The sequence below is a fragment of the Erythranthe guttata genome, chromosome 11 (genome assembly GCF_056151865.1).
Source record: "Erythranthe guttata isolate IM_541 chromosome 11, IM_541, whole genome shotgun sequence".
Taxonomy (NCBI): domain Eukaryota; kingdom Viridiplantae; phylum Streptophyta; class Magnoliopsida; order Lamiales; family Phrymaceae; genus Erythranthe; species Erythranthe guttata.
In genome coordinates, this window is record NC_142543.1 from 1,021,816 (window position 1) to 1,081,978 (window position 60,163).

At 34.8% G+C, this 60,163-nt stretch overlaps 8 protein-coding genes and 1 long non-coding RNA gene across 9 annotated transcripts; 5 read left to right on the forward strand and 4 right to left on the reverse strand.

Annotated features, from left to right (window-relative positions):
• The first annotated feature begins 4,197 nt into the window (after positions 1 to 4,197).
• Positions 4,198 to 5,615, forward strand: LOC105976552 (metacaspase-9). The gene is made up of 2 exons (XM_013001787.2): positions 4,198 to 4,671; positions 4,777 to 5,615. The coding sequence occupies exons 1-2, from the start codon at positions 4,305 to 4,307 to the stop codon at positions 5,412 to 5,414; spliced, it is 1,005 nt and encodes a 334-aa protein (XP_012857241.2). The 5' UTR covers positions 4,198 to 4,304; the 3' UTR covers positions 5,415 to 5,615.
• Positions 5,616 to 6,660: 1,045 nt separating this feature from the next.
• LOC105976739 (ABSCISIC ACID-INSENSITIVE 5-like protein 2) lies at positions 6,661 to 9,578 on the reverse strand. The gene is made up of 4 exons (XM_013001999.2): positions 9,304 to 9,578; positions 8,142 to 9,101; positions 7,972 to 8,043; positions 6,661 to 6,953 (listed from the first exon to the last, which is right to left on the reverse strand). The coding sequence occupies exons 2-4, from the start codon at positions 8,982 to 8,984 to the stop codon at positions 6,873 to 6,875; spliced, it is 996 nt and encodes a 331-aa protein (XP_012857453.2). The 5' UTR covers positions 8,985 to 9,101; positions 9,304 to 9,578; the 3' UTR covers positions 6,661 to 6,872.
• An 848-nt stretch (positions 9,579 to 10,426) lies between these two features.
• Positions 10,427 to 12,257, reverse strand: LOC105976653 (uncharacterized). Its single transcript, XM_013001908.2, has 2 exons — positions 11,443 to 12,257; positions 10,427 to 10,802 (listed from the first exon to the last, which is right to left on the reverse strand). The coding sequence occupies exons 1-2, from the start codon at positions 12,118 to 12,120 to the stop codon at positions 10,647 to 10,649; spliced, it is 834 nt and encodes a 277-aa protein (XP_012857362.1). The 5' UTR covers positions 12,121 to 12,257; the 3' UTR covers positions 10,427 to 10,646.
• A 9,149-nt stretch (positions 12,258 to 21,406) lies between these two features.
• LOC105976681 (uncharacterized) lies at positions 21,407 to 25,198 on the reverse strand. Its single transcript, XR_001174492.2, has 8 exons — positions 24,908 to 25,198; positions 24,309 to 24,386; positions 24,098 to 24,215; positions 22,794 to 22,899; positions 22,604 to 22,678; positions 22,464 to 22,523; positions 22,264 to 22,323; positions 21,407 to 22,144 (listed from the first exon to the last, which is right to left on the reverse strand). It is a non-coding gene; the product is annotated as an uncharacterized LOC105976681 (long non-coding RNA).
• An 856-nt stretch (positions 25,199 to 26,054) lies between these two features.
• Positions 26,055 to 28,319, forward strand: LOC105976649 (UDP-glycosyltransferase 74G1). Its single transcript, XM_088825212.1, has 2 exons — positions 26,055 to 26,739; positions 27,442 to 28,319. Exons 1-2 carry the CDS (start codon positions 26,092 to 26,094, stop codon positions 28,168 to 28,170), a joined length of 1,377 nt encoding a protein of 458 aa, XP_088681338.1. The 5' UTR covers positions 26,055 to 26,091; the 3' UTR covers positions 28,171 to 28,319.
• A 2,191-nt stretch (positions 28,320 to 30,510) lies between these two features.
• Positions 30,511 to 32,120, forward strand: LOC105976516 (protein PHYTOCHROME KINASE SUBSTRATE 4). Its single transcript, XM_013001753.2, has one exon. The coding sequence runs from the start codon at positions 30,627 to 30,629 to the stop codon at positions 31,992 to 31,994; it is 1,368 nt and encodes a 455-aa protein (XP_012857207.2). The 5' UTR covers positions 30,511 to 30,626; the 3' UTR covers positions 31,995 to 32,120.
• A 4,341-nt stretch (positions 32,121 to 36,461) lies between these two features.
• LOC105976550 (WUSCHEL-related homeobox 11) lies at positions 36,462 to 38,847 on the reverse strand. Its single transcript, XM_013001785.2, has 3 exons — positions 38,030 to 38,847; positions 37,583 to 37,758; positions 36,462 to 36,757 (listed from the first exon to the last, which is right to left on the reverse strand). The coding sequence occupies exons 1-3, from the start codon at positions 38,712 to 38,714 to the stop codon at positions 36,743 to 36,745; spliced, it is 876 nt and encodes a 291-aa protein (XP_012857239.2). The 5' UTR covers positions 38,715 to 38,847; the 3' UTR covers positions 36,462 to 36,742.
• A 13,768-nt stretch (positions 38,848 to 52,615) lies between these two features.
• On the forward strand, positions 52,616 to 53,980 carry LOC148766741 (uncharacterized). The gene is made up of 2 exons (XM_088825099.1): positions 52,616 to 52,870; positions 53,249 to 53,980. Exons 1-2 carry the CDS (start codon positions 52,817 to 52,819, stop codon positions 53,978 to 53,980), a joined length of 786 nt encoding a protein of 261 aa, XP_088681225.1. The 5' UTR covers positions 52,616 to 52,816.
• A 1,385-nt stretch (positions 53,981 to 55,365) lies between these two features.
• Positions 55,366 to 57,114, forward strand: LOC148766742 (uncharacterized). Its single transcript, XM_088825498.1, has 2 exons — positions 55,366 to 56,430; positions 56,512 to 57,114. The coding sequence occupies exons 1-2, from the start codon at positions 55,366 to 55,368 to the stop codon at positions 57,112 to 57,114; spliced, it is 1,668 nt and encodes a 555-aa protein (XP_088681624.1).
• The last annotated feature ends 3,049 nt before the right edge of the window (positions 57,115 to 60,163 follow it).

Sequence of the window (60,163 nt, forward strand, 5' to 3'; positions counted from 1 at the left end):
TTATATAAATTTGAATCTATGGGAATTTATTTTATGCTTTTATAGAATTTTGAAAAACATAAAAATTTTAGAGATTTTTTTTTAATTTATTTTAAATTTCATAAAATTATTCATACAATTTTCATAAAATTAGTATTAATTAATTTAATTAATAGAGATGATATTTATTTTATGCATAATTTTTGAATTATTTATTTTGTGCATATTTTATAGTAAATTGAGAAGAAAATATACAATGGCTCTTATTTGTCGGCCTTTGCATCTAACTTTGTAGTGTTGGAGTTGTTCTGTGATTGTCTACACCTAATTTGTTAGGATATTAGCAACTCAATCGGGGAATTAAATGGAGTATTAAATGGTAAAATTATCACTTTCAGAAAAGCAGAGGAATTGTTTTTTTATACTTCCATCGTATTGAGGTGCAAAAATGCACAAAAAAAAATGGAATCAAATTTTCATTAAAATTGCTCATGCAATTTCAACGTGAAAAAAAAAAACATATCAACATATTACAACCAAAAAAGGGATAATAATTTATTTGATACCTACTGGTTGGAATAATAAGTATCAATTAAGTGTTTGATCGTCCATTTTGATATCTCCCAAGCCATCGGAGTTGCTTTATTTAATCATCACATTTATTATTTTTTAATAAACCGGTTCAATATGCTGTATGAAAATTCAAAAATTTCGATTTCTTTAATAAAGAACAATAAATTTCTTAAAATTTGTATATACTTTTTGTTGTATATAATTTGTATATTATGTGACTAAAATCCGACTCCGTTAACTTATGAAAACATATGAAATAATGTCCTTTACATGTTTATAAATAACTTAACACTATATTTATTTAATTCCTTATATATTTATTAGATGAGATATTCGTTTTTTTTAAATATATATTAACTAACATCGAGTAGATGTCTTAATTTAAATAATAAGACCTTATATATTTTTGAAACTATATCCATATTTCAATTCTTCTATGTTTTTCTCTTTTTGATGAGGTGATATTTGTTTCTATTATATACTTGACAATAACATCGAGTACATGTCTACAAATTTTATAAACTTTAGGAATAAAATGTATTATTTTTTTTTTTGATTTTGAAAAAGGTGAAATTCCTAAAAGCATCTTCAACTATTATATAATGGGTAAATTACTCCCACACTCCTGATGTATGCTTAAATAACTTTAAGGTCCCTGTGGTATCGATAATTACAGTCACCCCCCCCTGAAACGTAGTTAGAAACTCTAATGGGATAATGCATTGGATACGTTATTATGATAGAGTTCTAATGGACTATAGGTTTCTGGAAGTGGCGGAGACAACAAAGAACTATGGGTGATTAAAGAAATGTTGGGGGAGCCATGCCACCCCATAACTCTATGTTTGTTTCCGCCACTAGCTAAAAGTAATAGTCCGTTAGAACCCTATCCGAATAATGTATCCAAATGCATTATCCATTAGAATTTCTAACTACGTTTCGGGGGGGGGGGTTGAGTGTAATTATCGATACCATAAGAACTTTAAAGTTATTTAAGTATATCTCAGAAGTGTAGTTGTAATTTACCGTAATATAATTATAGGAATTCTTTTAACTTAAAAAATCATGCATTAATAGAAATGGATATTATTATTTTCTATGGGAAAGACACTATAATGGTGAATGAGGCGTTCTTGAATGATTTTAGATTAATTTATATTATAGTGATATTTATTTATGCGGTTATTTATAAAATTATTATTATGTATGATTTTATTTTCTCATTATTTCCATAATAATTTGAATTAATTTTATTTCATATTTCGGTTGTTTATTAAAATTCACAAAAAAATCTTTATATTATATTGTTCAAAAATTATTATTTAAAATTTAATCTGTAATCAATATTTTGGAAATAAAATAGACGGAAGTATTTTGAAGTCTCCATATTTTATATTTTAATAAATTAATAATTTGTTTATAACTGATTATGGAAATTACTTATACAACCAATATACTAACGATTATGAAAATTAGTATTAATATTAGTATTGGTATTAATATTAGAATTAACATTAACATAAGTATTAGTATTAGTATTAGTATTAGTATTGATATTGGTTTTTTGTATTGGTATTGGTATTGGTATTGACGTTGGTATTGGTGTTGGTTTTCGTATTAGTATTAGTATTAGTATTAGTATTAGTATTAGTATTAGTATTAGTATTAGTATTAGTATTATTATTAATATTGGTATTAATATTAATATTATTATTACTGTTAGTATTAGTATTAGTATTAGTATTAGTATTAGTATTAGTATTAGTATTAGTATTAGTATTAATATTAGTATTAGTATTAGTATTAGTATTAGTATTACTATTACTATTGGTATTGATATTAGTATTGGTATTAGTATTGATATTGGTATTCGTATTGATATTTATATTCGTATTGGTATTCGTGTTAGTGTTAGTGTTATAGTTTTAGTATTAGTGTTAGTATATTTAGAATTAATGTTAGTATTAATATTAGCATATTAGTAATATTGTTACTAGCATTAGTATGTAATCTAATAGCAATATCACTTCATATCTTACAACTCTAAATTTAATTTTTTTTAAGGGTAAATTATGAAACCCCCGAACTTAGTCTAAATTATGAAAAAACCCTCACCTACCCGTAAATATCAAAATCCCCCAACGTTTGTTTCTATCTTAAACCGACCCTCTTATGGTGTTATTTTTCATGGAATTTTTTTGAATACTTGGAATATTTTCCAAAAAATGCTGATTTAATTCCTACAAAAGTGACATTTTTATACTACTTTTTAAAGGCTAATTTTACTCTCGGGATGCCTTTACATGGAATCTTTATTTTTCTTAAATAACACCTTCACAGTTTTATAGTATTACAATGACCTCTCTAAGAGTAATTTTTATCTTAAAAAAGTAACATAAAGAATTGCCACTTTAGTAGGAGTTAGATCAAAATTGTTCGGAAAATATTCCATGGAATAAAGAAAATTCAGAGAAAAATAATACCATAGGGGGGTCGGTGTAAGACGAAAACACATGTTAGGGGGATTTTGGTAACTACGGATATGTGGAGGTTTTTTTTTTTTTTTGTAGTTTAGCCTAAGTTCAGGGGATTTTTCGTAGTTTACCTTTCTTTTTAATTTCATTTTACCTGGATTCGATTTTACCACTAGCCCATGGAAGCGAAAATGTACGCAATTAATTGTAATTATTGTGTACGTGTTTGTTTATATAAATAAAATAAAAAATTTGTTTTCCGCTGCGTACATGTGCCCGGTCCCCAACAAAATTAATAGCACTAATAACAATATATATATATATATATATATATATATATATATATATATATATATATATATATATATATATATATATATATATATATATATAATTTTTCTATTTTAAAGTTGATCACCGTGCATCGCACGGGTGAATTACTAGTTTACATTGAATACCTGAAAAAAAAAACATGGGCACATTATTTATTAATCCGTACTCGATTAATTAGAGACATAAAGAAATGAAAAGTGAAAAAGTACTACGGGAAATGTATGAAAAGTTTCCATTTGTTCCAAAAGTGCAAAGTACATTAGAAATCCTAGTAAAGTACTAGGGGAAATATATATTTATTAATTAATTTATTTTTGCGGAATGATATTACATGGAAATCATATAATGTTATTGTAAATATGTAGTGGTACAGTTAATAATTCCTTACATTTATTAAAGATTAGCAGAAGTGTGAATTAATGAGTTGTAAAGTCAATTAGATATATTAAAGTTAAATATGCTAAACACATTTAGTTGGTCATATTGTAAATTTTGGTATGAATTGAATTTGAAGTCCAACAGTAATGCAACTAATAATCGTTTTGAGAAATTTCAGTTGGCAAGGAAAAGCATATTTTATTACATATATGCAAACATACCTTAATGTTTTTAGTAGTAACTTCAGGTTAAAGAATTGTCTTAATTAACCAGCCAGGAGTTAATTACTGTTAAGAGAAACACAATATAAATAGATGCAAATCAAGTGAATTAATTAAGAAAAATAAGCAAGGCATATTCTTTTCACCACCTTCAAGATATTTAATTTTGTGTTTATTGTTTTCTTAATTTTTATTAGAAAAAAGATAAGCTTAATTTGTGCACAACACATAAACATTATAAGTAGATGCAAAATGATCATCAATTAGATCACAACTTGCAACCAAAGTCCACTTATTAAATAATTCTCTCAAAACAACCAAAGTCCTTTGTTTGATCGATTTTCCGATGGAGGCGGAGAAAAAACCCGTGAGTAATAAAGAGGTGGCGAAGAAGGCTATCCTAGTGGGCTGCAACAACTATCCGAATCCGAAAGAAAATCTGTCTGGATGCCACAACGACGTGTATAACATGCACAACACACTGATAAAAAGATTCCGGTTTGACCCGAAAAGAATCTTGGTTATGGTGGACAAGCCCGGAAGCAAGCAAATGCCGACTGCTGCGAATATCAAGAAACAACTGAAGAAAATGATCGAAGATGCTGACGAGGGAGATAGGCTGTTCTTCTACTTCTCTGGCCATGGCATGCCTATTTGTCACAATGGAGAGATTAAGCAGGCCATTGTCCCTTCTGATGACAATCTTATTACATGTAAGTGTTATTGTTATTTTATTATAATTTAAATCATTAATTTAATTAATGTTTCTCTGTTTTAATAATAATAATTGTTTGCATGCATTATATAAAATTTTGCAGGCATGGACTTTAGGTACTACGTGAACCGTTTGCCCAAAAAGGCAACGTTCACTATAATGGCTGATTCGTGCTGCAGTGGTGGACTCATTGACCAAGAACCAGTGCAGGTCGGGCAACCGTACATTGTTCAGCCTCCTAAAGATCAGACATGTGTTGGTGAGAATAAACCTAAAATGATTCCTTATGAGTCCTATATGGCAAACTTGTCGGCCAGGACAGGGCTAAACGATCCGGACATTGGAGCGCACTTGTTCCAATTGTTCGGATCGGAAGCCAGCATCATGTTCAGGCTGCCTCCAGATCAGCATCCAAAGCCGTTGAAAATCGACCAGGGCATTCTGCTGAGTGGCAGTGAGCCTAGTGAGGACACTATCGATGATCCTGCAGATAAAAACGGTCCTGCAGGTGGTGCTTTTACTAAAACTGTCGTAGCAATTCTTAAGGGGCACCCTGCCCCTATCACAAACAAAAAATTGGTAAACAAGGCCAGGGGTATTTTGGGTAACAGGAAAAAGTATCCGCAGCATCCGTGTCTTTACTGTAGCAGCAAAAACGCGGATGCCGTTTTCCTTCGCAAAGCATCTCATGGCCTGGCTGAAATTGGTGAATCATCGGAAGATCGTGTGCTTGAGGACTGATCAGCAATAATTAAGTACTTCTATATGAATATATTTCAATAAGGTTCTCTTATTAATAAGTGGTACTAGTTAGAACCGCTGTTTTTTTTTATTTCATGTTTCGTATGATAAGCTCTCTCTCTAATATATACTCTACTGGTTTGTAATAATAATCACTTGCACGTGATCGCGTTTAATACGACTATTAATGTTTGTTACTGATAATACATTGCAGTGCTCCCTTATTAATTGATTGATTAGTTAGTCCGTATAATTTCAGACTTTGTTTTGATTTACTGTTTATATTATGTGTTTGTTTACAAGGCAAACTAGTGTAGAGAATAGCAGATGAACAACAAGAGAAATTTATTATTATTTAATTGGCACAAGTTTCTGCAATCTCATGAAACAGGGCATGTATAATATATTGCAATCTTTCGCAAATAATAATGTAATGCATGCATGGATTCATTACATACAAACTACACGCCGAAAGCTGGAGGAAAGAAGATGTGGTGGTGGTGGTGGTGGGTGGTGATGAGTGAGGGGAGTGGTGGGGGTGGTGGTGGAGTTGCGGCAACCCCACCAACAAATACATCTGGGATCGCATTCATAATCGTCAAAGCCACTACATATGATCGCACAAATACGTGGGTCGCATGTCTCCTTTGGTAAACACTTCGATGCCGATCCGTGGTCGCAGTTTTTTCTGCCATCCACATTAACTACAACTCCTGCATATATGTTTTCAATCAGCAAACCATATTGTGTGTGTGTGTGTGTGTGAGAGAGAGAGAGAGAGAGAGAGAGAGAGAGAGAGAGAGAGAGAGAGAGAGAGAGAGAGAGAGAGAGTATACCAGAGACGAATAGTAGCAGCAAAAATAAGGTGATCATCTGCAGTTTCTTGTCCATTTTTCTTTTCTGATGAATGATATATACAATATAGTGGTTATAATATTGGATGTTTTATAGCCTTTTTTTTTTGGAAGACAACAATATAATGTTCATTTATCATGTACAAATCTTGTTGATGAACTCCAACTTATCATCAAGATAAAAAGGTGAAATCAATTTCTTCTTATCTTGTTATCTATTGTCTTATAAACAACATCCGAATGAATTAATTTTATAAATTTCACTCTAACTGGCAAATATATATATTAATATACCAATTTGAATTCACAGATTACCGGATACCACCGATTATATAGATAATCGCTCATCGGATTAATTAAGTACTAAGAACAACATAAACAAAAAGATAGGCTAGCAAAATTTCATGGCAACTATCACCTAAATCACCATAAATAGTTTCCATACAATTCCATGTTGGTTAGTACTATAAAAATGTACATACAACCACTACACCAAACAGATATTAAAAAGTTAAATAGTCGAAGGGGAAATAAAAAAAACTAACACTGGCTAATCATAACTTAAAAAAAAGACGAATACAACGCAATAAAATCTACACGATCCTCATATAGGGGATGAGCTCGTTCTACGAAGTTGATACTTCGGCTCTGGTGGTGGTATAGTCGGCAACACCTTCTCCCATTCCTGCACGTACAATTAAATATCCATTTCCATGTATTATACACATTATATCTATAAAAAAAATATTAATACAAATTTGTGTAATAGTAATCGAAAAGTAGAAGCAACTAATGAGATGCATTGATACTAAAAGCTAACGAAAGATAGAAAGAACGGATTTTGCCTTAAAAGGGCCGTATATTTCGTTGATGGTGAAAAGATTATGTTTTCTTGAACATATTGTCACGACAAAAACAAGTCAAATTCAATTACCCTCAGTGCACAAATTCCATATACTTTGCACATTTAATATTACTTATTACCTAATGACACAGCATTTGTCGAAGTAAACTGAGTCTGGTTCAGATTTTCAATCAAGGAGAAAAAGAAATTAAATAATGGCAATCTTGTAATTCTCAATAGTCAATATATAAATCGAAAAATTGGTCAATATAGACAATGAAGTTTCTCATGTTTGGTTCAACAGTAGTAAGAAGAAACTAAGTATGAGTAAGAATAAAGAGAGTTCTTAAGGACCTAGATTATCACATATTTTTCATTTTCTCAATAATTAGACGATTTTTTAAATAAAATAAAAAATCGAGAGGAAGAAAATGACATTCAATAGAGTTGCCCGTTCAATTTCATTCCCCCTTAAAATACCAGCACTTAAAGTAGAATCTTTAACAAGCTAAGCAAAGTATATGAACAGATTTTCACCAGCCTTGTTGTTATGCTATGCACGATCAGACGGAACGAAAGGAGAATACATGATGAAACAATAAAAATAAATAAAAACAGAAGAGTCGTAAATGTTATATATCATGGCTTTATAAGTTATAGTGATATCCGAGATAGTCGATACACTTCATGTTTAAAGCAGTGGTTTACTTTGGATAAATAAACTATTAAATTGAATCGCGCAATTAAACTCCGCCAAACCAGGCATACACGAATTTACTATGCAAAATGATATGTAATGAAACTAAGTTACCAAATTAACAAAAATTCCGATACGTTGAATATAGTACGCAAAACGAACCTGTTGTCTCTTGAGCCTTTCATTCTCCTCCTCCAGGCGTGAAACCTTGTTCTCCAGCTCGTGAGTGTAGGCCTGGACATAAATAAGTAAGCATAAAAACAATAAATAAATAAATAAATGCCTATAGCCGAAAAAAGAAAGAATATAAAGAAAATAAAAATCGACAAAACCTGCTTCCTCGCTCGTGACCTAGCTGCAGATTCCCGATTCTTGATCATCCTTTTCTGCCTCCTCTCAACAGTCTTTTCGACTATTTCACCACTAGCAATTCTTTTTCGTCTGGGCATCTGAGTATCCGATTGAGTACCCATCAAAGGCGACGAACACATTGAGCCCATTTGGTTTTCAGAATAAACATTCTCCATAACAGGAATTGGCTGCTGTTGATGACCTGGCATGTAGACAGGCAGCTGCTGAGGTGGAGGATGTAATGACGGGATCGAATAATTCATCCACTGCTGCGCTTGCTGAGGTGGCAGCCCCACCGGATCGACTGAGCCCGTGTTCTTCTTTCCTAGTGGTGACTCAGCCACAATCCCCGCCTTGACCAAGAAATCCTCCAATGTAATTTCACCGAGCGTCACCGAACGGTCGAGGCTATCCCTTTTTTGCCCCTCCTGAATATCTTGCCACACTTCATCGACGGTCTTTTTGCTCAGATCTCGAGATTGCCGATTCAAAAACGAGACTTGTGCAGGCTGATGATGTGGCGACTGTGTGTAGTCGACACCGTCCGCAGCCGTGTGATTGTTGGTCTCGGCTGTCCACACAGTCTTGAGAAGCTCGTCGAGATTCATGCTGTTAAGGGGTTTCCCCAAATCTCCCAATTGGTTCTGAACCTCATCGAGAGTGAGGCTGTACAAGGAACCTTGTCTAGCCAACGGGTTCGATTTCGGGTCATGGATACGGGTTTGGGTTTGGGTTTGGGTTTGGGTTTGGGTTTGGGTCTGGGTTTGAGTTTCCTCAGAGCGATTATTACAAACACCTTGAGATCTCATTCTCTGAGCAACCATTCAATTGCCTCGTTTGTATCCCCCTTTCTCTTAAAATTAAATCCTAAAAACCCTTTAATTCACAGCGGCGAACAAATCCCTAAACCCCCGATTTCGCATCAAATGCAGCCCTTCAATCTATCAAATTAAAAGAACAAAAATTGGAAGGCGATCAAATTGAAGAAAGCTTAACCCAGAAAATGCGATGAAGATTACATTTTGAGCACCCAAAATCAATAAGCGGGCCGAATCAAACAAACGGAAATGCATTTGTTTCTTTTTTCATAAAAAAAATGAAAAGGCGAATTAACAAAGAAAAGAGAGGGAGAGAGAGACTTACAGGGAGAAAATTAAGAAGGCGAGAAAGAGAGAGAAGTGGCGGAGAGAGAAATGAGTTTGCATGCAGGCGGAGAGCTGCTCCGACGTTCTCTACAAGAGAAGAAAAGTCCCAGAAGAAGCCATGCTTGCTGCAAAAACCTGAGCTCAAAAATCAAAAAGTCCTGAGAAATCAGAAATTAACACATGTAGACAAATGTGGTAAATATAGGGGGGGAGAAGAGAGAGAAATCAGACCCACATTCTTTCTCTCTCTAAAAAGAGTATGGAAACTACGTTAATTTTATTTTAATGTTTTTAATGGGAAAATATAAGAACTACTATTGTATTATTAATTACCAAATTCAATAATATTAATATTTTAGCACTTGTGCTTTTCTACCAATTTTTTTGATACCGGTACTTGTGCCGCGTCACAGTTCCAAAGTTGCGATTCTTTATTAATGGAATAAATTACGTTCAGCCCCCTAAGGTGATATTAAATTAAGAAAATACCCTCATGTTTTGATATTACAACTACCCATCAACTACCCATTTTGTAGTGTCAAATTTATTGAAATCCTTTCGATTATGTGGAATATTCAAGATGATCGTAAGATTGTGGCACATAAAAAACGTCATATAAAGCACAAAACAAGTACAGACTAGAGAACATTCCACCAAATCTAGAAAATTATGTTGAATTTGACACCATAAATATTAACGTGTAATAAGATTCATAGTTAAGGGAAGTGGTTAAATTACCCCAAACATGAGGAAATAAATATTAACGTGTAATAAGATTCATAGTTAAGGGAAGTGGTTAAATTACCCCAAACATGAGGAAATTTTAGTTTAACATTACCGTAATTTACCCTTATAATTATGTGTTTTACTTTTTTTTTAGAGTAAAACATTTTCCTTAATCCTAATATAAGAAAATGAGATAAACCCTAATTCAAATAGATCTACCAAAAAATATACAATTTTCGAAGATAAATTAGATTACATTCTCTTAATACAGCAAATATTTATCACATAGATGCTAATTGGGTTAATATTTGAACATTCTTACAACTGCAAGATTTGTTCATTTAGAAGTGATGAGTTGGTCACTAACTTATGAATGAAAAACTAACACAAAAACATTTCTCAGAAACACTTGAATGAATAAAGACAGACAAAATCTCTTCAACGAAAGCAAAAACCAAGACAAAGTATCCCAACTCAATTTAAAGATAAACAGACCTGTTTGCCATAAAAAACCGGGGGGAATTAAAGGAAGTATCCAACAAAACAGAAAGAGAAAAGTTTGAACTTATAAACTAAAACAAAAACATCCTAACAATTTAGGTTCATAGATCAAGCTCAGGCCTCGACTTCATCAACAACGTGAACAATCTTGCTTGTGGGCTTTGCGAGAAGGTCGGTGTACTCTTGGAAAGGTGTTTTCGAGAATCGAGTCTCCTTCCAGAAGTCTGGGGTAAGGAATCCATAGGTCTTCATCAGACATTCGAATGTTGCCTGCAAGTATAGAAGCTTGGATTAGTCACAAAAATAAGAGTTGATATGTGAGCTTACGCATTTCGGACTTAATTTCAGACAAGATCGTTAGAATCCACGAAGAGAACGCCACTAATACGCTACATTATCATTACCCAGAAATAATTGAGAGACGAACACTGTATATATCATTGCCGAAACACAAACAGATCAGCTAAATATAAGGATTGCAAGAGTTGAGACATCATCTTAGTGAGCAATCACAACAAAACATCATCCTAAAGAGTAATCAACATAAATGTAATCAAGACAACAATCATCGAAAAGTGTAGAACAAAACATCATCTTAAGGAGTAATCAAGAAACAGCCGATTAATTATCACGAGAGCTAAAATGATACGATCAAGAAACATCATCGAGCCCAACATACCAAATCACAATATCATCTAACAACAATTTTACATAAGCCACATAACATTAAACAGTAACATAATTAACACAGAACAAAATAGGCAAACTGTAAAGCTCGTTACCAACATCATAAACTAAATAAATAAAATCAAACAATAGACAAAATAAACTATACAGCATTTATAATTGAATATGAAATAGCAATAAAAGAATAGAAACTTAAAATCGAATGCAGAAATAAAAGTTGGACCTTGACGAAGTTTCCGAGTGTCTTGGTGGATCCACGGGAGGAGGTAAAGACATCCTCAATTCCAGCAAACTGAAGGACCTTCTTAGGCACACGCGCCGCCACAATTCCAGCTCCACGAGGCGCCGGAACCATCCTCACGGTGACAGATCCACACTTTCCGGTGACCTTGCACGGCACTGTGTGTGGCTTTCCGATCTTGTTACCCCAATAACCTCTCCTCACTGGAATGACAGAGAGCTTAGCCAATATAATGGCGCCACGGATAGCAGTCGCCACCTCCTTCGAGCACTTCACTCCGAGTCCGACGTGGCCGTTTCCGTCACCAACAACAACAAAGGCCTTGAACCGGGTCCTCTGTCCGGCTCGGGTCTGCTTCTGGACCGGCATGATTTTCATGACCTCGTCCTTCAACGCCGGCACCAGAGCATCGATGATTGGGGACTCCTTGATTGGGAGGGAGTGCAGGTAGATCTGCTCAATGGATTTGATCTTACCGTCTTTCACCAAACGGCCGAGCTTCGTCACTGGGACCCACTTCTCCTCCTCGGCTTCACGGCGAGGGCGGCGGCCGCCACGGCCACGGCCGCCTCTGTCTCCGCCGCGCCCACGGCCACCCCTGTCACCGCCGAAGCCGCGTCCGAAACCGCCACGATCTCCTCCTGCTCCACGGTCCGCCATGATTCTGGACTAAGAGTCTGATAGTATGTGAGGGAAAATGAGAGGCGAAGAATGAATGCGAGCGTGAGAAGAGTGAAAACCCTAGATAAAATTGACGCAAGGTTTTATACGCAAATGATAAAGTGATAAATGGGCTTAGGGCTTAGGTTTTATTTATACTTTGGTAATACGGTTTGGGCCTTTGGGCTTCATTCTGCTTTTCTTCTTAGAAAGACCAAACAACTATTTTCAAAGTGTTTTTTCAGCCCATAAGGAGACTTTTATTGTAAAATTAAAATTTTCCTCCTCTTTGGGTAATTACAACTACCCTTCAAATATAAATCTTCTTACACGTCTACCCTTACAGTTTCAAATTTAGTAGAATCTTCGATATTATATGGAATATGATTGATTACTTTTGCACCGGTTTTATCTCATTCAAACTCCACATTTTGAAGCAAGATGATCGTAATATGTATATTTTCATTTTTTGGCTCAGATTGTGATGCATCAAAAACTGTATTTTTACACAAAGCGAATACAAATTAGAGCACATTCCACGAAATTTAGATGATTATGTTGAATTTAACATCATAAGGATGGAGATGTAAGAAAAAAAAATCATAGTTGAGGGGTAGATGCAATTATCCAAACAAGGAGAATTTTTTCATAAATTGACCATACCTTAAGAGGGTGGTCGTAATTTACCATATATATATATATATATATATATATATATATATATATATATATAAAAGAGAATTGATGGGCTCAACGAAGGACATGTGACAAATAGAATGTCATTTTACTAAATCACTTTGTTGGCACTAAATTGATTGTGTGTTATTCAATTGCTTGAGTGTCATTTTTTTTTGTATGTATTTAAATCCAATTCAATCATCGGACTGCAATATAATAAGCTTCTAGAGTCGCTTTTAAATACAAATAATATTAAAATTCCAACATTTATTTTGTAGAAATGTTAGAACAATCCAAGTGGACCAAAAAAATAGTCAATAATTATACTTTATTTTAACAAACTTTTCAAGCAAATATATTTGTGTGTTTAAATAATTTTTCAAATATAAAAAATATACCACATATGTGCACTGCACCGTTGCACACACCTACATCACAACTACTAAAAAACAATAAAGATCAATTAAAATAACTAAAAACAAATTATAAAGTCTCTTCATCGGGCTAAAAATATTTGCAAAGGATTTTCTAAAGAAAGAAAGGTGAAGCCCAAAGGTCAAACCCGTATACCCGAAAGTATAAACGGGTTAATCATACTTAATCCCTAGGCTCATTAATCAGTTACTTAATCTTTTGCAGATGAAACCTTCGTCATTTTCCTAGGGTTTTCACTCTTTCACGCTCTGAAGTTCACAGAGAGAACCCGCGGGATAAACCACGCTGTCAACGCCAGTGTTCCTCGGAGCTATTGGCTTGAGCTCGACCGCCTTCGCGGAAACCGTCGGAGATGGATCTGGCCGAAATGGATCCGCCGGAGAACCCGATCGTGGTTTTTGGGTTGGAATTTGGTAAGTGCTAGAGTGATTTTAATTCGATTGTGCTAGAGTATGATATTTTGCCTTGATTTCTCTCTACGATGATGTTTTACCTTGGTTAGCGGTTACTCTTACGACAATGTTTAATTGGATGATATGTTTATGCTGTCTTCAAATCAAATGTATCAGATTGTCATATTTGTATTGTTTAGTTGATTATGCTGATGTTTGATCTTAATTACTCTCTAAGATGATGGTTTACCTTGCTTATTCCTTAAGATGATTGTTTATTGCGGTTACTCTTTCTGACAATGTTTAGTTGATCCGTTTGTGTTTCCTCAATCATACAACATTGATTATCAGAAATTTCTGTGAAATTGTAATGTAATATGCTTGTGGTTGCCTGAAATTTCCTCAATCATAGAGTAACTCATATTATGGTTACTAATTCAAGCTTTCATTATTTCAGGTAACTTTCAAATGTCTGATGAAGGCCTATGGATTCCTAACTCCAGACTTTTGGAAGGAGACTCGATTCTCAAAAACACCTTTCCAAAAGCACACTGATCTTCTCGCAATGCCCACAAGGCAAGATTGTTCACTTAATTGATGAAGTCGAGGCCTGAGCTTTGATGAATGAACCGTAATTGTTAGGATGTTCCTATAGGTGATTTTCAGTTTGTTTATAATTTTCTTAGTAGTAAAATATCATGTTGATTATGAATTGTAATTTCTCACTAACTACATTTCAACATTTTGCAGGGGAGTGAATGTTGGCCGCTTGCTTTAGAAGTTGTTCAGAACGCAGCTGGATCATGCATTCTTCCGAAGACCAAGTCAATGGTGTACAATTGATGAAACCATGACACTCAGTTTGTGTCGGCATTTTCCAAGGTGCGCTTCCTTATTCAGACCCTTATTTTCCGTTGGTCATGTTTGAAATTTGCAATCTGTACTATCTCTCTTGCCGGCACTGTATAACCTGTAGTCTCTCTTGTCTGTGTACACAATTTCGTAAACATGCAGTCTTCTTTGACCCGTTTTCAAAGTAGTTATCTTTTTTTTTAAGTTTTCCCCATTTTCACCATTTTGACGGAATTTACGAGTTGTTTTTTACGACACATCCTCTTTGGCCCACGGCTTTACAAAATTCGCTTTGTTTTGGAAAATTATTCCCATTTTCACCTCTTTGATCCATTTCTCAACCAGAGAACTTATTATGACTCTTCTTAGGTTTAGCAATTTTTTAAAATATTTACCCTCTTCGACCCGTTTGAGTCACAATAGAAGGATCATAAATAAAGAGGACTTGTAATTAGCTACTAATTAATTTCTTCTGATCCAAACTGATCGATTAGTTAGTTTGTATGTTTCTTAGATGACTAATACTTCGGAGGTGATCGTAACACAGAGGGTGTTTTCGTTATTACACCATCTGTTAGGGGGTCCTCACGATTGGCCAAAAAAAGAACAAAATAAATTGATGCAATTAACCCTAGTACAATCCTAATCTAATAATTTTTTTCTTCTCAAAATCTTAAAATCCCTTCAGCAACGCCAAAAGTTAGCCCAAAATTGACCCGAGTAAAGCACAATTGTTCCCTGATTTCACAAATTTTAAAGTTTGAGAGAGTTTTTTTAGATAAGGCCCAATTCAATTGGGCCTTGTATCGAAAAATATGTTTGATACAAAATACATGTAAAATAAAATGAAATTATATACGAGTGATACGTTTGTAGCCACGAAGATATTTGCATCCTTTATTTTATATTTAGATACACGGAGTCTAAGAGGGCATTGACGTTTTAATTAGTACAAAGGAGTATTGGACACTTTTTTTTAAAACACGAGTATTAGATAGAAATAATGTGCATTTTTTTTTAAATATAATGGATTCCTGAAGTAATGTGTAATGTAATATGCTGTTGGTTGCCTGAAATTGAGTCCTGTGACAGTTAGCTCATAAAGTAACTCATGTTGTGGTTACTAATTATAGCTTTTGTACTTGCAGACAACTTTCGAATGACTGATGAATACCTTTGGATTCCTAACTCCAGACTTTTGGTAGAAGACGCGATGAATGAACCGAGTTATTAGGATGTTCCTATAGGTCATTTTCTGTTTGTTTACAATTTTCTAAGTAATGAAATATCATTTCGATTATGATTTGTAATTTCTTGCTGACATTTCAACATTTTGTAGGGGAATGTTGGCCTCTTGCTTTAGAAGTTGGTCAGAACGCATCTGTATCATGCATTCTTTCGAAGACCAAATCAACGATGTACAATTGATGAAAGCATGACACTCAGTTGTGTGGCATATCAAGGTGCACATCCTTATTTTCTGTTAATTATGTATGAAAATTTGCAATCCGTATTCTCTCTCTTGTCCGTACTGTATAACCTGTAGTCTCTCTTGTCTGTGTATTGTAAGCATTGTACCTACTTTAACCAATTTCTTAACGATGTAACTCATTTTACCACTATACCAAATTAATATGTTTTTAAACCACTTAACCAACTTTGACTCATTTTAAAACGGCTTCACCTGGTTTTGAAACAAAAATCACTTTGTTTTGGAAATGACTTCACATTTTCACCTCTTTGATCTATCTCTCATACCGGAGAACTTATTCGGACTCTTCTTGATCTCTCTTTAGCCTTCTTGATTAGGTCTAGCAATTTAAAAAAAAAAGCTTTATCCTCTTTGAACCGTTTTCAACAAAATTTACATTTTTGAAAGAAATCTCCCCATTTCCACCGTTTTAATACATATCTTGAAAAAATGTCCCCATGTTTCAACTAAATGATTTAATAAGTTTCTCCATCTTTAAGTAAACTTATACCGCCCATTCTTCATCTCTTTACCTGATTCTGCATCAAACTACTCTTTTCTTGAAACATTTCAACTATGTTGCTTGTGACTCGTTCACATCATTTTTTCTCTATGGCCTTATTTTCGAACCCTCTAACCCATTTAATCGACTGTACCAACCTTTTTAACAAATTATCCTCTTTGGCCCTCGTTTTGCAATAATGATTTTGCTAGTATGAGGGTAGTTGTTTTTCAAATTATGATGTTCTTCAGTTCAGTCAAAAGGGTTGAAGGAGATACTAAACATTATTAAACTATCTCATTAAATGCAAGTAGTGCTTCTCTTTCAGATTGAGTAAAGCCATTTTTTTCCGATTCATAACTTGCAGAGAACAAGTCACAAGTCAGAACAAAATCATGCTTAACTAATCCATCTGTTTTCTGTAGCACGTGCATAAGAACAATTGAAATCCATAATAATCAAATAAAAAACCATTGAGTATGTTTGGATTGAGTCATTTGGTGTGAATTTTTTCATATTGTTATTTTGTCATGAATACGACCTAGACTTAAATGGCACTTGTTTAATTTGGCAGGGCAAGCAGTTGGAAGTGATAGGTCAAAGCAGAGCTGAAGCGAGGAGAAGAGCCGCAAGCCAATGCAAAGGCTAGGAATGAAGCCCATCCTTGGAGCTAGCCGAGTCACTGTCAAGAAGAGCAAGAACGTTGGTTTCCCATAACCCCTTTTCGATAATTCTCATTTGTTTGTATCAACACTTCAAATATTTCTTGCATGGTATTTTCATATCCTTTTCATTTGGAACATAGACTTGACTCAATTTCAGACACATTTATTTACAATTTTCTTTTTCTCTATATGATAATGAGGATTTGCATTGCAGACTTGAACTCAAAATGTCTTGGTATGCTTTGGGATCGTTTAAATTAATGAATTGTGTAAAGATAGACTGTTTTCTTCTTGATACGGCCAATTTCTGTATAGGTCGATCCGGTGAACCCGTCAGGTGAAAATATGCGATTACGGAAGTGCATAAGTACTATAGTAAGTTCCACTCCTTTACGTTCCATGCCTATTCAGCCTCTTTGTTTTATGGTTTGGTCTTTTGGACCATTATAACCTCCTGCACCATTCTTTCCGTACATATTTGGTCTTTGGTCGTGCTAGTTATTTCTCTCTCTTTTCTTATCTTTCATTTTGGAAAACCTGATTAGGATTTATGTATATTATAAATAGGTGGGAGGTGAAGGAAACATATCTTATACCGTAACTTGACCTTCTTTTGGGCTAAGTGAGTATTAGCATTATAACTTGTGCCGTAACTTAGCACTCGCTTTTCTTCTACTTTCTGTGTATCTTATATTTTAAAATTCATATTTGGTCTGACTTTAAAATACAAATTACGTAGCTATTGTCTCCTGGGGAGAGTGCTGTGGATCAAAGCCAAGGATTCCCAAGTAATGAAAAGGTATAGTTCCTAAGTGTCCATTATTTTGAGAATGTACTAGATCTCTTGACAAAATGTGTGGAAACCTTGATTATTTATTTTAAAAATTTAATTAAAGGGGCCGTCGACTCCCCCCTTATTTTAATTATTTGCGTCTCTAAGCCAAGGATTCCTCCATTTTGTTCAAGTTGAACCGAGCCTCTAGTACAATCTTCTTAATGGCACCTTATCCTACTTACTATGTGTGTGGTTCGTACTTTAATTTATATTTTATCATGTATGCTTTTTAGTAGCATTATAACTTAGTTTGAAAATTGAAGTTTAACATAATTGGTACGTTTAAATGCTTGTCTCCGTTTGTGATTTATGTGGTGTTTGATCATGAGCCCTAGAAATAGTATGTTGTTGGTATGTCTTTTTTTCTTTTTCTTTTTCTTTTTTCTTTTATTGATTCTTAATGTAAGCCAAGTCAGCTAATTAGAAGCCCATATGTGTAGATTGGGTATTATGGAATAAGGTAGGTTATGTAGAATATACCACTAGATCTAACCTTTGGCTCAAGGTTGGATCACATACGATAGGGCTCTTGATCATTCACAAATTTTTCATCGCATGCTATGTTTTGTTTTCTTTATAATTATTGTTTCCATGCTCAAGTACAATTCAATCCCACAAAAACAAATTTTTAAGTTGGAATGTTTAAACTAAGTTAATGCGGCAAAAATAAATAATCTTAATTTTAACTATAATTTGGTATTATTATAGAACAATGTTTTATTAAATTGCAAATAATTAACATAAATAATTAATTAGGACCGGTAATTGAGCCGGGCCTACCCGAAGCCCGATAGCTCGGCCCGATTTTATTTGAGCCGAGCCCCATTAATTGTGAGCCGGGCCGAGTTTGAGCCGTTTTATTAAACCCGATTAAACTATGAGCCGAATCTGAGCTTACCATGGCTCGACCCGAATAAAGCCCGACTATATATATATATATATATATATATATATATATATATATATATATATATATATATATATATATATATATATATATTTGTTGTCCTTTTTTTATTTTAGGTCTCAAGATTTTCGAAAAGAGTTAAGGACATTTAGAATTGCTTCTAGTTATTTTATTTTATGATTTTTTTTTTCATTTTGGCCTCGGATGCATTTTTTAGTATAATTAATTAAGGATTAAATATTTGCAATATTAAGCTTTATTTGTTTTAATGAACAGACTATGATTTTTTATTTATTTATTTATTTTTTAAGCTTATTTTGATTTTCAATGAATAGTCTAGATTTTTCGCTTAGACTGCGAAGTTTTTTTTTTTGTTTTTCTTTAATATGTCGACTGCAAAGTTGTAAAATATGTAATTTGTTTATTGTTCGATATAAGCCCGATATAAACCCGAAGCCCGAAAAAATGCGTGAGCCGAGTTTGAGCCTATAGGCATGAGGCCCGATGGTATTTGAGCTTGAGCCTATAATAATGAGGCCCGATGGTATATGAGCTTGAGCCGACCCAGGCTCGGCTCACACGACCCGATTGCCAGCCCTATAATTAATTAATTTAATAGAAGGCCCATAAGTAAAGAAGAACTATACCGTTTGAACAGTTGAAAAGTTGTTCCATACGGCTGTCAATGTTCCAAACACTGAACTAAATTGCCCTATTGGCCCATAATAACGTACTTTATGAGCCCACCAGAACTTTTCATGGTTCTAGTGGGCCCTTAGAATTGCTTAGCTAGGCCCATATACAACGTGGTTGGGCCCATAAGAAAGATTTGTCGGCCGTTAGTAAGTTGTATGAGGCTCATGAAAAAGCTAAATTGGGCTCCTGAAAAGCTGAGTTGAGCTTCTAAAATTAAATAGTTGTACAAGGTGCATGAAAAATGCCGTCCGACCCAAAAGACGAGTGTGGCCTCTAAAATACACCGTATAATTGAGTACATTTAAAATTTTCGGTGGCCCAGGCCATATTTAAATTTTTAATGGGTAAACTCAATTTAAATTTTTAATGTGTAAACAAAATTTATTTTTCACAGTACAACTTTTTACCGCCCAACTCAATTTATTAATAGGCTAAAATTCTGATTTTTCATGGGCCACGAAAACTTTTAACGGCCCGACTTAGTTTGTTAATGGGCTAACTATTTATGGGCCCCGTATTTTTTTTACGGCCCAACTAACTCTGTTAATGGGCCGTGTACTGATATTTAATGAGTGGAACACCGTTTCTTCGGGCCTAGTGTAACTATGTCAATGTCCAATTGAGCTTATTAATGGGCCGTAAACTAATTTTCGTGGGCCCATATATGGTTCAAACTGAGGTTCGTTGAGCAGAAGCCAATCAAGCACCCATTATTCCAGGGCCTCATTTTTTCGCGGGCTGGGATCCAATTTTATTCATGCGAATATCCTAAGCTGTATCTTGTGCGGTCACAATTCTTTAGGTTATTTTTTCTGAAGTGAAAACCGGTTTGGAGGGTGAATGTGTGTATGTTTGTTCAGTGGACCACAATGTTGGTCCCAGCGTATAATTATCAATATAAGTGATTAACCAATCATGGCACAGAGCAAAGCCTAACATTCTCTTGAAATTATACAGTAGAACCTCGATAAATTAATACCCGATAAATTAATAACCTCGCTTAAATAATAAATTTTCCCGGTCCCGACTCGGGGACAACGTGCTAAATTAATAATTCGCTAAATTTATAAGATAATACACATTCGAAAATTTTAAGAAGCCCCATATAATATATAAATTAATAATGCATAACAAAAATTCTTAAATTACATGGTACAGTGCATATTTTATAGATCTATGAAGGCTTAATATAATATAATTTAATTCTCACTTGTTTCTTGTAGAAGTTCACATTACCATCAATCTCGTCCCTCACTTTTCTTAACATGGTTACAACTTTCGATATAGTTTTCTCATAACTCAACATAAATCGTTCTATACCATTATTGTTTTAAGAGCTTCCATTCGTGAAACGGGCTCTATAGTGCATTGAACGAATGGTACAATGAATAATATATACGTAAAAAATTAAAAAAAATGTATTTATTGAAAATAATAATAAAAGTAATTTCATAAATTAATAAGTTATTAATTAATGTATAAATTAATAATTATTAATTTATCGATAAGTTAATATTTCGCTAAATTAATGAAATCTTGATGGTCCCAACTATATTAATTTATAGAGGTTTAACTGTACGTAATTTTAGCTCCTGTCAGATTATTATTTCAAAAATTTCTCAAATTTTGTATGGGCTCTAATTTTTTAAAAAAATTCTCAAATTTTGTAGGCGCATTAAATGTATATTCTTAAACACGGGCAGTTGTTGAAAACTGTTTCAAGAGCACTAAATGATATAATTTTACATGGAGTTTAAAAAGACTTGTTATAGTTAAACTGATGATTACTTCTTTTTACGGCTTAATGTTAATTAAACATTCCAACGTCAAAAATTGTTTAGGGCTTCTGATTGTTTTTGTGGCTTTAAATTTTACTTGAGCATGGAAACATTAATTATAAAGAAAACAAAACATAGCATGCGATGAAAAATTTGTGAAAGATCATGAGCCCTATCGTATGTGATCCAACCTTGAGCCAAAGGTTAGATCTAGTGGTATATTCTAATTTCTACATACCCTACTTTATTACAAAATACCCATCTACACATATGGGCTTCTAGTTTAGCTGACTAGACTTACATTAAGAATCAATAAAAGAAAAAAGAAAAAAAAAACAAAAAAAAAAAAAAAGACAAGCCAACATCATACGAATTCTAGGGCTCATGATCAAACACCACATAAATCACAAACGGAGACAAGTATTTAAAGGTACCAATCATGTTAAATTTCATTTTTCGAACTAAGTTATAATGCTACTACAAAGAATGTTTGATAAAAAGTAAATTAAAGTACGAACCACATAATAAGTAGGGAAAGGTGCCATTAAAAAGATTGTACTAGAGGCTCGGTTCAACTTGAACAGAATGGTGGAATCCTTGGCTTAAAGGCGCAAATAATAAAATAAGGGGAGTCGACGGCCCCATTTAATTAAAATTTTAAAATAAATAACCAAGGTTTCCACACATTTTGTCAAGAGATCTAGTACATTCTCAAAATAATGGACACTTAGGAAGCATACCTTTTCATTACTTTCGTTAGTGATGGTGGAATCCTTGGCTTTGATCCATAGCATTCTCCCCAGTAGATAGTGGCTATGTAATTTGTATTTTAAAGTCAGACCAAATACATATGAATATAAAATATAATACACAGAAAGTAGAAGAAAAGCGAGTGCTTAAGTTATGGCATAAATTGTAATGCTATTACTCACATGGCCCAAAAGAAGCTCAAATCGCAAGCAAACGTAAGATATGTTTCCTTCAACTCTCACCTATTTATAATACACATAAAACCTAGTCAGGTTTTCCGAAACGAGAGAGAGAATGATGCAGGAGGTTATAATGGTCCAAAAGAACAAATCACAAAACAAAGAGGCGGAATAGGCATGGAACATAAAGGAGTGCCACTTACTATTGTGCTTCTGCACTTACGCAATCGCATATTTTCACCTGACGAGTTCACTGGGTCGACCTATACAGAAATTGGTCGTATCAATAAGAAGAGCCTATCTTTACACAAATTCATTAATTTAAACGATCTCCTAAGCATACCTAGACATTTTGAGGCTTCAAGTCTCCATGGCAAACTCCGGCAACAGCGTTCATGCAAGCAAACCTTCTACGAATCTGCAATTCAAATCCTCATTATTATATAGTGAAAAAGAAAATTGTAAATAAATGTTTCTGATGTGGCCTTTTCAAAACATCCAGCTTTGAGATTATGAAAATGATCTGAAAATACCATGCAAGAAATATTTGAAGTGTTGACAGTGACTCGGCTGACTCCAAGGATGGGCTTCATTCCTAGCTTCAGCTCTGCTTTGACCTATCACTTCCAACTGCTTGCCCTGCCAAATTAAACAAGTGCCATTTAAGTCCAGGTCGTATTCATGACAAAATAACAATATGAAAATTCACACCAATTGCTCAAGAAATAACTTGAAAACAAGAGAACTAACAATCTTGATTTATTATTTGGTTATTATGGATTTCAAATGACTCAATCCAAACAAACTCAATGGATTTCAAACGAGAGAACTAACAATTGTCATTTGCCAGATCATTTCAAACAAGAGAACTAACTGTCATTTGCCAAATCACTCAATCCAAACAAACTCAATGGATTTATTATTTGGTTATTATGGATTTCAAATGTTCTTATGCATGATTATGTTCTGACTTGTGACTTGTTCTCTGTAAGTTATGAATCACAAAAAGTGGCTTTACTCAATCTGTAAGAGAAGCACTTATGGAAATCACTACTGGCATTTAAGGAGATAGTTTAATAATGTTTAGTATCTCTTTCAACCCTTCTGACTGAACTGAAAAACATCATAATTTGAAAAACAAATACCCACATATTAGCAAAAGCATTATTGCAAAACGAGGGCCGAAGAGGATAGTTTGTTCAAAGGTTGGTACAGTCAATTAAAATGGGTTAGAGGGTTTGAAAATCAGGCCATACAGAAAAAAATGATTTGAACAAGTCACAAGCAACATAGTTGAAATGTTTCAAGAAAAGGGTAGTTTGATCTAGTAAAGAGATGAAGAATGGTCGGTATAAGTTTACTCAAAGATTGAGAAACTTATTAAATCATTTAGCTGAAACATGGGGATATTTTTTTCAAGAAATGTATTAAAACGGTGGAAATGGGGAGATTTCTTTCAAAAACGTAAATTTTGTTGAAAACGGTTCAAAGAGGATAAAGCTTTTTTATATATTGCTAGACCTAATCAAGAAGGCTAAAGAGAGATCAAGAAGAGTCGGAATAAGTTCTCCGAGTCGAGAAATGGATCAAAGAGGTGAAAATGAGAAGTAATTTCCAAAACAAAGTGATTTTTGTTTCAAAACCAGGTGAAGCCGGTAAAAAATGAGTCAAAGTTTGTTTAGTGGTTCAAAAACATGCTAATTTAATATAGTGGTAAAATGAGATACATCGTTAAGAAATTGGTTGAAGTAGGTACAATGCTTACAATACACAAACAAGAGAGACTACAGGTTATAAATTTTCATACATGATTAACAGAAAATAAAAAGATGTTCACCTTGGAAAATGCCAACACAAACTGAGTGTCATGGTTTCATCAATTGTACACCGTTGACTTGGTCTTCGGAAGAATGCATGATGCAGCTGCGTTCTGAACAACTTCTAAAGCCATTCCCCTAAAAAATGTTGAAATGTCAGCGAGAAATTACAAATCATAATCGACATGATATTTTTATTACTTAGAAAATTGTAAACGAACTGAGAATTACCTATATGAACATCCTAACAACTCGGTTCATTCATCGTGTTTTTGAGAATCGAGTGTTCATCAGTCATTCGGAAGTTGTCTGCAAGTACAAAAGCTTTAATTAGTAACCACAATATGAGTTACTCTATGAGCTAACTGTCACATATAGGACTCAATTTCAGGCAACCACCAGCATATTACATAACAATTACCCTGAAATTTCTGACAATCAATGCTGTATGATTGAGGAAACACAAACGGATCAACTAAACAATACAAATATAACAAACTTATACATTGATTGTAAGACAACTAAACATTGTCTGAAAGAGTAACCGCAATAAACAATCATATTAAGGAATAACCAAGGTAAACCATCATCTTAGAGAGTAATTAAGATCAAACATCAGCTTAATCAACTAAACAATGCAAATATGACAAACTTATACATTTGATTTGAAGACAACATAACCATATCATCCAATTAAACACTGTCGTAAGAGTAACCGCAATTAAACAATAATCTTAAGGAATAACCAAGGTAAAACATCCCCGAAGAGAGAAATCAAGGCAAAATATCATACTCTAGCACAATCGAATTAAAATCACTCTAGCACTTACCAAATTCCAACCCAAAAACCACGATCGGGTTCTCCGGCGGGTCCATTTCGGCCAGATCCATCTCCGACGGTTTCCACGAAGGCGGTCGTGCTCAAGCCAACAGCTCCGAGGAACACTAGCGGAACTCCTGCAGGATCGCGCGGGCTCGGGTTGCCCCGTTAACAGCGTGTCGTTAACGACCCGTTTATCCCATGAATTCTCTCTGTGAATTTCCGAGCGTGAAAGAGTGAAAACCCTAGGAAAATGACGAAGGTTTTATCTGTAACTGATTAATAAGCTTAGGGATTAGGTTTGGTCTGTAACTGACTGATTAATGAGGCTCGGAAAATCTTTTGCAAATATTTACTCCCCGATAAAGAGGAAAAATCAGCATAATATTTTTTACTTTGTTTTTAGTTAAGTTAATTGATCTTAATTTTTTTGAGTAATTGTGATGACCCTTGATTTTTGAAACAAAAATATGTGGTATATTTTTAATATTTAAAAAAATATTTAAACACACAAATATGTTTGCTTCAAAAGTTTGTTAAATTAGTCAATAAAGTATGATTATTTGATAAATATGTTTGATGAGCAGTGAATGTTGATTAATTACCGTTGGATACACAGTTAAACCTCTATAAATTAATATATTCGCGACTAGCAAAATCTTATTAACTTAGCAAAATATTAAATTATCGTTCTAATAATTTAGTAGGTTTTTATTGAGTTGCGATAAAAGAAAATTATTAATCAAGCGATGTTATTAATTTATAGTTCAACGGTACTTGATTTTATCAATTATGTAAGTGAAATGTTTAAAAAGTCAACACATACAATTTTCGACATCTAGGTGTAAAAAATGGGGGTCTCTGCTATTAACTCATTCGGGAAGACAAAAATGTGCATTAATTATGTACCAATCTGGTTGATAAACTTCAACTTTATTTATGATTAACAGAATAGGATGAATTTAATTTCTTATTATCTTGTAATTATCTCTAATCATTCCTTAATTTGTGCATGCAATAGATGCATGCAATATAACACACAATATAATGAAAGGAAATGCAATATGTTTATAGTTTATACACACTAGATTTTGCTTTTTGGTCCCAATAGATTATATTATTTGCAATTTTGGTCCCTAATTTTGAGATATTAATTACTCATGACTGCAAATTAATTTTATTCCAATTTCCACCATGGATGCAGAGAAAGAAAATGGAGCACACTGTTTAATCTTGCCCCACCCGACCCAAGGCCACATAAACCCCATTCTCCAATTCGCAAAGCGCTTAACCCACAAACGAATTAAAATCACTCTCGCACTTACCAAATTCACACTCAAAACCACGACCGGGTTCTCCGGCGGATCCATTTCGACCCGATCCATCTCCGACGGTTTCGACGAAGGCGGCCGTGCTCATGCCAATAGCTCCGAGGAATACCAGGCCCGGTTTCAGCAAGTCGGGCGAGAAACACTAGCTGAGCTCCTGCAGGATCTCGCGGGCACGGGTCGCCCCGTTGACTGCGTGGTTTACGACCCGTTTATCCCCTGGGTTCTCGACGTTGCCAAGGGATTCGGACTGTTGGCGGCGGCGTTTTTCACTCAGTCGTGCGCGGTGGACAACATCTATTATCAGGCGTACACTGGGGAGCTCAAACTGCCGCTCTCCGGCGGCGAGGTGGTGGTTCCCGGGCTGCCGCCGATGAAACCGGAAGAGATGCCTTCTTTCATTCACGACCACGGGTCGTACCCGGGAACTTTCCAGATGCTTCTGAATCAGTTCAGGAACATTCACAAAGCGGATTGGATCCTTATCAACACGTTTGACGAATTGGAACAAGAGGTAATCAAAATTCAATTCAAACATTTGCCATTGATTTCAATCTTCTCGAATTAATTAACAAATTGCTTACTCAATTCATATATTTGATTGATTAGACTGTGTGAATTTGGGACATTTATTTACCATATCCATATACTCAAATGAGTGTATGCAGCGCAATAACATGAAAGTTATCTAAACATGTGAATTAGTCGAGTTTCGAGTATACGATACACGAGAGCTTTCAAACGCTTAGACAAGTTTAATTCTTGAATTTTAAATAATATCGTGTTTGAAGTAAAGTTCGAGTGTTTGTTTAGCTATACGATAGTTAATTGGATTACAATTTCTAAATCCCATATAACATGTACAGTAGAACCTCGATAAATTAATATTCAATAAATTAATAACCTCGTTTAAATAATAATTTCTTACGGTCCCGAGTGGGTAAAAACGTACTAAATTATTAGCTCGATAATTTAATATTTCGCTAAATTAATAGAATTTTGCCAGTCCCGACTGTATTAATTTATAGAGGTTTAACTTTAATTTATTTAAGTATTACAAGAAGTCCTTGGAATGAACACTCGGGCTTGGAACGAGAAGTAGAAGAATCATAATAAGTTCATTAGTGTTGTATCGATTGAAATTCTATTTATAGTTAATAATTTGTTGACAAATTAAGTTTGAAACTTAGGGTAATGTTTGTTGATTAATATATAGGTACTCGAATGGATGTCGAGATTTTGGAGAGTGAAGGCAATAGGACCCACCATACCATCAATGTACCTAGACAAACGTTTGCAAGACGACAAAGAATACGGCCTCAGCATGTTCAATCCAATGACTAACACTTGCATGAACTGGCTCGATAATCAAGAACCCAAATCAGTCATTTATGCTTCCTTCGGAAGCCTAGCCCAACTAACCGCTCGACAAACCGAAGAGCTAGCCTCCGCCCTAACAATCTCCAACAAACCCTTCCTGTGGGTGGTCCGGTCAACCGAAGAGTCAAAGCTTCCGGAAGATTTCTCGAAATCAAGGAAAGGGTTGGTGGTGACGTGGGCCCCACAGCTGGAGGTGCTGTCCCACATGGCGGTGGGTTGTTTTGTCACACACTGTGGGTGGAATTCGACTCTGGAGGGTTTGAGCTTGGGGGTCCCGCTTGTGGCGTTGCCACAGTGGACCGATCAGAGTACGAACGCTAAACTTGTGACGGATGTTTGGGGTGTTGGAGTTCGGGCTCGACCCGATTGTAATGGAACTGTGTGTCGAGAAGAGATAGTGAGTTGCGTAAAGAGCGTTATGGAGAGTGAAGATGGGAAAAGAATTGGGTCGAATGCGGTGAAATGGAAGGGAATTGCTAGAGAGGCTGTTGATTTAGGAGGGAGTTCGGATAAGAATATTGAAGATTTTGTTCGTGAAATAATGTTGAAGAGATACCCTCTATAAGTTCTTGTTGAAATACATTGGATACTTGTATGTATATGTGCAAATTGTGTAACTATATATATATATACACAATGAATTATTACCCGGTGAAGTTTATCAAGTAGGATTGGGGGTGAAAAGTTGAATGAGTTTCGATTTCTGTTGATTCAGATCTGAGTTTTTTCGATTTTGCAACAATATTTTCATCCAAAAACCCGATTCCATTTTGTTCGATTTTTTTATCATGAATATATATATGAGATTCTGATTTGTTATAGGATATCAATTTTCGAAACGTCTGATTTCTATTTTTTTTTTCTTCTAAAAATTGCACATATAAGATCAACATTATTATGCATTTTATAATTTAGCTGAATACAAAATTGGAATTTTCTGAGTTCCGTCGAGTTTTTCGGTTTCACGTTCTGATTTTACGGAAACAGGATTGGAATTAGTATTTCACTTCCAGAAAATCAAATTTCTTCCTGATCCGAAAATCAAATTTCTTCCTGATCCGAATCATCCGATTTACACCGTAAATAGAATATTGGAATACAATAAACGATGGGCACTTGATCCTAATTAGACTTATCCACCACCATATTCCAAAACCGTGGCACAATTTCCAAATTCAGACTCTATAAATAAATTAATAATTAAAAAAAAAAATCCCTCAATTTCCAACCCCATTTTGGACCCACCATTGACAAAAAATGAAAAGCAAAAGAGTAAATAAAAACATAATCGATCCATCATACTTTTTCCAACATCTTTTCAAAGATTGAAGTTGAACTGGAACAAGCATGGTGGATAATAGTGTATAGCCACATGACATCTTGGGGGTGGGGGGGGGGGGGGGGGGGGGGGGGGGTTGTGCCTATGACATAATTATAGAGACAAAACCCTATAGAACGGAATGGCCATATTCGAGTTATTTGAACTTTTGCCTTTAATTTTTTCCTCATAAAAAGGTGATAAGATAATGAAAAATTCAAGATGCCTTTGTTCTAATAATGTTGCAATAAACAGACATATAAAATTGTTTTCATATATTATTTAATTATTAATATGATAACATGGGACCTTTTTGCTTTGAAAAATCTGCAAATTTTTTTTTTTTTGCTGTATGCTCAAAAAGATTAATTAGCTGGTGTGTGGTTTGTCTTACTTTTCCAGCGGATGCTGTAAACTATTGTCTGCAAACTAAATGTTAATCGTCAACTGATTGGATCACGCACCAAAACTGACACACACATGCACATTTACATACATTTTATATATAATATATATATCATATGTGTGTGTGAAACTAGAGTTTAAGTGTAGTGTGTAGAGTAGTTTCTAGCAAGTGGTTGTTAAAGAGTCATAAAAAGTTGCTAGACTAGTAGTTGTCTAATTCACCACCACAACTATCAAATCAAGTTTAAATTAAAGATATACTTGTTTAGCTTCCATAATTAAGATATAAGATCATATATACTTTAGCCGAAAGTGACATTATGTTTTTTTATGCCGCACTCGATGAAATTTACGTAGAGTAATATTTTAGCGAAATATATATACCCGGCCACATTACACGTATCAGATTATGTGCAAATCAAAGGCGAAAAACTATCCGATTATTATGTGTTGTGATCACGTTATATAAGATATATACTTTAGAGGAGAGTGACGTTATGTTTTGTTCAATGATGCACTCGATTAACTTTAAGTGAGTCATATATTATAGTGAAATATATCCACATTCTATTTGTTTTATTATATATATGCAAATCAAAGGCGGAAAACTATCAGATTATGTATTGTCATTTCATTAAGATATAAGATCATATATACTTTAGTTGGAAGTGACGTTATTTTTGTTCAATACTGTATGCGAGTTATACATTAGTGGAATATATCTACATTATATGTGTGATTATGTGCGAAATGAAAGGCAGAAAATTAAGCATCCGATTATATGTGTTGTCACGTCGTCGTTACTTTCATTTAGTTAATCGTTTTCGAATAATCATTTGATATGTTAGGGAGTAGTGTGCACGGTTGGTGGAATATGAAAGTAGATGAAAATAAAATAAATAAAAGATAAAGGAGAGAATGTGAAATTGCATAGTTTTCAATTCAATCAACTCGATTAGACAAAAAAAGGATTGATGAATTTGGCAGCAAGCATAGATAGATAGCTCTTCAAGAGTGTTCCCGAGAAACTTGCCTCCAGCATTCTTCTAGGATATACAAAAATTATTACTACATTTATACTTATACTATGTGGTCCTTTTTATACCATGTAAACCTTTTTTAGTTTATTATTAACACTATATAAATAAATAAATAAAAAATAATACTTCTCTCCTATAAATTATCCTATCTACTTAAAAAGGCCAGATATCAGGAATATTTAGAAACAATATAATTCAGTTTAATTCCTCACCAATTTTCCCTTAGAGAAGTGTGTGTGTGTGTGTGTGTGAATTGTAATGGATTCACAAAACAAATCAAAAAAACAATCAAATTTCCATGGTGTGACAATTATTGAAGAAACAGAACTAAGCATTTTCGATGCGCACAAGTATTTCAGCGAGACTGAAATGAATTCTCCGAAGCAAGAAAAAAATCTACGTCAGCACCAACGACAAGAACAGTTATTGCATGGCGGCGATCATCTGATTTCTGGTGCGAGATCAATGGATATAATCTCTGCATCAGTTGAATATGGATACGGGAGTAGGGATTTCCGTACAAGATCTTTCCGTGGGACCCCCACCGCTTCGTCGGAGGCCAGCTGGAACAGCCGCACCGGCCTCCTCCGGAATCCTCCGGCGAGCTCTGCCGGAGTAGCTTCCACCGGAAATTCGCCTTCGGATGATCATTACAGGAAGAACTCTGCTGCTGCTGCTGCTAAGAGATGGAAGTTTCTTGGGAGAAAATGCTGCTGCACCGGCGGGAAATCTGTCCAGGTGGTTAACACGACGGTGGTTACGTCGGAATTGGAACAGAAGGGACCCGCCGTAATATTCGTCAACGGCGGTGATGAGAAAACGCCACGTCAGATGATTCAAAACGGAATTTCGCGAAGAAGAAGTAGCTCGTCGTTCACGAGAGATATTATCGAAATCCACCAGAATAAAGCGCGGGTGTCTTCGTCGGGGCGGCCGTTTCTCGACGGCGGCGGCGGCGGTGGCGTTGTGGGTTTCACTTTTCCGATCCTGAAAAGTTCCTCCGACGTTCAGGCGAATAAATCAATCGTTAATAGTCCGTCGTCAACGGCGAAGAATCCCGTCGGTGGTGGTTGTTTCAACCAAGGGAGTGCGGTGGCGCGTGACGATGACGTGGGGAGTGACGCGAGTTCGGACCTGTTCGAGATTGAAAGCTTTTCAACTACTCAAACGACGTCGTATCATATGTACCGCAGGAGGGATTCCGCCGACGAAGAGCCCACTTCCAACGCAAGCAGAATCATTGCATCCTCCAATAGAATCGTTCAGTACGGCGGCCGGAATCTGGCAGCAACAGAGTGTTATCCTCCAAGTGAGGTCAGCGTTGACTGGAGCGTGACCACGGCGGAGGGATTCGACAGGGCTAGGATCGCCGACAGTACTTCCGCCTTGGGGAAGCGGGTGGAGGAGGAGGGTGGCGGCGACGGCAAGGGTAATAATAATGGACTGATGGCAATGGGATGTCGGCAGGAAAAGGCGGTGAGCGTGGGTCCGCCGGCGTTGAAATATTTGGCGGCGGAAGGCCCACCGATGTTCCCGCTACGTGGGGTTAATAGGCCGCCACGGGCTAATAAGCCGCCGCTGGCGAGTTCTCACTCGGCCCGGTTGTCACTCGCTTTTGCGGCTTGAATTAAATACATTATTGCGTTTCTTTATCCTTTTTCACGCTTTTGGGTACAATGTATATGGCGGATAATTTGAATTATTCGAAGAAATCGTGTTTGGATAAAATTTTATCTAATTTATATTATTCAATAAGGGCTCGGCTACCTATATTGGATTAGATTGAATAAGGGTTCGGCTACCTATATTGGATTAGATTGAATTACATGAGATTGAATTAACGCCCTACTAACTAATTAATTATTTAGTTAGTAGGATGTTCGATTTCTTAGATTATATTTTCTATTAAATTTGTTAAAATCAGTTATTATATATGAGTTGTCTATAAAACCACTTAATTTACAATAATAAAATAGGGTAAATTACAACCACCCTCTGAGGTATGGTCAAATTATGCCCCCCTTATTTGGATAATTACAACCACCCATCAACTCATCAAATTTAGTGGAATTTTCGATATTATATGGAATATTATCACTTTTGTACCCGTTTATCTCATTCGAACTCTATATTTTGAAGCGAGATGATCATAATATGTGTTTTTGGCTTGTATATATCAGATTGTGGTACATCAGAAACTGTACTTTTAGTTTTTTACACAAAACGAGTACAAACTAGAGCACATTTCACAGAATCTAGATGATTATGTTAAATTTGACACCACAAGGGTGGATGCGTAAGAAAAAATCATAGTTGATGGGTAGATGTAATTATCCAAACAAGAGGGGATTTTTTCGTAAATTGACCATACCTGAGGAGGGTGTTTGTAATTTACCCTAATAAAATATGATTTTAAGAATAAAATTGTGTTTTTTTTTCTTTTTAGTCAACCCCTATATAATTAATCTCAGATGGAGGGATGCTACTAATTTAATGAAATAGTAGCATTAATGGCGAACTTTGATTTTAGTAGCGGGTTTGAAAAAGTGCGAATCTTGCCAACCGGACATGTTGTTACTTGTTATCCCTTGCAACTTAGCCAGTAGAAACTTATAGCGGTAACCGATCGAGCCTTAAGAATATTATTTCATGACATTTTTAGATGGTTAAATGTTAATTAATGGTTTTGATTCTGAATAAAATTACGACATAAGCCCCAAATTAGCCCAAGTATATATTAATAGGAACAAATTAAAATTTATTCATATTCGATTGGGCCATATAAAGCATACCCAAATGAATTAATGAATATAGGCCCAAACAAAATCAAGTTAATTCTCCTCAACTCCTAGTGTCGAATTTTGTTATTTAACATTAATGGGTATTTATTTACAAAGAAAATTATCATTTAATATATTTCTTAACATTTGCAAAAGGGTCCTTTTAAAAATTTCTATTAAAACTAACATAACCTATTTCGATATAATCACATATTGTCGCTTCTTAAAATGTGCCTATAATATCAGGGATATCGATAAATCGAGCTTGACTAGTGAGTTTGTTGAGCCGATTCAACAAAACTTGAATTTATACACGAATTTTACAAGTTTGATATCATGGACCTAGGCTTTTCAGTGCATTACTTGTGGCCATGCGGCGCTCATGTGTTGAGATAAAATCTAATAAGTACATATAAAATTTTGAAAAAAATAATTTTTGGTAAAACTTTTATTATGATATAAGTATTTTACCATAATAATAAGTTACCAATTTTTTTATATAAATGATATAAAATAATAGAAAATGAGATCGAGCTCGAACAAATTTGGCTCGAGCCCTCGCTCACTAAATTTGCTAGGCTCGGTTCGAGATGGATTTGTTTACACTCCTAGCTCATATCATATTTTAAGCAACATCCTGCTGAAACTTTATTTCGCTATTTTTATAGGAAAAGTGGTATATAATTTCTGTAATGAAATAATGAATTAATCGAAAGCCAATCCAATTAGAGACACTCAACAACAAACACAGTCCCTAATTCTTGAAAAGGAAAAAAAATACTATATTATTTAATGTTATTTCCAAACAAATGGATAACAAAAATATCAAATTAATCCTAACTTTTTGTCCAAATAGATTATTATGAGTCCATGTGCAATTAATTGTGCACACACCTTTCCGCTTCTTCTCATAATAACCATAATTAAATTAAAACAATTAAGTGCTTCATCCCCTAAAGCCTAAAACTTAGGGTAACATCTTTATTACACAAGTAATTAATAACTTGCTTGTCTTTTTTTTCTTTTTATTTTTTATATTTTAATTTTTACTCATTTTAACATAAATGCCAACAAATGGAAAGAACTTTGCATGATATTATATTTGTAGAAAATAACTATATTGTATAACTAGTTGTTGGGTGCTAAATACCAACACGCAAGTGTACGTATCGCAAACAAGTAGTAAAGTAGACTCGTGAGAGTCGGATGTCGATCCCACAGGGAATACGCAAATTATTTAATCCTAAGTACCAAATCTTAACAATTACGATTTTTATCCAGCCTACGCAGGGTTGTCAAATTAATTAACTAAATAAATTAAACTAATTAAGAAAGCAAGTAATCACGAGAAAATATCAATATAAAACGGATCTAGGATTTTATCTTCCCCCTATGCGATAATTCTTCACCCAATTAATTTCCTATCATGCAAGTTACGATTCCCGATTATTAACCCAAGACACGAAATTATTCATAACCAGCTGTCGCTGCGCTATAAACCTATTATTCATAAAAGATTCACTATATGTCTATGCAAACCTAGTATAAATAAAGCATTAAATAACAAGTCTCGTAAACGGCTACCTAAGGTATTATCTGTATGTCTACGATAATACATGCAATCAACACACGCATTCGGTGAAAAACTACTTGAAGGCTCTTCTATCCCTGTTCTAATTATTAAAACGATCTGTCAATCAATTCTAACAATAACAAATAGCAACATAAGTTAGCTACGCTCATGCACTAAATACGATCAAGATAGAAGAAATAATCGAAGAATTAAACTTGCATAAAAGTAGAAAAATAGGTTCGAGTTACCACATAGGGTTCCAATAAAATCCTAGAATAAAAACTTAGCTACTCATGTTCGTTACGAAAAGCATAATAAAAATACGAAAATTCATAAAAATCAGAAAAGAAAAGGAAAAAGGAAAACTAGGATGAAGAGTCGTCAAGTCTTCGTCTTCGTTCTCTTGCTCCTTGATTGCGTGTAGAAAAGATAAAAAACTAAAAACTAATAATAACGATAAAAGGTAAAAGATCCAAAGGTAAGTCTAATTGTGTGCTTGTGGCCTTTAAATAGGGTGCAAAAATATAATAGGGCGGGTTTCCTTGTGTAATTAAACTTCCTTCACTGCGCCCCTACGCCCATCCGGACGGCCGTGTGAGATTAAGCTCTAAAACCCACACGGCCGCGCGGCCTTCTGTTCTTCAGAATTCTGATTATTTCACTTTTGGCCCACTTTTTCTCTGAATTTGCAGTTTTCACCCCAAAAGTTGCCAATTCTTCAATTTGCACCTAAAATACAAATAATAACCATATTAAGCACCAATTATCGTAAAAACACATCAAAAGTTCCAATTAAAAGGTACAATTAAGTGTATAAATATACACTTAACACTAGTCATTACAAGGTGTACCTAGTGTCCCCTAGTCTTCTATAGAAGGATAAGTTTTTAAGTTTGATTTTTCTAAGAAATGCGTATAATTCTTTATTAGCTAGATATTTGCTAAAATAAATTTCAAAGGGTGTTTAATTAAAATTAAAAAAAAAAGTTTATTTATCTGTTTAATAAGGAAATAAATATCCATAAAATTGCAGAAATTCTTACTAATGGCTAGCAAGTATACAAATTAAGCAAGCTTTTGTTGTTAAAATTCTATTGATATTCTAGAACTATGTACTTTTGTCGACTTACTTCCCCTGTTCCCCTGTTCCACAATATTGTCACTTTTTGAAAAAAAATTGTTCCGTACTATTTGGCACTTTAGAATTCCAATTATGTATTAGTTATATATTTTTCAGTTATGTCCTTATTAATTATTAATAACTCTCCAATACTCTCCCCGCATTAATTAGTAAACGAGGATATTTTAGTCCAATAATATATATTTTCCTAAAATCAAAATATTTATATCGATTTTTTTAAGACTTTGTTCAAAAGTGAGAAACGACACATAATTACCAAAATAGGGAGTAATAATATAAACATATACATGTATGTATGCATGAAAAAGTTAAACAAATTAAGATGTCAGCTTTTTGGATTGGTTAGAGTTGTCGGTGCTGAAAGCCAAATCTCGAATCTTTCCATTGAATTCTGGACTTCGGCTAACCCCTTTTTTTTCTCTATTATTTCTTTTATTTAATTTTCTATGTTTGTGCAAACGATGCACGTACCTTTTTTATTTGAGTAGTTGTTAAATCAGCATTACATAAACATATACATATATACATATGTATATAATGTATATATACAGTTTTATACGATGTAAGTACTCAAATTAATAATAAAAAGGAGATGAATATTCATAAGGAAAGAAAAGAGAGTTTAAGATGATTGAGAGAGAATGAATATACAATACTTGAGCTGCAATTTCAAGTTCTATACTTTGAGTACTTGAGCAATATATATATAGTAATTTCCAGATAGCAACAGAAGGGCATTTATGGAAAAAAGAAAAAAGAAAAAGAATTACAATATAATATAAATATTTTATTCTCTAATCCCAATAAGAAATGTTGCATTGGTTTAGATACCAAGCTCCCCCCACTGTAGGCACCTGGTGTTACGTTGCATCCAAACTCATTAATGTTTTGGAACCTGAAATTAATTTTAATAAAATTAATTACAAATAATCGAAATAAGATGCCGACAAGTTACATAGTATTGATCTCTTTGTTTCAACTTAAGCGAATTAAAGAGCGAATAAATATGTATGGATCTTAGAAATAAATGTACATTAATATGGCTACAATGCCACTAATTCTCCCTTCATCGATTATTTATTTTGTTTGAAAGAATTAATGGCTTGAATATTTTACAAGTTATACGGGTAAAACTAGAAAATAAATTGTACGATTAATAATTCAGAACAAAACAAATTCTACAACGATACAATAAACGTTGAAAGATTGTGAATTATTGGTTTCGTTGTATGAATTTATGAGATAGAATCGATGATAAAGGGTGAAATTGGAAAATACAAATTAATCATTCCGCATTGAAATTTTAGAAAACAACAATTTTATATTTATTTTATTTTTTGTTTTCAAAAAGACAAATAGTGAAATAGTATAGTACGGATAATATTTGATACACAGAATATTAGCAATTTCTCAATACTCACTTCCACAAAACCCTTGTAAGAAAAACTTCTATGTATGATGATAAAACTGAAATTTTCTCACAATTGATATATAAATATAGTTCTTGTAAAAACTGAAATTATTATTATAAGAATTTTAAAATATTTAATTTACCTAAAAAAAAAGGCAGAAACGGATGAAAATCATAATGGAATTCAGTGCAATTTCATATGGATTAAAATCAGGGCTGACGTTTACAGACATGCAATTTCCCGATGCAGATTTCCATAATTTATGCATTGAATATTAATTAATTAAATGAAATAAAAGAAATAATTACCAGAAAATAGCTTTCACCATGCTGCAAACTCTGCAGCAGAAATCCATACTCATTCACCTGAACCGGCACCCCGGAAGAATGAAACAGCACAAAATCTCCGCCGAACACCGCCTTCATATCCACCGCCCCCCTCCCCATCTCCGTCGCCACCCCATTGATAAACACCGTTATCACCTCTGCAAAATTAAAAAAAAAATCATACTCACGAAAAATAAGAAACAACTTTTTTTTCATCATTATATTATATTCCCTTTTAATATATATAGTATAATTAATTTTGTTCGTGTACCATGAATTAAATATTCAGATCGCCGCATATTAATATATGCAGATGTGCGCGTGTGTGTGTGTTCTCTGGTCAGAAAGTTAGCTAGGGTTTTTATTAAGTGGAAGAAGTTTTTAATTTATTTGTATGAATTTTTTTTTTAAATGAAGTGAAAAGATTACCGGGTTGATAGTTCAAAGTGGAAGCGCCGCCGGCGAAGCAGAAACCCGGGTTCGGGTCATAATCTTGAACCGAACCGGGATGACCCGAGAACAAGAACAGATCATCTGATGAATTGTTTTTACCATTAATTATATTTCCATCAAACCCACATGATGAAGAAGAAGAAGAAGAAGATCCCACCAAACAATTCGAGCTCGTGTAAGAAATTACTGGATGATTATTCGGAGCAACCAACCCACCGCCGCCGCCGGCCAAAAGGTTTTCATAATGAATTCCACCACCACCACCGTATCCGCCGTTTCCGCCGCCGCGCGGCTGAGCTTGCTGCTGATGCTCTCCTCCACCTCCTCCGCCGCCGCAGAGGCCGGCCTGCATCTGGCGCTGGCGGCGGCGGGACCTGGAGCGGCGGTTCTGGAACCAGTAGAAAACGTTGGCGTCGCCGACGGAGCCGAATTTCTCGAGAAGCTTCCTGATTTTGACGGTCTCGTCCTTTGGCGGGTTGACCATGCCGCTGTTGAAGATTGACTCCAGGATCAGGATTTGCTCCGGTTTCGGTGTCCACCGCGACCTCACCGGCTCGTGGAGAATCCTCTGGTGGTCAGCTTCTGCTCCGCCGCCGCTGCTGCGGTGGTGGTGGTGGTGGCTCGGCCGTGAAACGGTGGTGTCGTGTCTCTGCTCCTCCATTTTTGGGTGTATACTATATATATATGAATTATGGAACTGAATATACGGAATTAAAAATATTAAAATTTTTCAGAGCAAGAAGAAAAAAGATTCAAAGAGAATATGAACTTATGACTACTCTTCACTAGTCCACATCAATTGTATACCGTACATAATAGGGTATTTATAGGCAAGAATGTCTCTTTGTGAATTTACAATTTTACCCATTGGCTTAATTATTTAGCATTAACTACAGTTAAACCTCCGTTAGGTGGGATTAACAAAATTCTATTAAGTTAATGAAATGTTAAATTATCGAACTATTAATTTAGTATATATCTCTTACCGGGTCGGGATCAAACTGTTATTTAAAAAAAAAATATTAATTTATGGATGTTCTGTTGTATGTTAGATTCGAGAGAGATGCTGTTAATTCTCTTGTAGGTTTTCCATTTTATTTATTTAAATTATAAAATGGCCTACAAATTACAATTGAACCCAAAGAAAATTGAACCATTGACCTAATACTATCCCTACGCTGACACCATTCGATTATTAATGTTGAATTTCTAGATTGGGTTAATTAATTAAGTTATGATCCTATTGTCGAATATCTGTGAAATTATAATTAATAATATAAGAGAAGTGGGATTCGACCTCTTTTTCTTTATGTTGACAATGCATTTGTAGCTAGGCAGCTTTAAGTTGTTTAATTATATTAAATTTGTCCAAAGTACATGGGCGCTTCCTACGAGAAGATGTTCATACTATATTTTAATTTTCTGGTCTGCCCTATTGTTGTCTGAAATCTCAAATACCAGTTTTTACCTAAGTTTAAAAGTCATTTAATTCATGGTCATATTAGCTCAAGACCCCTAATTAATATTCTACATAGCTTTAAGGACACTCATATTATGTTTTTGCTAAAAAAAATTGTGCCCTTTTCTCGTTTTGGATGTAACGTTAGATTTGGAGTCTCTCTAACGAAATATGTTTGTATTATATAATCAAAATAGTATGTGTGTGTGTATGTGTGTATGATATGTGTGTGTGACTGTGTGGTAGAGTTTCGATAATGACAGCGATGAAGAGCAGGGTTGAAGTATATTTGACGGAGTGAAGCTGGATTCGACGGTATCCGATACAATGTAGTTACCCTTAATTTATTTATATAAATAAATAATATTATGACACAATTCCAGCCCTCTATTTGATTTGATACCCTGTTGGAGAGGAGCCGCAAACATTGAAGTCTTGTAAACATTATTATAAATAGTAGTTATTATATTTACTTCTTTGTCTCAATTCAAATAATTGTTCTTTTACATATTATATAATATACTTTTACATACAAGGCTAACCTTTCCGACTTTGATGATGGTTGAAAAAGTTGTAATAAAAGTAAAAATTGGTGAATATGAATGAAGGTTTATTGATGTTTCGGAAATTGATATAAAATTTTATTATTTAGCTTACTTTTATAAAGTATCTTAAATTTCATCATACAACGGATTTAGATTAAAAAAAAAAGAATATAATTAAACACTAACACGGTACAAATGTTCAATGCAATTTATATAATTTAAATGAGATAATTATTTAAGAGAAAGTAAAAGCCAACAATTAATTTAATTTCTTATAAACAATTTCATAATATTAAATTTATTTTTGGCTTTTACTTCTCTTAAAACTTTACTTAAAAAAAGGACTTCTGAACCAAAAATAGCTTATGATCGCTGTTTCATGATGCTAAATTGATTTTTGGCTTTTATTTCTCTTAAATTTACTTAAAAAAAGGAGTTATGAGCCAAAAATAGCTTATAAGCTGTTTCATAATATTTTTTGCAAAAAAAAAACTAGATTATTGTGGGATAATAATATATGCTCTTTGTTTTGGAATAATTAGTGGAAAATAATGAAGCTCTAGATTTGGCTTATTTGTGAAGAAAAAAAACATAACATTATGGGGTGCTGGTGCTTTTAGTACAATCCACTAGACAAAGGCACACTCCTAGTTTTCGACAACAAACACTTTTGACTTGTGATTTCATTAGACCAATTCAGCCTCGGTTTTATGAACCTAATCCGTTACATTTAAGCACCAACATTAATGTTTGACATCCAATTGCCTATGTAGTATTAATTAATTAATTAATTAATTAATTAATTAATTTTAGCAATATTATTAGTAAATCTGCTCTCTCCATTTAGTTCATATTTAATCTTTCCACACAGTGGATCCAAGTCATGAGGTAATTAATCTTGGCAAATTTCATAAGTTCAGGCTAATAATTAATTAGGACTAAATTAAAATTCGGGAAAAATATGTATATATAGAATTACACGATCGATAACACAATTGGCATTCGAAATTCGAACACGAGATTGAATCACACCCTTATAAATAATAATTATACATAATTAATTTTATGTAGTATTAATATTGTTGAAAGAAATAGAAGAAGATGAAGAAGAAGAGTAGTTGGTAGGGTTTTTGGGCGTGCGAAGTGCATGTGAAGGAATAATGCATGCATGGGAATCTGTGCAAACTAAAACATCAAAACAAACAAAATTCTGTACGTACTGTCCGAATACTTTTAAATTTTAATTCTTCTGACGTTAGGCGGACAATAAAACTCACAGTTTCACACCCATTATTTTATATTTTTATATCTTAAACCAACGTAGAATACAGGTTCACTAAGGTTGGCTTAAACTTCGAACATCTTCATTTTGTTTTGTCCACATAATATAGGGCAAATTACCAAAACCCCCCTGAGGTAAGTCTGAATAACGGAAATTCCCCCCACGTTCTCGTAATTACGAAAACCCCCCTGAGGTATGCAGACATCTTACAAATCGTTCTAACGGTGTTAAACTCGATAGAATCTTTTTGATTCTCCCGAATATTCCTCCGATAATACCAATTTTGCCCTTGTACACGTGGAACGTTCTGATAGTTCTATTTACAGACGAAATTACCCTTAGGGGGGTAATTGCATGTAAGCATTTTATTTAATGAGGGGTCATATTGTTGCATAGTTTGTACTTACTGAAATATAACCGTTGCATTTTACCTGTTACTATCTGAGGGGGTTAATTGTAAGTTTTGAGTTATTTGTTGGAATATGACCGTTTTTTGCATCCCTATAAATAAGGTGGAATTTTCTCTTCTCTTTCACCTCTCTCTCCACTTCTCTCTCTTGCTTCCATGGATTCTTCTAGCACATTCTCTCAAATCAGTGGGTTAAAATACAGAAGGGAGAAATGCAAGAGTTGTGGAAAGAAAACAACAATTATGATATCGGAGACGAGAAAAAATCTGGGAAGGCTCTTTTATTGTTGCCCCGAACACGGCTTCTCACATTGGTGTGAGCCATTTGAAGTTGGTTATAGTTGCTCACATGGTGATACAATAGCTACTCCAAAGCATGATGACAGTGAGGTGACAAGTGCATCGACAAATCAAGTTCAATCGAAGAAGAATGGCAAGATTGAAGATGGATTAGTTCGTAGTTAGGTAGTGCTAAACCTAGCAATCCTAGCATTATACATGATATGTAAAATAATTGTACTATTATTTCTGCAATAAAATATTGTACCTTACTTCAAGATATATCACCATATGTTTAGTGAATAATTACATATCAAATCAGCCCAAAAAATAGCCTGTAAACAAGACCACCAAAAACAGGCTAAAAAAACACAAAAAACAGTCCATGATGTTCTTTGAAACATCCCAAAAACAGGCTACAAAACATTCAAAAAAAACAGCCTATAAATCTTCCAAAAAAACAGTCTATGATGTTCTACCTCTTGATGAAAGCCATAAATTTGTCAAAGTCAGTGGGATACCATTTTGCTGCCAGAAGTTTGTCAATATTATCAGCTGCTGCACTTGAAGATGGTGTTGCTGCACTTGAAGATGGTGCTGCAACATTGCCTTTTGAGACCACCTTAGCTGCTGCACTTGAAGATGGTGCTTTTGCACTTGAAGATGGTGCTGCAACATTGCCTTTTGAGACCACCTTAGCTGTTGCACTTGTTTTTTTTCTCTTCTTAGGTGCTTGAGCATAGGCTTGAGCAGTCACTTGGACATAATCATCAAATGCATGAGCATTGGCTTGAGCAGTCAGTTGGGCATCATCATCAAATGCATGAGCAGAGGCTTGAGCAGAACTCTGAAATAAAGTAAAAAAAAGTAAATATTAAAAAATTAAACAGAATACATAACACACAAAATACATAATAAGAAAATCAAAATACACAATAAGAAAATTAAAAAACAGAATACCTGGGACTTTGAACTAGCATTTGCTCTTTTTCTTCTAGTTAAGACTGATGCTTCACCTTGTCTTTCTGGATTGCTAGAGGCTTGAAATTGTGTATTTTCCTAGAATATATATGTATTTGCTTAGAAACATAGAAACAAGTTGTAAGAACACATGAAGTAAAAATAATAAACTGTACAACATACCCCATTAGCTGTGGTTGTGGCTACCTCTCCTAGACTGACTTGGTCCTGTACAACATACCCCATCAGAGTCATCATCAACTCTCTGATCTTTATCCTCAACTAATACATGGAAGCAATTATCCACACATAAGTCAAACATCGTTTTTACATCGAAATTACAGTCCATGCTCAACCCTTGAAACCTTTCAATATCCTCATTAATATATGTCATCTTTAACCCTTCAATACCCCCTCTAATACTAGGAAATGATCTCCTAATGGCTAAACATAAGTCCTCATAACTATACTTGTCAGGATCAATATTATCAAATTTAACTACACTTGATCTGTAGTGCAGAATAACAGAGCACAAATCTACCATCTGCAGTTCAAATACAAACACAAAAAACATATCAGATTCAATACAAACATAAATCCAAACTTTTAGAAAATTCAAAAAAGAAACTAGACACCATTTGCAATAATCCCCAAAATCATAAATTAATTCTTTGGAATCAGAAATTATAAACCAAAAATAAAAAAATAAGACCAAAAAATAAAAAATTAGAAATTCTAATCAAAATACCCTAATTTCCCTAACTTCTGTAATTTATCCTTCCCCTCACGAGAAGCAAAATACCCTAATTTCTCTAATTTCATTAATTCCCCTTCACCAAACTAATCAGAATACCCTAATTTCCCCTTCACAAATCAGATATAATACCTTTTGAAACTCGAAAAAATAGAAAACAAAGAACCCAAAGATCAGAAAGTAGAAACAAGAAAAAGAAGAAATTTGAAACCAAAAATCAAAAACCCTAATTTTTTACCGAAATTTAAAACCCTAAAAAACTTGAACAAAATATCCATACAAACCTTTGATTCTGGACGTAAACTTCGCGATTCGAGCAATAATAGGTGATGATAACAATTTCTATCGTGATTAGGGCTTGTTTAGCCCTAATTAATCTTCTCTAATCTCTATGCGGTTTCCAAGTGAAGAGGGGAGTGAGGTAAATCGTGACAGATGAAAAAGATGAATGTAAGAAATAAAAGTGAAAAACGTGGTTAAAGTGAAAAGATCAGATATTGAAAACGTTGTTATTGTTAGGAACAAAAAGAAACGTGTTTTAACAATGTTAACACGATTTAACAGATGGTACAATAGACTATACACATTTTCAGCTTTTTTCTTTTATTTTTTACATATTTAACAGAAGGATATAATACACATTTCACGTTTTCGGTTCAAAAAATTCGGTCAACCGTTAGTCAAGGGGGGTTTTCGTAACTACGAGAACGTGGGGGGATTTTCGTTATTTAGGCTTACCTAGGGGGGTTTTGGTAATTTGCCCCATAATATATATACATATACACTAATATATATTTATTATTTTATATATAATATTATTAACGCAAATACGAACATGAAAACGTACGTTTTATAGTATATATACAACGCGGTTTCCTGTTCTTAATTTGTTTGCTTCTTGATTGATTGATCGATCTGCCTTCGTTTGTAAGGATTTAAAATCCAACAAGAAGTTACACATGCATGCATACAGAAGAGAAGCCGGTGTATAGGGAGGGGGGCCATGGCCCCCCTCAAATTTTAATTTTTTTTTACTACTAATATGTACGAGTAGAATAAAGAAGTTCCATGGGCAAATCCAACCTTGGGAAGTGGGAAGTGAAGGGCTCTGTAATAAATCATAATAAATTATTGTATTACGCCTTTATATTATATATTAAGTCCACCATTTTTTTTATTTTTTCTAATTGTTTAGTGTATCTGAATTCCAAATAAACGAAAAAAGAAGTACTAAGTTTTTCTTTTCATATTTTCAGGTTTTATAAAAAAAATCCGATTTTTTTTGTTTTTCCACGGGCTCTGCCCCGGAACCCCAAATAATTAAGTTCACAATGTAGCAACATCTCCTCCTCCTCCTAAAAAATTAGAAACATCTTATTTTCACCAATATTTATTGCTTTCATTAACTTTTTTACGTTATTTTTAATACATATTCGGGCCCCCAATGGTGAAATTTTGGCTATGTCACTGCATGCATCGTTTAATTAATTAAATTAAATTGATTGTTTTATGGGATGCGATAAACGTTGTTCAAGTTTTAATAATACCGTTTCGACTTCAAATGTGATTTTGATCATTTTTTATTCCAAATTTTGCAAAACCCGAAAAATAGGATTTGTAGTATTATGAGTTAGGTTTCTAATCCAACTTGCATCACCAAAATTGGATGTCGGACGAGAAAGATATACATGAATCAATAGATATTGACCACAACTTTGATGTATTGGGGTACCTAAATTTAAAATGTGACTCATTCATGCATAACTTTGTCACACGGCATCCAATCGAGCGGATTAAGTTGGATTAGAAAGTTAACTCAAATGACTACAATTTTCGTGTTTCGAATTTTGCAAAAATCAAAAAAAAAATATATCAAAATCAGCTTCGAAGTCAAAATGACATTAGTAAAATTGAAACGACATTTAACATTTCAGTTGTTTTATTCGGACTGATAATTAAATTAACTGATTAAAATAATCTTATTTGATTCCCATGTTATGCTGTTTTTGGCTGGTTTTGTTGGGTTTGTGCTTATCAAGAAATTCTTTGCAGCTGTAACAAATATATGTACCTTTTTTTTTTAATTTAATTAAAAACTCATATTGTATTATGAAAAATCATTGATATACTATATATGAGTTTTTGGAAATATTAAGGTGGGGTTTAGCCCTACATTAATTACCTAAGGCTTATCCGTAATTTTTGTAATTCACTTAAAGCTCGCTAATATAACGATTTTTTTAACTCCATCGAAAAATCATTAATTATGTTATAAATAGAAATTCAAGAATCACAAAATGCATAATACGGGAAGTTAGATGCTACAATTGGTTCTTTACAATGGGTGGATTTAATTCTAACCGTTGATTTGATTAAATAGCTACTAACTAAGCACACATACACACGGCAATATGTGTAATTTTAAGTAGATCTACGATTTAAATCCACTCAATATAAATAACCACATATAACATCTAACTTCTTGTATAATACGGCTAATTGATCATCAACAATAGTACAATTTTTTCGATTGTACTATTGTCCAATTGCAATTCCTAAATTCTTGCTGCGGAGTGGAAACCTCCCATGTGCTAATGTATGCACTATGACCTCACTAAATCAAATAATTCTATAATTTATCAGACTAATTTAGACTTTGTCCTTTGTCTTATGTCTTATATATGGGATCATTAATAACAAAACCTGTTTTATTTATACCCTTATTAATATAATATTGCATTACACGTGGAACAAGAAATCGTTGTTCTGATTGATATAGTTCGAAATTCGACCCATATTTTCTAGATCGAGCCCGTCACACATGTTTTTATTTATTGTGTGATTTACATATGTCGTTAATTTGTGAGTTATTGACTTAATTATTGCACAAGTACTAATTAAATTTAACCATTCAATGGTTTTCGTTGCCTTCGGCTCGGGGTCTACTTGGTGACTGAAGTGAGAATGGTTAGGGATTGTGAATTGGGGGTGTTTGAGTGACGCCTGTCCTTAATCAGTGATGAAAATGAGACGGTTGTTGGTGCTCGATCGTCCGGCACCGTCAATGGTTTTCTGGTCGGCAGTGGATCGAGTGATTTATGAAGTTGCTTGTATTATGCTCGAGGGGGCATGTTTTGACGATGAGGTTTCTGTTGTTGTCCAATACTACGCATCTTGCATTACATTTGGACGGACGATGATGTGCCTTCTCGGGCCACCTCGAGATGAGTCGGGCCACTTCTAGATGAGTGATTACCCTAGCCAATAAAAATAAAAATGGTGGAATTAATATAAATAAGAACAAGGGATAGTTGATTGGCTCTGGCCCACAGGCCGTCGAATCAACCCACTCATTATTCAACTCTCAAAAATAAATTAGATCAATCATCATATACTGTTTAGTATCAATAATTATTTGGAATTGTGAATTTATCATTAATTATAAGTATACGACAAATTTGTGACATTATATCGTATTTCTGCATACAATAGTTCTCTGCAGTTCATTATAATATTAATGATTTTAGTACTGTAAATGGATTTTTCCGCGAAGTTGTATATTATATATACAACATGATAAATTAATAATCTTGTTTAAAATATATATAATAATTTCTCCAGGTCCTGAATTGGTAAAAAAAATATGAAATTATTAGTTCGATTAGTTAATATTGTACTAAATTAATAGAATGTTGCTCGTTTCTACTGTATTAATTTATAGATGTTTAACTACAATTGTTATGTAGTACTAGGGCTTCTTCCGAACCAATTTTGTCTTAGCTAATTAATTGCATTAAATGAAAAGTCACATATATCTCCAGGTTATAACCACTTATAAATTGGTATATATGTGAAGTCCTAAGACATACATTACATATACAGGTGGGCTATATATATTTACATATAATGCTTAATTAAATTGGTATAGCTAGGTTGTGAGATAATTGAGCATGTCACGAGGATTGTTAAGATCTCATTTTTTAAACTTTAATTCATGACCCTATTTTGTTTTATTAGTCAACGATTGTGTTTGTATATACATAAATTTATAATCTAATTTTTTTTTATTGATAAAAAGCTCATAATTATTCAAAATATACCGAGTAGACTTCACCTCGTACACTAGTTTGCAAACTGCATCTACTCATACTAGGTTAATTATGTGTGATGATCTCGATCTAGAAATTAAATTGACAATAGAGTTTGAACGTAACTCAGTTAAAATTCCACAGAAGACTCTTGCTCCAACAACTAGGTAACTGAATGGTGAAAAGGAAATGTGAAATATATATATGTTTAATTATTAGAAGTCTTTGTTTTGTAGGTTTCTGCACATTAACTATAATAAAATTAAATTAAAATAATTGTTTATTTTATTTTTTGTTGTGATTAGGCAAGAGGAGGAACAACACACAATTGCAAAAATAAAGTTGTCCGATCCAATATATATAGGTGGGTATGTGGTGTGCCCTAAAAGAGCAACCCAGATGTTTGGTCGCTGTCCATGTTCATATGCATTCTACTTTAATTAATTTATTTATTTAATTTTCTCCATGTTATACATATACATATATTTTATATATATAGGGTTGGTAGGTTACCACTTTTGTCAACTTTACTAGGATTTCTAAGGTACTTACTTCCACTTTTGCAACAAATGGAAACTTTCATACATTTCCCATATTACTTTTCACTTTTTATTTATTTATGTCTCTAATTAATCCAGTCCTTATTCTTTAGTGTGCAGAATAATCTCAACTAATGGGCTCAAAGCAATTAATTAATCTGGAATAAATGGGCTCAATATTAATTATCTCAGCCCCAATAAAGTCATTTTACCTTTATAATTAGACCATTAGTCTTGCCCAGGCCCACTCTTTTAAAACAAAACGACACCGTTTCGGCCGTCTAATTCAACATCTGTAGTCTGAGAGGAATGGGATTTGTTCTGGCAATTATTTCATTTTAGGTGTGAGAGAGATAAGTTGAGATTATTACAAGAGTAAATTAGTGGAGACAGACATATTAGATAACAAGATGAGAATAAATTAAATGATGTTGATGATAAGTTCATCAAACAAGATTGGTACATAGTTAATACACATTTTCTGCCAAACAAGTGCTATAAAAAAAATGCAATCTTATAGCAGCGATTTATTGTATATCACTCATCACACATAAACAACATGGACAAGCAATTCCAGATAGTCACCTTATTATTGGTGTTACTGCTCGTTTCTGGTACTTTGGTCTCTCTCTCTCTCTCTCTCTCTCTCTCTCTCTCTCTCTCTCTCTCTCTCTCTCTCTCTCTCTCTCTCTCTCTCTCTCTCTGAGTAATATTATGGTTTGATGATTTAAAACATATATATGTGCAGGAGTAGTAGTTAATGTGGAGGGCAGAAAAAACTGCGATCACGGATCGCAATCAAAGTGTTTTCCGAAGGAGAAATGCGATCCCCGTATTTGTGCAATCTTATGCAGTCGCAGTGAGGAATATGAATGTGATGATTACGGATGTGTTTGTTGGTGGGGCTGCCGCAATTCCACCACCACTCATCATCACCCACAACCACCAAAACCACTTCTCTCCTCCTACATGCAACATCTTATTTGTATGTAATTTTTCCATGAATTCTATTAATATATTATTTGTGAAAACAATGCAACATATATTACATACTACATGTCCTGTAATTTGAAATTGCAGCCAATTAAATAAATTTCTCTTGTTCATCTGCTATTCTCTACACATTAGTTTGCCTTGTAATTAAACACATAATATATATATATATATATATATATATATATATAAACAGTAAAACGGAATAACTAATAATCAGATCAATTAATAAAGGGAACACTGAAATGTATTATCAGTAACAAACATTATATATCTTCTCATCATATTAATATTAAAATTAATATTACGCGATCGCTTGCAATTCATAATATAATTATATATTATTACAAACCAGTAGAGTATTATATAAAGAAAGCTTAATATAATTACATGAAATGAAAATATAGCAGTGGTTCTAGCTAGTAATTACTTATTAAGAGAACCTTATTGCACAGTAGACAAGTACTTATTAATGCTGATCAGTCCTCAAGCACACGATCTTCCGATGTTTCCCCAATTTCAGCCCGACCATGAGATGCTTTGCGAAGGAAGATGGCATCCGCGTTTTTGCTGCTACAGTAAAGACATGGATGCTGCGGATTATCTTTCTTGTTCCCCAAAATACCCCTGGCCATGATAACCAATTTCTTGTTGGTAATAGGGGCAGGGTGCCCCTTGAGAATTGCTACGATAGCTTTAGTAAAAGCACCACCTGCAGGACCATTTTTATCTGCAGGTTCGTCAACCGTTTTCTCACTAGGCTCACCGCCGCTCAATAGAATTCCTTGGTCAGCTTTCATTATCGGCAGAGGATTTTGACCAGTACTCTGTTGGAACATGATGCTGACTTCCGATCCGAACAATTGGATCAAGTGTGCACCTATGTCCGGATCGTTCAGTCCTGTCGTAGACGACAAGTTTGCCATGTAGGACTCATAAGGAATCATTTTAGGTGTATTCTCACCACCACATGTCTCGTTATGTGGAACAATGTACGGTAGCCCAACCTGCACTGGTTCTTCGTCAATGAGTCCACCGCTGAAGCACGAGTCAGCCATTATAGTGAAAGTTGCCTTTTCGGGCAAACGGCTCACGCAGTACCTAAAGTCCATGCCTGAAAATTTTATATTAATGCAAAAACAATTATTATTATTAAAACAGAGAAAAAATAAATTAATGATTTAATTATAATAAATAACAACACTTACATGTAATGAGATTGCGATCACAAGTGACGATGGCTTGCTTTGACTCTCCGTTGTCACAAAGGGGCATTCCATGGCCAGAGAAGTAAAAGAACAGCCTGTCTCCCTCGTCAGCATCTTCGATCATTTTCTCCAGTTGTTTTATGATATTCGCAGCAGTCGGCATATTTTTGCTTCCGGGCGTGTCCACCATAACCAAGATTCTTTTCGGATCGAAATGGAATCTCTTAATCAGTGTGTTGTGCATGTTATACGCGTCGTTATGGCATCCTTTCAGCTTAGTTATCGGATATGGATAGTTGTTGCAGCCCACTAGGATAGCCTTCTTCGCCACCTCTGTATTACTCACGGGTTTTTTCTCCGTCTCCATCGGAAAATTGATCGAACGAACTTTGTTTTGAGAGAATTATTTAATAAGTGGGATTAATTAACTACTTGGTATTGACTTGAGAAGTTGTGATCCAATTGATGATCACTTTGCATCTATTTATAATGTTTATGTGTTTTGCACAATTAAGCTTATCTTTTTTCTAACAAAAATTAAGAAAATAATAAACACAAAATTAAATATCTTCAACGTGGTGAAAAGAATATGCCTTGCTTAGTTTTCTTAATTAATTCACTTGATTTGCATCCATTTTTGTTGTGTTTTTCTGAACAGTAATTAACGCCTGGCTGGTTAATTAAGACAATTCTTCAACCTAAAGTTACTACTCAAAACATTAAGCTATGTATATGTAATAATATGCTTTTCCTTTCCAACTGAAATTTCTCAAAACGATTATTAGTTGCATTACTGTTAGACTTCAAATTCAATTCATACCAAAATTTATTAAAAGACCACTTTTTTATATATATTCTGCGTAATTAGGAAATTAATTTTTAATTTAATTCGTACCAAAATTTACTATAGACCAACCAAATGTGTTTAGCATATTTAACTTTAATATATCTAATTAATCACTTTACAACTCATTAATTCACACTTCTGCTATCTTATCAAAAAAAAAAAATTCACACTTCTGCTAAACTTTAATAAATTCTGAGGAATTATTGACCATATATATGCAAGTCAGTTGGACCACACCTCAAATTTGTATTTACATTGGACTGGGCTAATCACTACCAACCTAGAATATATTTTTCGATAAAAGGCCGAGAATTGAATTGGGCCTTGTCTAAAAAACCTTTTGTCAACTTTAAAAAATGTGGAATCAGATAACAAATGTGCTTTCCACGTGTCAATTTGTGGTTATTTGATGAATTAGCATTAACGGTAGATAAGGCCTTATATATTCTCACATTATGACACGTGGAGTGACCGTATTTTAAGTCCACTGGGCTAAGAGACTGTTACTACAATTTTGCAATGTTTTGAAAACCGGACCTGACCGGCCGGTTCGATCGGTTCAACCGCGAACCGGTGCCTTGTCCGGTCCGGTTAGCACTATAAACCCGAAAATCACAAAAAACCGGTCGAATTGTCAAAAATTGGTTTTTTGACCGGTCCGACCGTAAACCCGGAAACTGGCTAAAAACCGGTTTTTGGCTGACACACATGTTTTTAATTAATTCAAAAATAAAAACCTCAAAACGACGTCGTTTGTGCACAGAGGAAAAAAAAAAGCAAAAAAGGAAGTTAAAATGTGGAATTTTTTTCCCTGTATCACAAGAAATCAATTGCAATTTGATTTATGCCCTAACTAATAGCCTAATACAACTCAACAACTCAAAAACTAAACAACAGTAGGTTTTAATCTTAAAAAAATATCGTAAGACTTTAGTTTTATTGTTTTTTACATACATTTACTATTTACTTTAAATATTTGATTTTGATGTGAGACTTATTTTAAATGTTTTCTTTAAGAGTAAGACTTGAGTTTTATTTATTTTTTTATCAGTAGAACGTAAGAGTTTAAATTAAATGTTCACTTAATTTATAAGATGATTATGATTTATGTTGGGGATCACTATTTCAAATACTAATTTTTGCTTACTTGAATACCAAAAAAATAAAAAATAAATAATTAATTGTAAATTACTTTAATACCCTTAATGAAAATTAAAACCAAAAAATATTACAAATATTATTTTTCTTTCTTAAAAACCAAATAATCAAAAACCTAAAAAAAACATTTCCCTCCTCACTCACAAACCCCTCACCTCCTCCACCTCCTTCTTCTCCCTCCCCAAAAACCCTCCTAAAAAACCCCAAAACAAAAGAAATCAAAACCTTACACAACTTGCAAAATGGCCTCAAATGACAATAGAATGGTAGTTTACGAGCAAGGAGAACCCATTCAGGTATGTATTCATGTATTTTTTGAGCTAAGACATCGATTTTGAATTTTTTTATTTTTTTAAAACTCGCCATGTATTTTCGACACATACAGGTCGAAAATACCCTTATTTTTCAACGTGTATGTGTCGAAAATACCCTTAAGTTCCGACACCAAAGTGTCGAATTATGATACAATTTTCGACACTTTAGTGTCGAAAATATGGGTAATTTTTGACACTAAAGTGTCGAAAATTGTATCATAATTCGACACTTTGGTGTCGAAAGTGACCTATATTTTCGACACTTAAGTGTCGAAAATATGGGTAATTTTCGACACTTAAGTGTCGATTTGGTTCCTGTTGCAAATTTACTTGTCTTATATTTTCGACACTTTTGTGTAGATCGATTGCACCCATTCATTTACCACGTCAGAAAAATTCCCAACAAAAGAAGCTTTAATGGCATGGGTTCGTGAAGTATGTAAAAGAATTGGAATGGTGTTAATGATTGGGGGTTCGAGTGACGGGGATAGAGGACGTAGGACACCGTATGTGATTGTTCGTTGTGAGCGTGGGGGCCATTATGTTGGCAAGAAGGTACCAGGTGAAGATGATCAAAGACCGGGAAAAAGGAGCACCGGTTCAAAGAAATGCAATTGTCCGTTTAAATTGAAGGGGACAAGAGAACACAAGGATGATGAAAAGGCTGAGTGGAAATTGGATGTTAGTTGTGGTATTCACAACCACAACTTATTCGAAAACTTGCACGGACACTCTTATGCCGGAAGATTATCAAAGGAGGATGTTTCCTTTGTTCACACTATGAAGAAATCAATGGTGAAACCAAGGGCAATTCTAAGAGCATTGAAGCAAAAAGACCCGTCTAATGTAACTGGTATGAAGACAGTTTACAATACTATCTCTAAGTTAAATTTCAGTGAATTGGATGGGAGATCTCAATTGCAATCATTGTTCGTCAAGTTGAAAGAAGATGAATACCTCTCGTACCATAGATCGAACGAGTTGAATGCGATTACCGACTTATTTTGGATCCACCCGAAATGCATTAAGTTGGCACAGTCGTATCCGTACGTATTCGTCATCGATTGCACGTACAAGACTGTTGGGTGCTAAATACCAACACGCAAGTGTACGTATCGCAAACAAGTAGTAAAGTAGACTCGTGAGAGTCGGATGTCGATCCCACAGGGAATACGCAAATTATTTAATCCTAAGTACCAAATCCTAACAATTGTGATTTTTATCCAGCCTACGCAAGGTTGTCAAATTAATTAACTAATAAAATTAAAATAATTAAGAAAACAAGTAATCACGAGAAAAAGTCAATAATAAACGGATCTAGGATTTTATCTTCCCCCTATGCGATAATTCTTCACCCAACTAATCTCCTATTATGCAAGTTACGATTCCTGATTATTAACCCAAGACACGAAATTATTCATAACCAGCTGTCGCTGCGCTATAAACCTATTATTCATAAAAGATTCACTATATGTCTATGCAAACCTAATATAAATAAAGCATTAAATAACAAGTCTCGCAAACGGCTACCTAAGGTATTATCTGTATGTCTACGATAATACATGCAATCAACACACGCATTCGGTGAAAAACTACTCGAAGGCTCTTCTATCCCTGTTCTAATTATTAAAACGATCTGTCAATCAATTCTAACAATAACAAATAGCAACATAAGTTAGCTACGCTCATGCACTAAATAAGATCAAGATAGAAGAAATAATCGAAAAATTAAACTTGCATAAAAGTCGAATAAGAGGTTCGAATCACCACATAGGGTTCCAATAAAATCCTAGAATAAAAACTTAGCTACTCATGTTCGTAACGAAAAGCATAATAAAAATACGGAAATTCATAAAAATCAGAAAAGAAAAGGAAAAAGGGAAACTAGGATGAAGATTCGTCAAGTCTTCGTCTTCGTTCTCTTGCTCCTCGATTGCGTGTAGAAACGATAAAAACTCCAAATAAAAATAAAAGGTAAAAGATAGATCTAATTGTGTGCTCTTGGCCTTTAAATAGGGTGCAAAAATATAATAGGGCGAGTTTCCTTGTGTAATTAAACTTCCTTCACTGCGCCCCTACGCCCATCCGGACGGCCGTGCGAGATTATGCTTTAAAATCCGCACGGCCGCGCGGGCTTTAATTCTGCAGGAAATCTGATTTTTTTCACTTTTGGCCCACTTTTTCTCTGAATTTGCAGTTTTCACCCCAAAAGTTGTCAATTCTCCAATTTGCACCTAAAATACAAATAATAGCCATTTTAAGCACCAATTATCATTAAAACACACCAAAAGCTCCAATTAAAAGGTATAATTAAGTGTATAAATATACACTTAACAAAGATCAATCGTTACGGACTCCCATTTCTTGAGATTGTGGGTTTTACTTGTACCAACAAGACGTTCTCAATTGCCTTTGCATACTTGGACCACGAAAAGACGGAAATTTTTGAATGGGCGTTGCGTTGTTTGAAGGAGGCCATGACCAGTTGTCCTCGGCCTAATTGCATTGTAACAGATCGAGATTTGGGTTTAATGAAAGCAGTGGCCAATGTGTATCCATCGAGTCATCACTTGCTGTGTCGGTGGCATGTGAACAAGAATATAGTGGCCAATTGTAAGAAATTGTTCCCAAAGGACATCACCAAATGGAAGCAATTTCAGTCGAGTTTTTCGGCTCTTATTGAAAGAAATACCATAGAGGAGTTCAATGAGGATTGGGAGGATTTGAAAAGAACATTTATGGGTTATCTCCCGGCTATAGAGTATGTAGCTAATTCATGGTTGGATCCGTACAAGGAGAGACTTGTATCGGTGTGGACAAATAAGTATACTCATTTTGGAACGTACACTTGTAATAGGGTGGAGGGGGCACACGGACGAATGAAAAGGGATGTGCGTAATTCAACTGGCACATTTGTGGATTTGTATACAAAAGTCCACAATCAAATTGTCGAACAACACAATGACATCAAGGCTTCCTTTGAAGTAAGTAAAAATACTTACGAGCACACTTTCAAAACGTTGATATACAATGAGCTTCGTGGAAGTATCTCAAAATACGCTCTGCAACTACTCAAAGTTGAGGTGGACAATGCGAAACTATTGCAACCGAGCGATATGGGTTGTAGTTGCGCCATCCGAACAACCCACAGTCTACCATGTCGCCATGAACTTCATGAGTATGTTGTTGTGAACAAATGTCCTATCCCACTTGAGTTAATAGGCTCGTATTGGAAACACATGAGTATGGAGCCCGTCGCGACCACAGGCCAAGTCATCCTACCAACCATCGACGAAGAATTATCGGAATACCAGAAGCTCTTTGAATGTGCCGATCTCGATGCAAAAACTCGATTGCGCAACCATTTGAGACATTTTACCCACCCAGAGAAGACTAACCTTACGGAGCCAAGTGAAAAAGTTGTTAGCAAAGGTCGACCGGCAAAAAGTAGGAAAGACAAATCAAGCACTCGGGACAAATCACATTTTGAGTATGTGGAGCCAAAGAAAAAAAAATCGAAGCAAGCTAGTTGTTCTCCAAAGGTAAATGTCGCTACTATCGTCTCATTTCATTGAAGTTGTATTTTATAATTGTGCTGAGTAATGAAGTGTAATATACTGCAGCTTATACCTGTACTGATGAGATTACGAGGGCATTCGAATGATTCTTTCAACACTATACCAACTCAAGAGTCAGGAAAAAGCACTATACCGACACAAGAGTCGTTCAAACCATTATTTGAAGATGCAAATGTGGGATTGCCACCAGGTTTGATCGGCAAGAATAAGTACATTGACACGATCCATCCACGATTTCGTATGCACGTTCGAGAAATCATCAATGTCGGTTCAGATGGACACTGTGGATTTCGGGCAGTTGCCTCTATGATGGGATTTGGAGAAGATGAATGGGGTCGAGTGCGAGATGACATGCTACGGGAGTTGACTTTTAATTTTTCCACTTACACGACCATGCACCGTGGCGAAGAAACCGTTAGAAGCATGCAAGCTATTGTGAGTAACTGGGATGTTCCTGCAACTCGTGATCATTGGATGTCCTTTCCAAATATGGGTCATGTAATTGCTTCAACATACAATATTGTGCTTGTCTACTTATCCAAGTATCAATGTCTCACGTTCCTTCCTCTATCGAGCGATCCAAAAAAAAAAAAATTGCAATTTTTTCAAAAAAAAAAAAATTTGATACAGATCAAATTCGACAGCTAGCTGTCGAATTTCACACAGTAATTCGACAGCTAGCTGTCGAATTTGATCTGTATCAAAAATTTTTTTTTTTGAAAAAATTGCAATTTTTTTTTTTGTGAAATTAACCCCAAATATATTGCAATGTAAGATAAAAAACATATTCTAAGTGTTTTTGGACAAAAAAAAAATTTCAAATCATCAAAAATATTTTCATTTAAAACAACCAAAATCCATATAAAACTAAATTAAAAAACAAGTAAATCAAATAAAATCCATCAAACAACATCCATCTAAAAAAATACAAGACTAATCCTGTGTTTTTTTCTACCTACTAAACACGCGTTTCACACCCGCCTGTGGGGCATCGGACGAGCTCGATGGCGGTGGAATTGGCCCTATCGAGCTACCTGGAGGTGGTGGTGGGGCATCCGACGAGCTCGAAGGAGGTGGAAGTGGGGCATCCGGCTCGATCAATCTGACAATATCATTTAGGGTCCCCCACATGACCGTATGAGCGTCGGATGGCGCAAGTCCCCGCACCTCGCTAAGTGTACCCTTCACCAACTCCAAAATTTGTGAAAGTTGGACCTCCTTATCGGTACCACCCTCTGGACGAGCTTCATGGGGTCGAGGTCGATCCGCCTGGGGTCGAGGTGGATGGGCTCCATGCCTACTCAGTTGTAACATGCATCTGGGTCGGAACCAATTCATGTAGTCCGGCGAAGTGTCCGCCTCCCCGAGTTCAATTTCAACGGACCTCGACTCCTCGTCCAGACAATACTCCTCCCACCGATCAGAGAATCGTTCGCCGTACGCAACGAAAATTGAGTTCTGGACCGGTCGACCTTTGCTAACTAGAGCTTTGTACATATCTTTTGACATGTATGCACGGCCTGGAATGATTTGCACCCGGTTGAACTGCCTCAACACTCTGTCCGGATGATATGCCTCGAAGTGGTCCATGCAACATATCATCCCACTAAACCAAGCAGAATCTGGCATCGGGAAACGATCACGAATAGCCGTATACGGTGACCATAAAACCTAGTAAAATAAATAAAAAATTAGATTTAAAAACCTACTTAAGTAGTAATAACAAATTATTAAACTGGTATGTTACCTGATCGGGGATCAAATCATCTAATCGAGATCGCAGGTACGACACTCGTTCAGGCGTTGAAGTAGTCTTTGACTGAGGCTCCCATCGGCTCGCTAATGGCCCCTCGAATTCCGTCTTCAATGTGCCACCCGCCAAATAAGGAAAGTGCTCGTAAATCCATGACTGAAAGAGCGTCAGCCAGCCAGCCATCGAGTTCGTTGATTTTTGTGAGGCTGAGGAAAGCTCATCGTACAACCGGCAAAGACATGCAGTGCCCCAAGCATACTCGCCGATCCGATCCAAATCAGATACAAGATTTAGGTACTCAACGCTTACCATGTTGCCTGTCTTGTCGCACAGTATAGTACACCCGAGCAAAAATAACAAATACGCCCGAATGGCGTATGTCCTCTTCTCCGCACTATCTCTCATGGTCACTTTGCTAAATTTAGCCTTCAACCATTCCAACTTGACCGCTTTCTTCTTGTTTACATCGTCCGGGTACTCACCTAGCAACTCGAACATCAAAGTACTGGGGATCGTTTTGGAATCACAGACCAAACGCTCGCAAGATACGGTACGCCCAACAACTGGCAAACCGACCAACGTACTCACATCGTCAAGTGTGATGGTCATCTCTCCAACAGGTAAGTGAAATGTGTTGGTAGTTGGCTGCCATCTCTCTATGAAGGCTCTAAGTAGATGGCCGTCCACAGTATTGTACGATGCCTGTACAACTGACATTAAACCACATCTTTGTACTACCTCTGTAATAAACGGCGCCGGCTCCCAACCTTTCAAAGTTCCTGTGTGATTTCGTATTCGAAATTCTGAGCCGCGCTCCGAACGATCTGGCCCTCCGTTCACAATATGATAAGCAATGTGCTTATCAAATTTTGTGTACAATTCCGGTATCTCGGGACCTCGGACCGGTTCGTTGCTCGAATCACCAACTTCTACAGTCGAAGGTAGAGCCGGCACCGGATTCGTTGACGAAGAACCCTCTCCAGACTTCTTCTTGGTCGTGGTCTTTTTCTTGGTCGTGACTGCTATGCCCTTGCCTCTATCGGATATTTCCTTCCTCTTCTTACGGTTCGAAACAGTCGGAGGTATACGAGGTTCACGTGGTTCTTCCACTGCAAAATAACACACAAATAAAAATTAATATACATAATATAAACACAAGCAAATAAAAATAGGAAAAAAAAAAAATAAAAAAATTTCACAGTTCAAATTCGACAGCTACCTGTCGAAAATTGGTTGAATTTTCGACAGCTACCTGTCGAAACTTGGTTGAATTTTCGACAAGTAGCTGTCGAAAATTCAACCAATTTTCGACAGGTAGCTGTCGAATTACCAAAATTCCAAATTCAACAATTTCACCATTTTCGACATCTACATGTCGATTTTTGATGAATTTTCGACATCAACCTGTCGAAAATTCATCGAAAATCGACATATACAGGTCGAAAATGGTGAACGAAGAACCGACCCACGAATCTCAAATCAATGCTCAAATCGACTGAAATCAGATGCACCCATTACTAATTAACGATCATTCTAACCTAAAACAACCAAATCCTAATTACCCATATCAAACAATCAAATCTTAAATAAATATTAAAGAAAAAAAATCGAAACAACTATAACTTACTATTCGAAGACGACGACGGCGGCGGCTTTGGGCGACGTTGGGCGGCGTTCGGCGGTGTTTGGCGTCGGCGTCCGGCGGCGGCGATGGTTGGAGCGGCGGCGGCGGCGTCGGGCGGCGTGGGAGGGGTGGACGGAGGGAGGGGTGGACGGAGGGAGGTTTTTTTGTGTTTGAATTTTTTTTTTCTTTTTTTTTATTTGGTTTTCAAATAGGTAATTTCAAAGAAAAATTGATGTAATTAGTATTTTGTATGAAAGGGTATTTTTGTACTTTTATTTTTATTTTGGTATTAAAGTAAGAAAAAACTTATAAATATGTAC

What these genes read in the sequence shown, in the direction of transcription:
- LOC105976552 (XM_013001787.2), top strand. Translation starts at nt 4,305, where the DNA reads ATGGAGGCGGAGAAAAAACCCGTGAGTAATAAAGAGGTGGCGAAGAAG. An exon ending in TGATGACAATCTTATTACAT is followed by an intron (nt 4,672 to 4,776) that starts GTAAGTGTTATT and finishes AAAATTTTGCAG; the next exon opens with GCATGGACTTTAGGTACTAC.
- LOC105976739 (XM_013001999.2), bottom strand. Translation starts at nt 8,984, where the DNA reads ATGGTTGCTCAGAGAATGAGATCTCAAGGTGTTTGTAATAATCGCTCT. An exon ending in GGTCACGAGCGAGGAAGCAG is followed by an intron (nt 8,044 to 8,141) that starts GTTTTGTCGATT and finishes ATTTATGTCCAG; the next exon opens with GCCTACACTCACGAGCTGGA. An exon ending in AAAGGCTCAAGAGACAACAG is followed by an intron (nt 6,954 to 7,971) that starts GTTCGTTTTGCG and finishes TTGTACGTGCAG; the next exon opens with GAATGGGAGAAGGTGTTGCC.
- LOC105976653 (XM_013001908.2), bottom strand. Translation starts at nt 12,120, where the DNA reads ATGGCGGACCGTGGAGCAGGAGGAGATCGTGGCGGTTTCGGACGCGGC. An exon ending in CACTCGGAAACTTCGTCAAG is followed by an intron (nt 10,803 to 11,442) that starts GTCCAACTTTTA and finishes CTATACTTGCAG; the next exon opens with GCAACATTCGAATGTCTGAT.
- LOC105976649 (XM_088825212.1), top strand. Translation starts at nt 26,092, where the DNA reads ATGGATGCAGAGAAAGAAAATGGAGCACACTGTTTAATCTTGCCCCAC. An exon ending in TTGACGAATTGGAACAAGAG is followed by an intron (nt 26,740 to 27,441) that starts GTAATCAAAATT and finishes ATTAATATATAG; the next exon opens with GTACTCGAATGGATGTCGAG.
- LOC105976516 (XM_013001753.2), top strand. Translation starts at nt 30,627, where the DNA reads ATGGATTCACAAAACAAATCAAAAAAACAATCAAATTTCCATGGTGTG.
- LOC105976550 (XM_013001785.2), bottom strand. Translation starts at nt 38,714, where the DNA reads ATGGAGGAGCAGAGACACGACACCACCGTTTCACGGCCGAGCCACCAC. An exon ending in CACTTTGAACTATCAACCCG is followed by an intron (nt 37,759 to 38,029) that starts GTAATCTTTTCA and finishes TTAATTTTGCAG; the next exon opens with AGGTGATAACGGTGTTTATC.
- LOC148766741 (XM_088825099.1), top strand. Translation starts at nt 52,817, where the DNA reads ATGGCCTCAAATGACAATAGAATGGTAGTTTACGAGCAAGGAGAACCC. An exon ending in AGCAAGGAGAACCCATTCAG is followed by an intron (nt 52,871 to 53,248) that starts GTATGTATTCAT and finishes ACTTTTGTGTAG; the next exon opens with ATCGATTGCACCCATTCATT.
- LOC148766742 (XM_088825498.1), top strand. Translation starts at nt 55,366, where the DNA reads ATGACCAGTTGTCCTCGGCCTAATTGCATTGTAACAGATCGAGATTTG. An exon ending in AAGCTAGTTGTTCTCCAAAG is followed by an intron (nt 56,431 to 56,511) that starts GTAAATGTCGCT and finishes AATATACTGCAG; the next exon opens with CTTATACCTGTACTGATGAG.